The sequence below is a fragment of the Hevea brasiliensis genome, unplaced genomic scaffold (assembly GCF_030052815.1).
Source record: "Hevea brasiliensis isolate MT/VB/25A 57/8 unplaced genomic scaffold, ASM3005281v1 Scaf1, whole genome shotgun sequence".
NCBI lineage: Eukaryota > Viridiplantae > Streptophyta > Magnoliopsida > Malpighiales > Euphorbiaceae > Hevea > Hevea brasiliensis.
Window position 1 is genome coordinate 2,500,461 of NW_026614585.1, and position 72,089 is coordinate 2,572,549.

General features: G+C 33.8%; 1 protein-coding gene across 1 annotated transcript; it reads left to right on the top strand.

Annotated features, from left to right (window-relative positions):
• The first annotated feature begins 13,244 nt into the window (after positions 1-13,244).
• On the top strand, positions 13,245-40,925 carry LOC110666294 (uncharacterized). Its single transcript, XM_058141442.1, has 4 exons — positions 13,245-13,518; positions 16,541-16,623; positions 16,830-16,855; positions 40,586-40,925. Exons 1-4 carry the CDS (start codon positions 13,245-13,247, stop codon positions 40,923-40,925), a joined length of 723 nt encoding a protein of 240 aa, XP_057997425.1.
• The last annotated feature ends 31,164 nt before the right edge of the window (positions 40,926-72,089 follow it).

A 72,089-nucleotide genomic window follows, 5' to 3' on the forward strand; every position in this document is an offset into this window, starting at 1 on the left:
ATAGGGCAGCAGACTAGGCTGCTAGTACCTCCAGCGAGAGACTACCGGGTATAATGAGTATACCAATATTTTGCATTTTGTACTGTAATGTATGACCACTGTATGTACATATTGTTTTTGGTTTTGAGCAGTTGCAAATTCAAATTGTACCTTGAAGTTGTAAAATAATTATGAGTTATTTTGACTTGTAAAAATTGCATTATATTTCTTGTATCTCAGTCTTTGAAAAATCACTGTGGATTTGAGTTGAGAAACCTGTTGTGTTGAGAAAATGTTGGAGTTGAGATTTGGAAATATATTGAAGTGCTTTTTACAGGTTTTTGAAGAACTGTTTTATCCAAAATACAGATGGCACTCTGCCAAAATTTTTACTGAAATTCCAAATAAGTCAAATGTGTCAGTTCTATCACTTCAGTTCAAAAAGGTTTTTAATACCTGTAAATAGTGCTCACCACTGTAAAAGAAGTAAGAAAAGTTTTCAAAATCCCTTGTAGTGTATTTAATGGGTTATCAGTAGACGGAGTTGGTAATTCATTAGGTATACTACGGGATCATGTTATGCCTTACAGAAGGGTAGGGTGTGACATGTTTTAGTGGTATCAGAGCATAGTTTTTAAATTCTGTTTTCACCTGTTATTTGAATATTCTTTCTTCATAGTACCACTGCTCAATATCATTGTTTGATACATACAGTACATTACATTATAAATATGCACTAATGGGAGGAAATCTCCTTGTGTTAATTGTTCAGGAGATCTAGAATCCTCGCATTGACTATGGAAGAGGGTGATCGTTCATTCGATCAATCTATTGAGGCTGAGGTGCAAGGGGATGCCCCAGGCCTACATAATGTCAGTGGTTCAAAGAACACCACCCTGCAGCATCGCAGCTTTGTCGCTTCGCTCGCCAAAGAGATGGTCGCAATGTTCCAACAAATGGCTAGTAATGTGCCTACTCAAGTCCCAATACAGACACCAATGGTACAACCACAGTCTCCTACTAGGCAGTATGACAAATTGATGAAGTATGGGGCTACAGAGTTCAAGGGGACAGTAAATCCTCTAGAAGCTGAACAGTGGTTAGAGAGGATGGATAGGGTATTCAAGAAACTGCATTGTACAGAGGAGCTCAGATTCAAATACTCAGTATCCTTACTACAGGGGGATGCTTATGACTGGTGGAAAACCATTCCCCACAGTCTGGTAGAACCTGCAGTGCTAACATGGAATGACTTCCTCAAGGAAATCAGGCAGAAATATGTCCCTGATGCTTATGTAGACCAGAAGCTATAAGAATTCCTAAGTCTGAAACAGGGGGGCAAATCAGTGGCTGACTATGAAAGAGAATTTTCCCGCCTGAGCCATTATGCAGTAAGTTTACTTGCTACCAGCAGGGAGAGATGTAAAAGGTTTGAAACCGGCTTGAAGCCCAGTATCAGAGTACAAGTGGTCGGATTCAAACACACTAACTTCTCTGAACTTGTTTCTTAAGCTCTAGAGTTGGAAAGAATTGAGTTTGAAGCTGCTCCTGAGAAAAAGAGATCAGAGAAGACAAAGAAAGAGGGAAAATCAGTAGAACAGAGTTCCAGTGGTCCTACTGGAAAGAGGAAGAACAATGGGGGACATGGCAGAGGTGGCAAGAAGTCTGGTAGGGGAAGATATTCAGGACAGAGACCTCCCCTATCTGGTCAGCAGAGCACCAGAGGTTCCTACCCTCCCCGCCAATGTGAAACATGTGGAAGAAATCATGGTGGGATCTGCTACAAGGCTATTGGAGCCTGTTATAACTGTGGAGGCATAGGACACTTTGCCAAGGACTGCACCAGTAGCCGCAGAGTTGGACCACCTCCTACTACTGTAGAAGGGTCAGTTCAGAGCCCTGTCACCAGAAGTTCACAACCACCCAGCAGAGGTAGAGGCAAGGGTAGAGGTAGCCAATCAGGCAGCCAAGGCACAGTAAAATATTCAGAGCAAGACAGTGTTCCGGTCAGAGTTTATGCAATGAGATAGAGGGAAGAGGCCGAGACATCTGATGTTGTGGCCGGTACCTTCTCAACTTTTAACCAAGATGTGTTTGTGTTATTTGATCCGGGTTCTACCCATTCCTATGTGAGTGCTAGCATCATTGATTGCATTGCTGTTCCATGTACAAAAATGGACTTTGAGATGCTAGTAACAAGTCCACTAGGACAAGAGGCTAGGGTTAATAGAATGTATAGAGATTGTCCTTTGGTGATCCAAAGACACACTTTCCTGTCTGATTTCATTGAAATGCCCTTCAGAGATTATGATATCATCTTGGGCATGGATTGGTTAGCTAGACATCATGCCATGATTGACTGTAGGTCAAGATACCACTTTTGGTCTCCTCGATGCTGATGTGGTAATACATGGGGAGAGGCAGTTATTGCCATCCAACATCATTTCGGCTGCACTAGCCAGAAAAATGATCAGAAAGGGGTGTGAAGCATATTTGGCACATGTGGTAGACACCTAAGTGGGGAGTCCAGCATTGAAAGACATCCCTACAGTATATGACTTTCCAGATGTGTTTCCTGATGAATTGCCAGGATTACCTCCGGAAAGAGAAGTGCAGTTTGAAATTAATGTTATGCCTGGTGTGGAACCAATCTCCATAACACCATACAGAATGGCACCAGCAGAGTTGAAGGAGTTAAAGATACAATTACAAGAACTACTTGAAAAGGGCTTCATCCGCCCTAGTGTGTCACCTTGGGGAGCACCAGTGTTGTTTGTTAAGAAGAAGGATGGTACTCTCCGCTTACGCATTGACTACCGGCAGTTGAATAAGGTGACAATAAAGAACAGATATCCATTGCCTCGCATTGATGATCTGTTTGATCAATTGAAGGGTGCAGCTATATTCTCCAAAATTGACTTGCGGTCTGGTTATTATCAGTTGAAGGTGCAAGAGCAGAGTATTCCAAAAACTGCTTTCAGAACTCGGTATGGCCACTATGAGTTTCTAGTAATGCCATTCGGGTTAACAAATGCTCCAGCTGCTTTTATGGATCTGATGAACACTATCTTCAGACCATATCTCGATCAATTTGTGGTGGTGTTTATTGATGACATTTTGATATATTCAAGGAATGCAGAAGAGCATGACAGTATATCCATGGATTGTATCGCAGACTTTAAGGGAGAAACAGCTATATGCCAAATTGTCAAAATGTGAATTTTGGCTGAAAGAAATCTCCTTTTTGGGACATGTTGTGTCAGCTGAAGGGATCAAGGTAGATTCCAGCAAGGTAAAAGCTATCCTTAATTGGAAGTTGCCCAGGAACATTACAGAAATTCACAGTTTTCTGGGTTTAGCAGGATGTTACCGTCGGTTCGTGAAAGGGTTCTCTATGTTATCTTCTCCACTGACTAAGCTGCTTCGGAAAGACATGAAATTTCAGTGGACTGATAAATGCCAGCAAAGTTTTGATGAGTTGAAGAGGTGTTTAACTGAAGCTCCAGTCCTCACTTTATCTACTCCGGGTAAAGAATACACAGTTTATAGTGATGCTTCTCACAATGGGTTAGGGTGTGTACTGATGCAAGATCGGAATGTCATTGCTTATGCATCACGCCAGCTGAAACCGCATGAGAGGAACTACCCAACACATGATCTGGAGTTAGCAGCTATTATTTTTGCTCTGAAGATCTGGAGACACTATTTGTATGGGGAGAAATACTACATTTACACAGATCACAAGAGCTTGAAGTATTTGGGCACCCAGAAGGAATTGAATTTGAGGCAGAGGAGATGTTTAGAACTCATTAAAGATTATGATTGCTTAATAGACTATCAGCCAGGGAAAGCAAATGTGGTGGCTGACTCCTTAAGTCGCAAGACTATGGCAAGTCTCAGAGTTTCTCCTTTGTCCATGGTATATGAATTGAAAGCACAGCATGCCAGTTTAGAGATTGATGATGAGGGACAGACAGTAGTTGCATGGCATGTACAGCCAGTGTTGATTGATCAGATCAGAATGGCTGCTCAGAGTGATGTTAAGTATCAGAAGCTACTGAAAGAAGTCCAGCAGGGCAAGAAACCTGAATTTTCTGTGAAAGATGATGGTTTATTGCTACATCAGGGCAGAATGTGCGTTCCTAGTGATGTGGAATTGAGACAGATCATTATGAAGGAAGCACATGAGTCTCCATTTGATATGCACCCTGGTGGAACTAAAATGTACAGAGGGCTGAAAGAGCATTACTGGTGGATGGGTATGAAGAGAGATATAGCTGAATTTGTTTCCAAATGCCTAACTTGTCAGCAAGTAAAGGCAGAACATCAAGTTCCAGCTAGTTTGTTACATCCTTTGTCAGTACCAGAGTGGAAATGGGAACGGATAACTATGGATTTTGTTATAGGACTTCCAAGAACACAGAGTAATCATGATGCAGTATGGGTTATAGTTGACAGATTGACCAAGTCTGCTCACTTTTTGCCAGTTCGGATGGACTATAGCCTGGAAAGATTGGCCAGATTGTACATATATGAGATTGTAAAATTGCATGGAGTGCCAGTATCAATTGTGTCTGACAGAGATCCTAGGTTCACTTCTAGATTCTGGGGTAGTCTTCAGAGAGCCCTAGGAACTAGATTGAACTTCAGCACAGCATTCCACCCACAGACAAATGGCCAGTCTGAGAGGGTAATTCAGATATTGGAGGATATGCTATGGGCTTGTGTGATTGAATTTGAAGGTAGTTGGGATACACACTTGCCTTTGATTGAGTTTGCTTATAACAACAGCTACCAATCAAGCATAGGGATGCCTCCATATGAAGCTTTGTATGGCAGAAAGTGCAGAACTCCCTTATGTTGGGATGAAGTAGGTGAAAGGAAGATGATTGGGCCAGAAATTGTTCAACAGACAGAGGAAAAGATCAGATTGATCAGAGATAGACTCAAGGCTGCATCAGACCGTCAGAAGTCCTATGTTGATCTAAAGAGAAGAGATATTGAATATTCAGTGGGTGATAAGGTATTCCTCAAAGTTTCTCCTTGGAAGAGGATTATGAGATTTGGCAGAAAGGGGAAACTGAGTCCTCGTTTCATTGGACCATATGAGGTTCTGGAAAGAGTGGGTCCTTTGGCATATCGGTTGGCATTACCTCCAGAGCTAGCAAGGATACACAGTGTCTTCCATGTGTCCATGTTAAGGAGGTACAGATCTGACCCATCACATGTACTATCAGTTGAAGAGATTGAAGTAAATCCAGACCTCTCATATGAGGAAGAACCCATAAAAATTCTGGCATATGAGGTGAAGCAGCTGAGGAACAAACAGATACACCTGGTTAAAGTGCTGTGGAACCATCATTCGTGCCAGAAGCTACTTGGGAACGTGAAGAGGATATGAAGAGACAAAGACCCACACTGCTCAGAGACTAATGCTGGTAAAATTTCGAGACGAAATTTATTTAAGGGGGAGAATTGTAACACCCTAAGTTCTAGAGTGCGTTCTCATCGTTAGGGGACCAGTGTTGACCGGACAGCTAGGATGCCTAGAACTACACTTCGATATGAGTGAGGAGACATAAAATAATGAAATACAAGAAGAGAAAATACAAGAAAAATAAAGGAAAAATAATAGCAAAGAAATGTAACCAAGTTAAGCGAGTCGAGAACCCTAGCGATGGGTGACCGCATCGGGAAGTCACGGCGTGGAACGTTGACTAGCCCTGGACTGCGGGGAACCCTGAAAAATATTTCTAGGACTTAAAGAGACAATAATTAAAGTATAAATATCATTAGAAATATCAAATAAAAATTAAATAATTAGTACAAAGAAAAGTGAGAAATCGAAAAACAGACAAAACCCGGTGTTACCGAAAAATCGGGAATGCAACCCGAACAGGGGCATTATGGTCATTTGACATCCCGAATTGTCTTTTGACCTAAATGTCCATTAAAAATAAATAATATTACACTTAGAAAATAAAATGAAAAATTAATTTGGTGGTACCTAAAGTAAATAACAAAAATTAAGGGTTTAATGTGGAATAAGTGAGAATTAAACTTATTATATGATTAATTTGAGTGAGTGGGCCACTAAAGAATTAACTAAAAGTTAAATGGGGCAGGTGTACACCCATTATACCATCAGCAATTTCATCTTCCTCACTTGGATTCAACCATGCCGAATTGAGAAGAAAGGGAGGACTCCATTGCCGTTTTGCATGAGCTTGATCCATTCCTTCATTTCACTTCCAATCACCTAGGTAGCTTCATTAAAAATTGTCCTCACATCACAAGGAAGAGCTTGATACCAAAATCAAGAAGTTTAGTGAAGGTTTAACAAGTCCCAACCAAAGGTAAGTTTGTATTTTTGAACATTGCTTTGTTAAACTTTGTATACTTGTTATGGGTGTTTGAATTGTGAAGAAAATTTTCAAGTTTGAGGAGTTATTGATATATCCATTTTGGACAGCCATGGAGTTGTATGTTTAATGAAATATTTATACATATATTTGATGAGAAATTATATTGATTAGGGTGATTTAATGTCCAAGTAAGTTAATTCCACATGTATATGGTGATTGTGCACTTGGAATGGAAATTGATGAATTGTAGGACACTTTGGCATTGTGGAACAAGTCGGCAGCCTTGGAACTCTTTGATAAATGTATGAGTCCATGAAGATATTGGCAGAATTATGGCATTGAGGATTGATGGATATGTATATAAATTAGTTGTGTAAAGTGTATGTAAAAACTAGAAATGTTTATGTGTATATGTGATTGTATTTGGACTTTGTGAATTAGAGTTTTATTTGGTGTATTGAGGATGTTTGTATTCTGCCCAAAGTGATTTTAAAATGAAGTGGTATATGGTTTTGGTAATGTACCAAAACAGAATTGGTAAGGGAAGTGGACATATAGCAAGTAAATGTGTAATGGATAGATGTATAAGCAATGTAGTTAAGGGCAGTGTGCATTTTAGCCTATAACTCTAAATGTGTAACTCCAATTGGTATGAGACCAATTGGAGGTGAAACTAGGCATAAAATGTGCCAACTTTCATTAGGAAAGCATACCAAAATTCTGCTTGCAAGGTGACATGAAAAAATGACCAATTCGGATTAAGTGCAATAGGGCCTGAAAATTTACCAATTGGGCAGCAGTTAGTGTTTAGGCCATAACTCACTCAAAACAGGTCTAATTGACCTGAAATTTTAACCATGAATAGTTAAGACCCATACCTACAAGTCTTATGAAGACACCAAAGCCCAAAAATGACCATAAGCAAGTCAAACAACTTGCACAAGTTCGGGTCCAAAAACTGGGTTAAGACCCATACCTACAAGTCTTATGAAGACACCAAAGCCCAGAAATGACCATAAGCAAGTCAAACAACTTGCACAAGTTCGGGTCCAAAAACTGGCAGAACCAAAGTTGACCAAATTGACCTAAAATGACCTAATTTGATGCCATTTGACCAGCAATAGTAAAATGACCATAACTTGGTCTACATAACTCGGAATGACCTGAAATTTTGCCCCGCGTGCAATAAGACATAGATCTACAAGTTTGTAGTTTTGACCAAAACCCGAAAACCGAGGAAACTAGGTCGTCCGGCTAGGTCAAACTAGTATCCCGGAATCCAGCAATTTGCAATAAAATGCAGTATACACGGAACTGAAATTGGTAACACGTACCAACCCTAAAATACTATCAAATGTGACATATTAATAGCATTAAACCCTAATTTACCTAGAACACATCGAGGGTCGACATATGGGTTGATTAAGCAAATAAAGGTATTCAGTGAATTAATTATCGAACATTATCGTTAGAGACAATTTAATTTAGTACTGAAACACTTCAAATTGTGTTTCTCAGTTACTAAAGACTCAGGAAAAGGGAAGGAAACACTGAGTCCAGACCAGGAGACAGTTATCAGAGGTTTGTGCACAACAACTATTTCTTTTGAATTTTTCAATTAAAATGAATTATGACTATTTGTATATTATCGTTTTAAATTGTTGAAATGTGTTTGAATGGATATTTATCGCTTGAAAATCATTGTAAATGGTTTGAAATTGTGAGAAATTGTTTGAATGATATTGATGGATACTTATTGATTGAAAAGCACTGTAAATAGTTTGAAACCACAGCTATCATGTGTATTGATTGTATTCCTCGCTAGCTTGTCTAGTGGGACGAATTGAATTCCCTCTCTGGCTGAAGTGTTGAGGTGTGTGCCTATTGAGGACGAATTTGATGAGTATTCATATTTTTGCTAGCTAGCTATGTTATTCCTCATTAGTCATTGACTTTTGGGACGAATTGGATACCTCATTAGCCATCGGCTTTTGGGACGAATTGAACTCTGAAACATGATTAAGCTGTGTGTGATTTATTGATATGTATTGTGAGATTGTGAAATGAATTTAAACTCTTATTGACATATACTGTCTTTTGAATTCAACCATGATCTGACTTATTGAAAATTATTGTGATATTGAGAAATGGACTTTAAATTCTTGTTGACAATTATTGTCTTGAATTTAATTATGGTTTTACGTATCCATCATTTATTTGAACTATGAATTGTGATTTAAATTTGTATCTGGTTAATGTTGTGCACCACTAAGACATTGTCTCAGCGATAGCTTTTTATTGCTGTCGCAGGTAGACAGACAGACAGGGCAGCAGACTAGGCTGCTAGTACCTCCAGCGAGAGACTACCGGGTATAATGAGTATACCAACATTTTGCATTTTGTACTGTAATGTATGACCACTGTATGTACATATTATTTTTGGTTTTGAGCAGTTGTAAATTCAAATTGTACCTTGAAGTTGTAAAGTAATTATGAGTTATTTTGACTTGTAAAAATTGCATTATATTTCTCGTATCTCAGTCTTTGAAAAATCACTGTGGATTTGAGTTGAGAAACCTGTTGTGTTGAGAAAATGTTGGAGTTGAGATTTGGAAATATATTGAAGTGCTTTTTACAGGTTTTTGAAGAACTGTTTTATCCAAAATACAAATGGCACTCTACCAAAATTTTTACTGAAATTCCAAATAAATCAAATGTGTCAGTTCTATCACTTCAGTTCAAAAAGGTTTTTAATACCTGTAAATAGTGCTCACCACTGTAAAAGAAGTAAGAAAAGTTTTCAAAATCCCTTGTAGTGTATTTAATGGGTTATCAGTAGACGGAGTTGGTAATTCATTAGGTATACTACGAGATCATGTTATGCTTTATAGAGGGGTAGGGTGTGACAATGACGTAGTCGATGTTCCACAACTCTCTCCCACAACTTCATAATATGGCTCATGAGTTTAATTCTCCTATAGTTTGAGAAACTCTGTATGTCTCTCTTATTTTTAAAAATAGGTACTAAAACACTCTTCCTCCATTCATCGGGCATTTTCTTTGAGTTTAAAATCTTATTAAATAATTTAGTTAACCATGCCACTCCCATATCTCCCAAACACTTCCACACTTTAATTGGTATTCTATCAGGTCCACAGGCTTGACCCACTTTCATTCTCTTAAGTGCTTCCTTTACTTCTAAAGATCTAATCATTCTAGTATAATTCACATTCTTTTCTATTGCTCTGTAGCCTATTTTAAGCTATTACCACTTTGACTATTGTTAAAGAGATCATTAAAATAATTTCTCCATCTTTCTTTAATGTCCTCATCTTTTACCAAAACTTTTCCTCATTTATTCTTAATGCACCTAACTTGATTGAGATCTTGACATTTCTTTTCTTTCGTTCTTGCTAATCTATAAATATCTTTCCCCCTTTCTTTAGTTCCACGTTTCTCATATAACTTTTCAAAGGTCTGCGCTCTTGCTTGACTAACTGCTTTTTTTGCCTCCTTCTTTGTTATCTTGTACTTTTTATATGCCTCATTATTATCACACTTACGTAATTTCTTATACCATTCCCTCTTTCTCTTCACTGCCTTTTGTACTTTCTCATTCCACCACCATCTCTCTTTTGAGGGTGGTCCATGTCTTCTAGACTCTCTAAGTACTTTTTTAGCTACTTCTCTAATCTTTGATGCCATCTGTATCCGCATATCAATAGCTTCCACACCCAACTTCCATGCTTCGGACTCGAGAAGTTCATTTTTGAACTTCACTTGCTTTACTCCTTTGAATTTGAGCTACACTATTTCTTCTAACCTTACTTGAATTGTTCCTAAACTTGACATCCAAGACCACTAACCAATGTTGACTTGTTAAAGCCTCTCCTAGAATGACCTTGCAATCCTTGCATAGAGCTCTATTTGTCTTCTTGGTTAAGAGAAAGCTAATTTGGCGTCTATGTTGTCCACTTTTAAAAGTCACTAAATGTGACTCTCTTTTTATAAAGTAAGTATTTTCTCGTATTAGGTCGTATGCCATAGCAAAATCTAGGATACTTTTTCCCTCCTCATTTCGGCTGCCAAAACCAAAACCTCTATGAACATTCTCATAACCTTGCCTATCACTTCCTACATGTCTATTCAAATCTCTACCGATGAAAACATTCTCTTCATTTGGTATGCTTTGCATTAGATCATCTATATCTTCCCAAAATCTTTATTGACTCTCACTATCTAGTCCTATTTCTGGGGCATAAGTACTAACCACATTTATTGTTTCTCCTTCTAGTACTAGCTTTACTAGTATAATTCTATCTCCTACACTTTTCACAGCTATTACAGTATCTTTCAATGCCCTATCTATGATTATGCTCACTCCATTCTTGTTCATCTTCTTTCCAGTAAACCATAATTTGTACCTTGAATTACCCACTTCCTTATTTTTTTCTCCTACCCATTTAGTCTCGTGAATGCAAGCATTATTCACCCTTTTCCTTTCCAAGGTATCCACAAGCTCTATTAATTTTCTTATAAGAGATCTAACATTCCAAGTATCAACCCTGATTCTCCTCCTATCTTGTTTCTTCCTAATTGATCTCCTTATATGATATATTCTATTGTTCTCTATGTCTATCCTGTGTTCTGTTCCACTATCTGTGCCTATCTTGTGTTCTCTATACCTATCTTGTGTTCTGTTCTATGATATTTAATTAAAATTTTAAAATAATTTTATTGAAAATTAATGATAATAAAATATAAATAATCAAAATATTAGTTATCGTTGCATTCGATATATAATTATAATGAAATAAAATATTCAAAAGTTTAAAAAATATTAAATAAGAAATTTATAAAAAGTTAATAATTAAGTAAATATTAATTAAATATATTTAAATAAATAAAATTTGAGAATGATAATAATAACTTTTGAAAGAAATAATAAAAAAATAGTACAAATTAAAAAAAAGATTTAAGAACATTTAGGTGAAATGAAAGTACTTGGTGAGAAAAGAGTGCTTGATGTGCATTATATGTCTAATATGACATATTATATATAGACAAACAAATGAAAACTATTTAAATAAAAAATTAATTTATAATTAAATATTATTTAATTGAAAAACGGTAACAAACATTCAAATTCAATTTTTAATAGTAAAATATTTCCTATTTACTTGGTCGTTTCAGTTAAATCGTCATAAATTTGTCATAATGATAATAATAAGCATTAATTAATCTTAAAAAAATGAAATAAAAAGAATATTAAATTATTAACATAAAAAATAAAACATACTAATTATTTCAAATCTCTATACTTTATTTTTATAATTTTTTATATAAACTACATTTTTTGTCTCTTAAAATTTTTAATAAAGATCTCATAATAAAAATAATAAAAAATGTAACAATGTAATAACATAAAAATATTTATTAAAGATACGAAATGATTTACTGGTGATTAAATTATATGATAGTTGATTATGAAACTACAAATTAATAGTCATTTTTCTTTAAACTAATGGCTATCAATGATCTTATATTATTATTATTATTATTGTCAACACCATATTTTGGCCGATCCCTGAAGTTAATGGACTTTGGAATCGATCCCTACCCGACATTCTTTGGTTGCAGATGATTCGATCATAAAATATACCGATCCTCCATCTAGTCGATCCCATTTTCGATCTCTCGTCAAAGGAGGTCGAACCAACACCAAGTCTCCATGTCATTCGATTCATTTTCGATCTCTCATCAAAGAGATCAAACCAATGTCAAGTCTCCATGTAGTTCAACCTCAGTTCCGATCTCTCAAACCAATATCAAGTCTTCATGCCATCCAATCCCATTTCCGATCTCTTTTTTTTTTTTACAAAATGTAGCTGAAAGTCATTTAGCTAACACTTAGATCGGGTTCCTCACTTGTGTGTCTCAGACATTACTTAAAATAAGGTTAAGGTCTCAGTCCGATTTAATGGTGGTTCCAATCTAATTCGAGTCCATCCTTTCCAATTTTAATGTCTTAAAGGTTCTACCCAGTGTTTGGTCTCGGTTCAAGCCGATCTCTTGGTTATAATGTTCTTCCGACGTCTTATACTTAAATTAATAATCGCTTTTAAGCTTAAAGTTCTAAAGTGTTAAAACAATTAAACACTCATACAATTGGGACGCTTCCCGATCTCATCAAGAAAATTGAACAAAAGAGAACCTCATTTCATTTCGAAATAAAAATTTACAATTCATTCGGCTGGAGAATCTCCCCCAGCCTGTTCTCCAGGTACATTGTCATTTCGCTCAATCTCTCTCTCTCCCTCGATTTCCTCCTCGCTCTCCTCTTCGTCTTGAGGAGCCAGATCCACCATCCACGAGAAGTCTTCCCCGAGGTAACGCCTCTTAAGCTCAGCCAGAAGATTGCTGTGGGCATTCACATAGGCACCAGCTTCCCTCGTTACAACCTCTTCTTCTTTCGCTCTGATTTCTTCGGTAAGGCGAGCAACGTCAGCAGTTCGAAGCACCCTAGTTTCCCCAAGTTCACGAGCCTGATCGGCCAACTTATTCTCATAGGACTTCATTCGACCTTCGAGTTCGGCAATATAATCTTGGGCGGATGAAAGTTGAGCTTGGGCAAAGGATGCATCCTTGACCACTTTTAAAATTTCCTGCCTCAGAAGATGAGCTTTTTCCCTGATTATATATTGGTTCACCAAGCTCTCTACGCTCAAACTCATCGTCTAGGCCAGGAGATCATCAATGCTACCTGGGGTCAGCCTATTCTAATCCTCCTGGAGGCAGATGGAAGCTCCTAGAACCTTGGCCAAGCCCGGATTCTCCCGAACTAATCAGTTCTTCTCTAAGGAATGAATAAGGACCTGGGCACCTCGAGACAGGGTCCTCATGGTAGGTTGGGAAGGCCCGTCTTCTGCACTAGAAGGAACAGGTGGAGGTGGTGGCGGCTCTTCTTGTCGAGGGGGAGAAGGAGCCACCTCTACTTCTGAGACTGGTTGCCTCGTAGGTCAGGACGAGTCTCCTGGAACTTCTCCTGAATCCCGCCCTGGTGTCTGTGATGCCGCGGTTATCTTCATTTCTCATACCTTCCGGGAGACTTCTCTTTTTCGCTTCCGGCTCTCATTTGTGCCTTCGCCTCCAGCCATTTCTACACAGAAAAATAGTTAGTGAGATTACCTAAGCCAGGAGACTAAAGATTTAGGTTATATCGGTCCCGGGTTCGAGGTCAGAGAGCTGCAGTTCATAGTTTTCGTTGGCGACCATCCGCATTAGCCACAATCTTAGTTCGGCCATAATAGCATATAAGCACGAGTACTTTTGAGTGGCCGCCTAATCCTTTAATTCCATTACCATGGCACCTTCTTCCCTACTCAGGGCGATCTTCTTTGGAATTGATGGGCCCAGATGCAACCAGCTACATGGGAAACCCTCAAAACCGTTCAGAATCTTGCTCCTCAAAATAAAGAAGCGATTCTTCCAATTTTTCAGAGAACAGGGGAGATCGGTAAAAAGCCCACAGTGTGGTTTGGCTTGGAAGAACCAATACTCTTCATCCTTTTGACGAGTAAGTCTATGCAGCTCGGCAAAAACCTTTGCTGTGGGCTCGAGCTTCTTGGCTCGGCATAAGCCTCTGAAAGCCACCAGAATTTTCCATGAGTTCGGATGTACTTGGGTTATATATACGTGGTGGAATTTCAGAACGTCCTTGAAGAAGTTTTCAAGAGGAAACTGGAGTCCGGCTTTTAATTGCTCTTCATATATCATGATCGCATCATTTTCTTCAAAGAAGTGATCGGCTCAGAGATCGCCATGGCATCTGATAAGCTCGTATGAGTCGGTCTGAAGGTTGTACTCTTGGCTAATCTACTATAGATCGGTTTCTTGGAGGATTGACGGCAACTCATTCACGGGAAGATTTTCTCTCTTTGAGGAATGTGTTCGTCTTGATGGTGCCGCTTGACCATGGGCTGAAACAGAGGTCGTAGGAGGCTCAGGGCACCCACTCGACCTAATCACCTTGACATCATTCGATGACCACAAGACATGGACAGAAGGAGGGCTCGCCGCTCTCTGACCCTTGGCGCCGCTCATTTTCAAAGAAATGAAAGAAGTTTAACTAAGAGAAAGATCAAAACCCTTATTGGAATGTGATCGGCGTCGGAAGAACTTGAAGAAATGAGAGAATTTTGGAATCGCTCGCGAAGTGCTAAAAATAACATAAGGGAGCAAATGACTGACCCTTCCCCCATTTATACCCGTCTGAGCATTCAATGCTCACAGTGTCCCAAGGGACGCATCAATTAGCGAGATCTGCCCGCTTTTCTGACACGTCGCAGGAAGATTCCAGAAACACCATAAATAAAATAAGAAGATATCGGCTAGCTAAGATTGTCGGACTAAGGCGGATGTTCAGAGTTACAAATCAGTTGAGGAACCAGATCGTATATGCACATCAGAGATCGGAAAATAACCAATGCAATAATTAAATGACAACTGCCAAATAAAATTTCATTTCATTTCCAAAAGGTCAGATTACATCATTTGGGCGATCTCAAGAGATCATATTACATTATTAAGAACCTTTAAAGAACATATTACATCATTTGGGCGATCTCTAAAGATCGGCACTACATCCTACCTAGTAAGGACCTATGTCAAAGCGTAGTCTTGTGGTTGAATCAAAAGATGTGTTTGATCAGAAAGCTAGCCATAGGCATCGGATAGATGTGCAGCTCAGATAGAGTGACTATGACTCTCATGATGATCAAAGGAGTCATTGTCGATGCCATCGACCAGAACCGAGCTGCAGTCGGGACGCTCGATGTGGTGAGGAGCCAAATGAACTTCAAGAGGCGGTCACCGATATTTAGAGGGAAATTAGTAGTCTTCTCACCCGAAATCAGTTCACTGATTATAACGGTAGACCGACTCGAGATCGACACGATTAATATTTTCGATCTTGATCGATAAATTAGTCCGGTTCTCTCACTGTCATCAGATGTGGTTATCATGATTCTCCGATCACCGGGATCGTAAATTTTCAGTCAAGGAACAAAGAGAACAGTCGAAAAAAGATCAAAAGCGGTCGCCATGGCCAGGATTATTGCCGGAGAAACTAGAACAGGAGAAGTGAGACATGGAAAAAGGAGAAATAAAATGTGGGAGAGATTCCCCGCTGAGGCATATATATAGGGGGCCTGAGCATTTATTACTTACGGAAACCGAAGCGGATGCATCAATAACCGAAGAATTAAATGCTTTGACTGAGGCAGCTCGGATGCAGGGGAAGGTTCAAGAATGGGAGAGATTGGGAAAGGGGCTAGATATGAGAGATCGGAAAAGGGTCATAATAGAGAGATCAGAAGGAATGGGAGATCAGAAAGCAAGGAGAGGATGAGACAATTTCCAATAACCCTCTACATAATCAGAGCCGAGGTAGTTAAAGTGTTGCAGACGTGATCAAATCTTCACCGTATGCCTCATTTGCAGAATCGCCCACATTACTGACAGGCGCCAAAAACAGTTATGACAGTTCTGTACATCACAATCCTCACCGTTGATCACACTTGCAAGGACGAACTCAGAGCCCTTGGATCAAAAACAGACGACAGGTCCGGCGCCTTTTATTCCCAGCCCTTGGATCCATCTTGTAAGGAAGGATCCTGAACTGTTGGATTAGGAAGAAAAAGGACAGATATTCTGGATGAGATCCCAACCGTCCATTTTGATTCTCTTTAATTATCAGGCATCAGATTTTGTCCTTTTAAATCCAAACCTTCCGTCTCCCCAAGGGGAGATCCTGACCCTTCATTAGGAGCACCCGTTCCCTATAAATACCTACATGCAATACTGTAGAGGGACGGACAAAAAAAGGTGGTGGTGATTATAGTGGAAAGGCTTTGAAATTTAATTTAGTCTTGCTGTTTTGCCATTCTAAGCTTGCATGAAAATTGAGAAACTTTAGAAACTAGTTTTCTCGAGTATCCCCAGTGATAGAGAGTTTTCGAACTCTGAAATCCTTCATTTTCAGTTTTTTCATTACTCTACTACACCATTTCCGTTCAGTCTCGTCTTCATCACCCCAACATCAGCACATTATTCTTTCAGCCTGATCTCATTCTGACTCAGTTTCTGTCGCTTCGGTCCAACGGCATTTTAACCTGGTCTTTGCAATCTCGGAGTAGGCATTGATCCCTATATCGCCAGCCTTCAACGCAATAATATTCGTGATCTCCTGAGTCAGTTTGATAGCCTTGACTTCGCACAGGTAAGTGTCTAGACTGTCACCTTGCCGAACGCTCGTGCTTTACTTTTTATGCTTTTATTCTCATAATTTTCATTAAGTTCAGTTATCCTAAAGATCCCCACGTAGATCTTTCAGGCCGATAGTTATTCTCTTGAATTTACCTTTTTTATTATTCATCAGTTTACGTTATTTATTTATTCTTAGCTTTTTATTTCCTTCAAATATAGGTATCCCGGTTACGGGTAACTTGTAGGTAAGTTGATAAAATATTGGTAGCAGTATCTCAACATGGGAGTTTCTTTGAATAAATGAAAATAATCAAAGAGTGAATAGGGAATTTGAGGAAAAATTATGAGGTCGGGTGGCTAAACGAGTCCAGAAAATAGCATGATAGGGTGGGAACCGAGATAAGACCGGACCCCATATTGGTGACCACGAGAGATCGAACGTAACTAGCCAAAGGGTTCAGGCAAGGTAGTCACATGCGAAATCGGTGAAAAGGTCGGTCTTAAGCCAAACATCCGAGCTCTTTCATTAAGGTCTTAAACCGAATACTTTAAGAGGTCGGGGGAGAGTTCTTACCTGATCCTCATTTAAACAAAATGTGGAGATCGGAGGAGAGTTCTTATCTGAGATCCTTCATTAAGGTCTTTAAGCCGAACACTTTAAGAGGCCGGGAAGAGTTCTTACCCAATCCTCATTCCAACAAAAAACACGAAGATCGGAGGAGAGTTCTTATCCGAGATCCTTCATTTGAATTTTTGAACCAAAGAGGTCGGGGGAGAGTTCTTACCTGATCCTCAGTCAAATAAAAAGCGGAGATCGGAGGAGAGTTCTTATCCGAGATCCTTCATCAAATTTTAAACCAAACACCCTAAGAGATTGGGGGAGAGTTCTTACCTGATTCTCACCTAACTTAAAATAGGGAGATCGGAGGAGAGTTCTTATCCGAAATTTCCTCCTCAAAACTCTTAATAAAATATATCTAGAGATCAGGAGAAGTTCCCTACCTGAGCTCTCTTAACAAAATTCAAACTAAATAACATGACCCTAATACACAAGACAACCTCACTCAAACACTTATTCACTAAAGGGCCGTCCCACGAACTTGTGTTCCTAGGCAACCCAAAAATAAGTGAAATATCAAGCATTCCTTTATTTTGCACAAAGGATTAACATCATCACTACCCCTACCCCCCTAATTACCCTTTTAATTTACAGAATAGCATAACATTAAATCTATTTACCCTCCTTGAGAGACGAGGCGGGGTGCCTAACACCTTTCCCGCCCGTATATGGACCCCGAACCTAGAATCTCTGTTTTGGAAGTGGTTTCTTTTAATTTATTTTCACAAATAGTTTTTTTTAATTTCCCTCAAAATTAAAGTGGCGACTCTTCACTTTTCCCACTTCGGTGAAGAGCTTTTGTCCAGGCGACCGCAAAATACCTTGCAACAATTATTATTATTATTATTATTATTATTATTATTATTATTATTATTATTATTATTATTATTATTATTATTATCTTTAAATTATTTTTTATTTTAAACTATTATTATTATTATTATTATTATTATTATTATTATTATTATTATTATTATTATTATTATTATTATTATTATGGGTAACATATAACAAATAATATTTTTGCATAAATGAATTTATAAAAAAAAATAAAAAAATAATTTTTAAATATTACATTTCATCATAAAAAGGTCTTAATTTTTTAAAAACTAAATTTAAAAAAATAATAATTTAAATCATAAAAATATTAATTAAGGTAGTATTATAAATAATATTGATAATTAAAAGAGAAATAAAAAATTAAATAATAATTAGTATTTATAAAATAATATAAATAATTTTTAAATATTATATTTGTAACATCCCCACTATACGTATTCTATAAGTTCTTTTGCTCCAGTGGCCAAATAACAGTCTAGGCAAGTCAGGATGTCTGGAACTACACTTCGGTGATAGTGAACAGACATATAATGATGAAATAAATAAAAAGAAAATACAAGAAAAATCAAACAAAAATGAAAGAGAGAAAATGATGCTAAGTTAAGCAGTACACATGGCGATGGGTGACCACTTGGGAAGGCCGTTATCGACCCGGACGCGGGAAACCCTCGGAATTTAATTTTGAGACATAGATAAAGGTTTATTGAAATGTAATTGACACTAGAAATATCAAAGAAAAATTAATAAATTAGTACAAAGAAAAACGAAAAATCGAGAAACAGACAAAAATCGGTGTTACCGAAAAATCGGGAATGTAACCCGAAGTGGGGTGTTTTGGTCATTTGACACATAGTGTTATCTTTTGACCTCAATCTCCATTAAAAATAAATGATATTACACTTTATAAATGTCATGAAAAATTAAATGGTGATACATTATGTAAATAGTGAAATAATTGAGCTAAAGGTGCAAATAATGAAAGTTTAACTAATTAAACAATTAGTTTAGAGTTAGTGCTCCACTAACTCAATCCTTGGGACATTATCTAAGCCATTAGTGGCAGAAACCACTTCATCTTCAACCTCACACACCCATGGCCGAATTGGAGCTCCCAAGCTTTCTCCATGGCCGTCCCACATTCAAGCCCTAATCTACCATGATCAAGCCATCAATTCTTCAAGAGTCCTTCATTAAACTTGTTCTACACATCATGGGCAGCATGTAGGAAGCAAGAAAGAGGAGTTTTGGTGAAGTTTAATCAAGCCCAAGTTGAGGTTAGTGCTTAATCTTTCCAATTTCCTTCACTAATCCTTGTGTTGAGCTTTCGGTAAGTTGAATTGTTAAGAAAATTTGAGGAAAGGATTGAGTATTGGTGAACCTTAGTATTGGCAGCCATGAAAATGCATGGTTAGTGACTTATTCTTATATTTAATGAATGGAAATTATGGTTGATTAACTCAAATGGAGGATGTGGTAAGTTAAAATCTAAGTATGTGCATGTAGTGTTTGAATTAAGGGTGTGAAATGGAACTTTGATGCCTTGAGCAAACTGCCAAGTTTGGCGGCCCCTAATAGCATGAATTTGTGTGTGAACATGTGGTTATTAATGATATATGTTAATGTTAAATTGTGGACAGTAAGTGTAAGTGATATTGAAGTATGAATATGTTGAAGTATATGTGTAATATTAACATTGAAGTATGTTGAATTTTGGTGGAAGTGAATGTTGAATTTAATGATGAAGTGTGTGCATTGAGCACTTGAACATTCTGCCCAGAATTGTTACTGAAATTGTGTACAATATATGTGTAGAAGTGTTGTTGATTGAATATTGTAGTAATGAGGAGGAGAAGGAACATTAAATTGGGAGTGTATGAGCTTTGTGCAGGTTGTGTATTGAAGGCAGCACCTAAATTAGGCCATAAGTGCCAAACCGTGAACCCAATTGGTATGAGGCCAATATGGGGTGAAACTAGACACCAAATAGGCCAACTTTCATGTAGAAATGTTGCCAAAATTCTGCCTAGAAACTGACCTTAAAAAGTGACCAAATCTGGATTAGTGCATTTAAGGCCTGAAAACTGACCATTTGGGCAGCAGTTAGTGTTTAGGCCATAACTCACTCAAAACAGGTCCAATTGACCTGAAATTTTGACCATGAATAGTTAAGACCTATATCTACAAGTCTTATGAAGACACCCAAGCCCAGAAATGACCATAAGCAAGTCAAAAAGCTTGCACAATTTCGGGTCCAAAAACTGGCCGAACCTAAAATGACCTAAAATGACCTAAAGTGACTAATTTTGATACATTTTGACTAGCAATAGTAAAATGACCATAACTTGGTCTACATAACTCAGAATGACCTGAGATTTTGCCCCGCGTTCCATAAGACATAGACCTACAAGTTTGTAGTTTGGACCGAAACCCGAAAATCGAGGGAACTAGGTCGTCCGGCTAGGTCAAAATAGTACACCGAAATCCGATAAATTGCAATAAAATGCAATACACTTGGAAATGAAATTGGTAACATATACCAACACTAAAGGGCTATAAAATGTGACATATTGGTGACATTAGAATTGACTCACGTAGAGTGCATCAAGGGTCAACATTATAGGTTGACTAATGAAATGAACTGAAGGGAATAGTACCAAGAGAAATAGGACTTTAAGCTAGATAAATCTAGCACACAAAAATTGAGAAATTGACCAAATTTTGAACAAAAGGTGCAATCTATCCCGTTTTAGTAAATTGACCATAACTTGGTCTATACAACTCGGAATGACCTGAAATTTTTCCCTGCGTGCAATAAGACATAGAGCTACAATTTTGCTTCTTTGACCAAAAGCTAAAAACCAAGGGAAATAGGACTTTATGCTAGATCAATCTAGCTCACTAAAATTGAAAATTGGTAATTACATAAAATGATGCTTGAAGTGATTTGGCAATGAATGCCAACTTGTGAAAAGGGTAAATTGCATTATATTGACAACATATTGAATTGTAAATTGTGACATGTTGATGCTAGAATCAACCTATCCATGATGCATAAAAAGGTCAATAATTTTATTGACCAGTGAAAGGCATAAAGATGTATAAACCCTATGAATAAAGAATTAAATATGTAATATTGTAATATGCCCTAATTTGCCTAGTTGACTAGTTTGGATGGGTTGGCATGCCAATAGGATTCTGACAGCTATTCTGTAAATGACTTTACGTTATACTGTGTTTTAAGGCTTATTTTGCCATACTATAATTTTAATAGCCTGTGGCTATACAGTTTATGTTATTATACTCGGCTTAATGCCTGATTGATTATATGGCTTTTTAGCCACACTGTTTGCACACCGGGAGATACTTTGTGACCGATGGTGTGACGGCCCGAGGTACTTGGTACCCAGTGCTAGTATATCCGTTTATCCAGTCTGGTCAGTGTATAGGCTATATGGGCAGTCATTTAAAACGTTATTCAATTCAAGAAGCTAAGTTAAGTTAAGTATAATGAAATTTCAGTACAATTAAATTAAGTATTGAATGAATGAGTAAAGGAGATTAGCAAAAGAAACATAACAAAAATATAAATTACAGAACTGTAGAGACTTGAAATACAATACAGTTAGAATAATTTGTATACTGGGTAGTATTACTGAAAAGTTATAAACTAAGCACTTCCAAAGAGGAACAAACTAGTATATAAGATCGTTGATACTAGAAATACCATACCAAATTAAATTGATTCTTGAGTATCCAAATTATGATTTATTTCTTTCTTTAATTGTATATATTATTTCTTGTTATACTATTGCACCACTAAGCAGAAATGCTTAGCGCGATGGAATTGCTTCCTCATGTAATCTTGAAGGTAAAACCGATGGTATCAGCGAGATTTTTGGAGTCGGATCTGCGAAGTGTCGAGAAGAGTTCAAGATTGTCATCTCCTCAGCAATGTATGTAGATAGGGCTCATTTTATACATGTTATGTATATTGTTCATTCCTAGCACATTGTAAATTATTTGTATATCTTGTACAAAATAAACTCATGTAATTAACCTATGAATTATGGAAGCTATTCAAAGTAAGTATTTTAATATGTGAATTGAATTTGAGTTATAATGAGATTGTACTTGTGAATATTGAGATGTTGAAAATCTGATGAGATTTCTGAGAAATCTGGATGCTGTATTGAAATACATTATGTTTGAAAATTTTTTAGATTATTAAGTTTGAGAAATTGAGTATATATTGAAATTGTTTTTATCAGGTTCAGAGGAACTGTTAGTCCAAATTACAGTCGGCACGTTGTCGGATTATCGTTAAAATTTTTGAAATTTCCAAATTAGTTAGATTTTGATAAAAGTAAAAATAGCCTAAACCTTAAATAAAGTTTTTGAATAAATAAATCAAGAACTGTAATGAAATCAGATAAGATCAGGTGCTCCGGCAGGCCGTGTAGCATGCCTTGCTCGGCTACATTGTAGACGGGTGAGGGGTGTTATAATATTTAATTACAAAATTTCTTAATTTTTAAAAAATAAATTTCAAAGAAAATATTAATTTAAATCATAAATGTTAAGGTAGTATTGTAAATAATAATGATAATAAAAAGGAAAATAAAAAATTAAATAATAATTAGTATAAAGAGGAATATTTATGATTGATTATTAGATAACAAATTAATGGTCAATTTTTTTTAAATTAATGGTCATCAATGACCTTTTATTATTATTATTATTATTATTATTATTATTATTATTATGAAAGGTAACATGTGACAAATAATATTTTTGCATAAATAAATTTATAAAAAAAATAATATAAATAATTTTTAAATATTATATTTAATCACAAAAGGTATTAATTTTTTAAAATCAAAATTTAAAGAAAATAATAATTTAAATCATAAATGTTAAGATACTATTATAAATAATAATAATTAAAAGAGAAATAAAAAAATTAAATAATAATTAGTTTTTATAAAATATATTAATAATTTTTAAATATTATATTTAATTACAAAAAGTCTTAATTTTTAAAAATTAAATTTAAAAGAAAATAATAATTTAAATCATAAATATTAATGTACTATTGTAAACAATAATGATAATTAAAAGAAAAATAAAAGAAAACTAAATCTATATCTATATATAAAGCATGAAAGTATTCACAAGTGAATGCCACGTGACACTTTTTTTTAAGAGCTTTCCACGTGTCACCTTCTATAAATAATTTTGTTATACTAATTATTATTTAATTATTTTTTATTTCTCTTTTAATTATCATTATTATTTATAATATTACTTTAACATTTAATATTTAAATTATTATTTTCTTTAAATTTAATGTTTAAAAATTAAGACTTTTTTATTAAATGTAATATTTAAAAATTATTTATATTATTTTTTTATAAATTCATTTATATAAAAATATTATCACATGTCACTCTTCATAATAATAATAATAATAATAATAATAATAATAATAATAATAATAATAATAATAATAATTTAAAATAAAAAATAATTTAAAAGTTGACAACAACAGTAACAAAAACAATAAAAAAGGTCACAAGTATTAATTTAAAAAAATAACAATTAAAGTTTATATAAAAAGTTATAAAAATAAAATATAAAGTTATATAAATAAAATATAAAGATTTGACTTATTTATAATTAGTATGTTTTATTTTTTATATTAATAATTTAATATTTTTTTATTTCACTTTCTTAAGATTAATTAATCTTTATTATTATATCGTTATGGCCAACTTATGGCTATTAAATTGAAATAGCCAAGTAAATGGAAAATATTTTACTATTATAAAAATTAAATTTGAATGTTTTTACTACCTTTTTCAATTAAATAATATTTAATTATAAAATTAAAATTTTATTTAAATGTTTTCCATTTATTTATCTATATATAATATGTCATATAAGACATTTGATGCATATCAAATACTTTCATCTCATCAAATATTTTATTTCACCTAAGTGCTCTCAAATCTTTTTATGATTTGCTCTGTTTAATTATTAATTTTTTTATAAATTTCTTATTTAGTATTCCTTAAAATTTTTGATATTTTATTTCATTATAATTATATATCGAATGCAATTATAAATAATATTTTAATTATCTATATTTTATTACTATTAATTTTTAACATAATTATTTTTAAAATTTAATTAAATATAAATTTTTATACATAAATTATCTCTCAATTATATTTTTATATAGAAGTAGAATTTTAAAAATAGATTTCAAATATGATTATATAAAAAATTTTGCTATAAGTACATATGATTAAAAAAACCAAAGTTATAATATCAAAGTTATGGGATTTTTCTTTTGAAAAATTGTATATATTTTTAATATTTATTATATTAATAGAAAATGATGATATTTTAAAATTTTAATTTTTATGAAATGTATTTATTTTATGTCATAAATTTCTTTTATTAATCTGATATATTTTTTATAAAATAATTCTTTGACAAAAATGGTTATCACTTAATATAAATTTATAATGTAATATAATACATTTCATAAAAATTAAAATTTTAAAATATCATCATTTTCTATTAATATAATAAATATTAAAAATATATACTATTTTTCAAAAGACAGATTTCATCATTTTAATGTTGTAACTTTAATTTTTTTTAATCATCTTTATTTGTAACTAAATTTTCGATCCAATCATATTTACAATTTATCTTTAAAATTCTACTTCTATATAAAAGTATAGTTGAGAGATAATTTATGCATAAATATATATATATATATATATATATATATATATATATATATATATATATAATTAAAGTTTAAAAATAATTCTATTAAAAATTAATGATAATAAAATATGAATAATCAAAATATTAGTTATAATTGCAATAGATATATAATTATAATGAAATAAAATATTCAAAAGTTTAAGAAATATTAAATAAGAAATTTATAAAAGAATAATAATTAAATGCACATTAATTAAATACATTTAAATAAAATAAATTTTGAAAATGATAACTAATAACTTTTGAAAGAAATAATAAAAAAATAAGTAAATAAAAAAAGATTCGAGTGCATTTAGGTGAAATAAAAATACTTGGTGAGAGTTGAGTGTTTAATGTGTATCACATATCTCATATGACATACTATATATAAAAAAAAATGAAAACTATTTAAATAAAAAATTAATTTATAATTAAATATTATTTAATTGAAAAATGATAATAAAAGCATTAAAATTCAATTTTTATAATAGTAAAATATTTCCTATTTACTTAGCAATTTCAATTAAATGGCCATAAGTTAGCCATAATAACAACAACAACAACAACAACAACAACAACAACAACAATAATAATAATAATAATAAGCATTAATTAATATTAGAAAAGTGAAATAAAAAGAATATTAAATTATTAACATAAAAAATAATATACAGTAATTATAAATAAGTTAAATATCTATTTTTTATTTTTATAACCTTTTACGTAGACTACACTTTTTGTCTCTCACATTTTTTAATAAAGATTTTATAATAAAAATAATAGAAAATATAATAATATAACAAAAATATTTATTAAAGATATGAAATAATTTAATGTTAATTAAATTATATGATAGTTAATTATGATATCATAAATTAATGGTCAATTTTATTTAAATTAATGGCCATCAATGACCTTTTATTATTATTATTATTATGGAGAGTAACATGTGGCAAATAATATTTTTACATAAATGAATTTATAAAAATAATGTAAATATTTTTTAAATATTGTATTAGATCATAAAAGATCTTAATTTTTAAAAATTAAATTTGAAAGAAAATAATAATTTGAATAATAAATGTTAAGGTAATACTATAAATAATAATAATAATTAAAAGAGAAATAAAAAAAATTAAATAATAATAGTATAAAAGAGAATATTTATGATTGATTATAATATCACAAATTAATGGTCAATTTTCTTTAAACTAATAGCCATCAATAACCTTTTATTATTATTATTATTATTATTATTATTATTATTATTATTATTATTATTATTATTATTATTATTATTATTATTATTATTATTATTGTAACACCCTTCATCCATCTACAGTGTAGCCGAGCAAGACATATCACACTCGGTGCCGGAGCACCCTATCTTATCTTACTTTATTCTTATAATAATTTGTTCTCGTTATATTTTAATACTAATTATTTTTCTAAGGAGAAATAAGCAGAGTTTCCCCTGTTTCTATTACCATTTGACGTATTTCATTATTCACCCGCTTGAAAATTAATAATATTTTCACAATAAAATCTCATCCATACTGAATATCATCCATATATTTCAATTCCATATTCAAATCCATGCACTTTCCATTCATACTCAATTTATACGTAAAAATTCTCAAATTATATAATATACAAATTAATTTCAGATGAAATAGTCAATTTATTAATTTACAACATATAAATATTAATTATGATTTTCTAGTTTACATTACAACATAAGAAATATTTATAATATATAAAATACATAAAATGACTAATGTGAGCCCTATCTACATGCATTGCTGAGGAGGTGACAACCTTGAATACTTCTGACACTTCTGCATATCTGGACTCCAAAAATCCTAGTCAAATATCCACTGGGTTCTATCTTCAGTACCTGCACAAGGAAACAAATCTATCGCGCTAAGCATTGCTGCTTAGTGGTGTAATAATATAACAAAAAAATAATATATACAAATAAAGAAAGAAATGGATCATAATTTGGATACTCTAGAATTTAATCTAATTTAATATAATACTTCTAATACCAACTATCTTTTGTTCTAATTTATTCCTCTTCGGAAGCGCTTAATTCCTAAATTCATGGTAATAATATACAATCTCCATAAATTCTAAGAATATTATTTTTAACTTTATGTTATTGGGAAAAAGTGTATTTGTAATGTTGATTGAAGTTATAATTTCTTTGCTAATCTTTTTATCACTTTCTCAATATTTCCTCGGTTATCTTAGATCATTTCATAATAATTAAAATTCTTAAAGTTATTTCATAATAGATAAATTTTAAAATTAATCTAGCTCATTTCGGGTCTTTCAAATAAATGATTTTCTTAGAGCTAATTTAATTTATTCCAAATCTTTCTAACTCATTTATTTAATTTCTAATATTTTAATTTTCTAATATTCTTAATTTATTTCACTGCCCAAGTAACCTATGACAGACTGACTAAACTGGATAACGGGTCATTGGCACTGGACACCGCAGTGTTTCTGGCAGTCATACCATGAGATGTGTAAGCTCAGTATGTTAACCACGTATGCAGTTAGTATGGCTAAAAAGCCATGATAATATATCAGTATGGCTAAAAGCCATGATAACAAAGTAATCGGGCATAAAAGCCATGAGTGTGGGCATAAAGCCATAAATACAGGCATAAAGCCTTATGCAGTACTGCTAAAATAATACCCTGTTGGCATGCCAATCTATTCAATCTGACACACGTGTCTAGGCAATACATGGGTACATAAATACCATTAAATGTTAATATATTGTGTTTTATAATTTCATTATTTCATGATAAATTCCAATTATAATTTATAACATTTCAATTTTATTCTTAACAGAAGTATAAATTTATTAAAATACATTTCTACATAAATTTTGCCTTCATCATAATGTATACATTCATTATATCATTCATATTCATCACAATTCACAGCAATGGTTTTCATAAACCATTATACTCAAAATATTATTCTTGTTTCTCATATACTATTAATTATGCAAAGTATTAATTTCTATTATTATTTCTTATGTCTTTGGGGTTACTATTCACTTGACCATTTCCCTTTAAAGGTTGTTTTTTTAATTCATAATAGATTTGTTAAGCCTAAGTTCACCAAGATACCACATTTTGTATTTTATTTTTGTTGGCATTAATTGCCAAACTCAATTCTTAGCCTCCTAGGTTTTATTTTCAAATTTTTAGAATTTGAGGTCTAAATTTACTATTCTATTGGACCTAGCTACAATAAAAATTTGATAAAACTTTCTTCATGAAAGTTGTTTCTTACTGTGTCTTCTTTAATTCCCTTTTTGAATCACTCCATTTGGAGTTTTGTAGCTCAAGTTATGGCCATTTTACCATAACTGGCCGGATTGACCTGTACCCAAAATTCTAGTCAGTAATGGTTTTGCTAGATTTGGTAGCTCAACTTTGGCTAGCAATTTCATTTGGTTAAGTCTAGAATTTGAGTTTGTATTCCACATGAAAGTTGTTCTAAATTGTCTAAGCTTTCTATTGATATAAAATTTAGGTCATTTGGACATTTCTACACTGAGTTCATTTGGTCAATTTCCAGGACCAGCAGGTTGGTTACCCAGATTTAGTCAATTTTTAGGGTATTCTAAGTTTGTTTTATGGGCAAGGTTTCTTCATCAAAGTTGTGCCATTATGTGTATAGTTTCATGTCTAATTGGCCTTGTACCAATTAAACCTATACCTCTCAAGTTACAGTTGCCCAAACTTGCTAGACTCATATCTAGCCCTGCAGGTCCTATGAGGCAGTATATCCAACCTCAAATCCAAAGCCATAATTCACTTCAATTCCTCATCAAACACAACCAAATGGTTACTAATTGACTATTAGGACTTCCATTCACCAATACATAAGCAAAACCCTAACTTCATGCCTCAAACCCTAATTCTCAAATATTCAAATCCTACTTCACACAAATCAATTTATGTTCAAAGTCTCATAATCACCATCAAAGCCACCCATAAACATCTTTAATTGCATCAAAACTCATCAATCTTTTTCCTAATTCATGGCTGCCAAAAATGGAAGTGGCTCATACATGGATATTTTCTTTCAATTCTTTCAAATTCTAAGTTAATTCATGCTTCTAACATGAAATCTAAAGAGAAATTAAAGAGTAGTAGCACTAACCTTTTTGAGCAGAATTTTCCCAAGCTTAAACTTCACTTTCTCTTCAATTCTTGGCAGCCAAACACTTCCCCAAGAGGTGTAAACAAGTTTTAATGGAGTCTAGGGTTTAGTGGTGAGAATTCATGGGAATGGAAGAGAGAGATGAAACAACACTCATGGAGGTTGAGAGAAAGGTGTGCCGGCTAGTTAAGAAGATGAAGCTGCAATTATTTTTATTTTTGTCTCAATTATCTCTTTTTACTTGTTTTAGGAGGGCTTATTTAAATGTGATTGGTGTTAGCTTTTTAATGACATCATAATGAGGTCATAATTTGCATTTTATCTCATTTTCTTTTCTTTTTTTTTCTTATTTACTCATTTTAATTATTTTCTCACAAATATTAATTAATATTTTATGTCATATAATTCACCCACTTAAATGGACAAGTCGGTCAAAAAATCGTCTCCAAAGGCAAAATGATCAAAATGCCATTCGTTTAGCTTAATGAGCTAAAATTGTTTGTACCAATCTTAAAAATTCTCCTAGCCTTTCTTAGCATTCTAATGCCACCTAGGGCGCTGTAACCATTCTCTGGCATCCCAGAAATTATTTCACGGAATTTCCCTCAAGTTTAGGGCTACTAGCTGTGAAGACCGCAACTTCCCGTTAGGGTCACCCATCACCGGGGCACCGGCTCATTTAACTTTGTTGTATTTCATTTCTAAAATTTGTCCTTAATTTTTTCTTACCATTATTTGGATTATTTATAACTCCTCACTCTAGTTTACATATAATTCCAGACATTCTGACTATCCGGACTGACATTAATCACCGGAACAGTCGAATGCACAGACTAGCTAAAGTGAGGGTGTTACAATTATTATTATTATTATTGAGGGTAACATATGGCAAATAATATTTTTGCATAAATGAATTTATTATAAATAATTTTAAATATTACATTTAATCATAAAATATCTTAATTTTTAAAAATCAAATTTAAAAAAATAATTTAAATAGTAAGTATTAAGGTAGTATTGTAAATAATAATGATAATTAAAAGAGAAATTAAAAAAATTAAATAATAATTAGTATTTATAAAAAAATATAAATAATTTTTAAATATTGCATTTAACTACAAAAGGTCTTAATTTTTAAAAATTAAATTTTAAAAGAAATAATAATTTAAATCATAAATATTAAAGTAGTATTGTAAATAATAATGATAATTAAAAAAATTTTAAAAAATTAAATAATAATTAGTATAAAAGAAAATATTTATAAAAGGTGACATGTGGCAAGTTTTTCAAGAAAAGTGTTGTGTGTCATTTTTTTTTGGAGTACCTCCTTGCTCTTTATATATATATATATATATATATATATATATATATATATATATATATATATATATATATATATATATATATATCTATCTATATATATATATATATATACACATTATTTTAAGTATAATTAATTACATTATGTAACTGTCATTCCATTATATCAAACTTTTTAACATCATAATCATATACATATAAAGTGTAATTATGATTATATTACAATTTTAATTACGTCATACCAAATATGATCTCAATTCTCTTAACTTAATAAAGAACTTATTTTAAAAGAATGTAATCAGGCTAAAAAATTATATGATTGTGTGAGAATTCAATTTAATTCTTTTTTTACATATAATTTATTCTAAAGGAAGTTATAATGTTTACAAACATAAAAAATTTTTAAAAAAATAATTGAATTGAATTCTTATGAATTTCTAATTTTTAATAGATTTAATACACTTAAGTCCATAAAAATTCAACTAATAATTTTTAATTTGATTTGCTTTAATTAAAGAAGATGTTTAGACAAATAATAAAATTTAACAAATTTATTTAATAATTAATATGATTTAATTAAATATTTTTAAGATTTGTTTCCAAAAATAATTTAGTATATTGTTTCAAAATTAATATTTGTATGGGTACCATCAACATTAATATTTTAGTGTCATAAATGAAAATAAAAAATTTTTGAGAAACTAAATATTTTCAATTTAAAATAATATTGTGTTAAATTGATTGTAAAATATATATATATATATATATATATATATATATATATATATATATATATATATATATATATATATATATATATATATATTATATATTTTTATTTTTCTAAAAAATGTCACAATTTTCTATTAATTTGATATATTTTCATAATATTAATTAATTTATAAAAACGTCATTTTACAAAAGTTTTATGAAATAAGATGCTCAAATTTAAGATTTTTTTTAACGAAAAAATTATTTTATTTTAAAAGTAAGCATAAAATTCATGCTAAAGCATAATATAATTTAAAATGGATAAAACATTAAAAAAAAAAACCTCATATTTGTTTCGTAATAAAGATATCATGTAACTTCTATAGTTAACAAGAGTGTTTTCTAAATCCGTCTCATTTTGCTGACATAGTAATATTTTTAATTAAAAACAGTTTTTGTCAGAATATGAAAAAAAAAATGGTGGGGCTTCCTTTTTAGGAATTACTGTCGCATTTTACAGATTTAAATTTAAGGATAATTTATAGTCAAGTCCTTGAGTAAGAATAGTTACGATTCAGGAATCGCTGATTACAGTTCCTAAATTATCGATTCTAATTCAATAAAATCATGAATTTGAACCAAATCATTATAAGATGGTTCGAGAGATGGTCCCTGAAGTCATAATTTAAATGGTTTAAAGATCGATTAGAAAAGGGTGGTTCAAGATAATTTGAAGAGCGGTTTGAGGGTGATTTGAAGTGGTCTGGGGTGGTTTGGACAAAAAATTAGAGAAAACTTTTGCTGGAATTAAAATTATATTTGTAAAAATATTTTTATTTTCTTACATTTCTTCAATTAAAATAAAATAAAATAAAGAATGAAATTAATTTATCTTTAAGAAAAATTTAATAAGAAAATGCTTGGACTCAATTAAAAAATTAGAAAAATAAAAAAAGAAGAAATTAATTTTTTCTTAAAAATTTTTTTAAAAAAAGTGCATGAATTTAATTTTGTAAATATTAAGTTGCCTATATATATATATATCCTCTTGAGATTTAAACTACTTATCCTTCTTCTAAAAATCATATGATAAAATATGATAATTAAAAACAATGTAAAAGAGAAAAAAAAAATTAAAATAGAGAGCATTGAAAATTTTATTGAAAGTATAAATAATAATAGAGTAATAAGATAGTATTGAAAATTTCAGTGAATATAAAATAATGACGTAGAGAAATCGAGAGAGTATTGAGGATTAAAGAAAGTATAAAAAATATGACACCCCTTACCTGTCTACAGTGTAGCCGAGCAAGTTATGCCACTCAGTGTGTCGGAACACCAATTCATGTTTCAATTTCAATTAATCCCTTTTTATTCATTTATTTATAATTTTTGATAAATCTAAATTTTCCCGTAAATTTTATAGAAAATCCGGCAGAGTGCCGGCTATAAATTGGAAAACAGTTCTTCTGAACCTGTTTAAAAACACTTCCAATATAATTATAATCTCAATCTCAGTCAATCACCAACATTTTTCAACAATTTCTCAAATCAATTCAGTATCTCAAAATTCACATTCATCTCATATCACACCCAATTCAATGAGAAATACTCATATTTATTTCTGAACACAACTCATAGGTAATTATAGCAAAAAAAATGATTACATGAGTTTATAATATACATAACAAAAGTTTGCAAATACAAAAGACTTAGGTAGCCCAATGTCCTACCAATGCACTGCAATTTGTGAGGTGACTTTGAACTCTGAGTGTAGATATGAAAACTCACCCTGTATGAGGTCTGCTGGACTCCCGGCTATATCTCAGACTGCTGGCGTGGCAAAAGCGACGCGCTAAGCAATTCTGCTTAGTGGTGACAATATAAAATAAAATAAAATAAAATAATAACATGTATGCAGAATGTATGTTTACATTTTTGGTAGACTTAATTTCAAATATTTATTGCAATATTATTCGATTAAAGTTTGGTAAGATTTATTAATATTGCTCGAGTAACCTATACTAGTTGACTGGACTGGATAAATGGGTAAACTGGTACTGGGTACTAAGTACCTCGGACCATTACACCATCGGTCACATAGTGTCTCCCGGTGTGCAACAGAACAGCTAATAAGCTGTAATAATTATCGGGGATTAAACCCGAGCATAACAACTCAATATCATAGCCAAAGGCTATTATGTCACAGAATGGTATGGAAAGCCATGAAATACAGAATGGCATGAAGTCATATGCAGTACTGCTAACAGAACCCTATTGGCATGCCAACCTATCCAAACCAATCACATTAGGCCTACTAGGGCATTTAACACTTTTTATTTATGTAATTCTTTGAAATTGAATTTTTATTATTACTATTCATTTCATTGGTCAACCAAAATGTTGACTTTTGCATTGGCAATAGGTAAATTAGTTTAAATATTATCAACATACCACATTTTGCATTTTAAACTTGTTGGTATTGGTTGCCAATACCATCTCTAAGCTTAATGTGAATTAGACAGAATTTTCAGTTTTTAAGCTTTGGGTTTACTGTTTTATTAGTTACTGTTGCAGTGCGAATTTGGAAAAATGATAAACATGAAAGTTGTTCCTTATTTTGTCTAGTTAAATTTCCTTTCTTAAATCACTCCATTTGGAGTTTTGTAGCTCAAGTTATGCTCCAAAAACCACAACTGGCCGGATTAAAATTTTTCTGGACTGACCATATCTACAGTGAAGTGAACAGTGACTTCAACTCACTTGTTGAATAGGTTCTGGTCATAATTTGGGTTAGGTTTCTTCATGAAATTTGTTGGTCTATATCTCAGCTTGTTGTGGGTAAAATTTCAGGTCAATTGGACCATTCTACACTGAGTTATGGCCAAATGACCAAACACTGTTCATTTGGTCATTCTGCAGAAACAGACTGCAGGTCACCCGGATTGGGGCAAGCTTTTGGTCCACTTGGTTTGGTCTTATGGGCATGGTTTCTTCACCAAAGTTGTGCCATTATGTGTCTAGTTTCATGTCCAATTGTCCAAACACCAATTGAACCTCTACAATTCAAGTTATGGCTGCCCAAACCTGTTGGACTCATGTCCAATTCTGCAGGTCACCTAGGGCAGCTACACTAAACCTAAATCCCATCACTCAACACACTTCATTTTTGGTTTAAACAGAACTAAATGGTCACTAATTGACCATTAATACCCATTTTCATCATCACATGGTCAAAGTCCCATTTCTCCACCCCAAACCCTAACTCAAACATTACCATTCATGCATTTTCATTGCATTTCTTCAATCCACTTACAAAATGCACATTAAGGGCAGCCATAATAACCTTTTAACTTCATTAAATCATCATAAACAAACCCTAACCATGGCTGCCAAAAATTTAGGGTTTACATACAATTGGTATTCAACAATTTTTCTTTGTAATTTACACTCATTTATACTTACTCAACATAAATTTGAAGAGAAACATAAGTTTAAGTCACTAACCTCTTTTAGCTCAAATCCAAGCCAACCAAAACTTTAATTTTTCTTCAAAATTTTGCTGCCCAAAGCTTCCTCAAGGTGTGGGGTGAATTTTTTGTGAAGACAACTAGGGCTTTTTATGGTGTGGAAGCTAGGGAAAATCAATCTTGAAAAAGCTTGTCCATGGAGGTTAGGGAAGGAATGGTTTACGGCAAGGAAGAAAGAAGAAATGAGAAATCTGGTTTTTCTCTCATTTTTCAGCCCATTTGTCTCTTTTAAATATAGTTATGCCATGTGTCAATATTAGGTTGGGTGAAGGCACACTAATGACATCATGTGATGTCATAAATTCCCATTTAATTCATTTTTTTTCTTTTCTTTTCTACTCATTTTCAATTCAATTTTTAGTAATATTTATTCACATTTTATGTCATAATAATTATTTACTTAACTGGACAAGTCAGCCAAAAATCACCCCTGAAGGCGAAATGACCAAAATGCCCTCCGTTTGGCTTAACGAGCCAAAATTGTCTGTACCGATTGAAAATTTTTTCTAAGTATTTTCTTAGCATTCTAATGCCATAAGAACCTCAATAACCCTTCTCTGGAGTTCCAGAAATTATTTTATAATTTTTCCCCCGGGTCTAGGGCTCCTAGTTGCGAGAATCGCAACTTCTCACTAGGTTACCCATCGCTAGGGCACCGGCTCATTTAACTTGGTTGTATTTTATTTCTAAAATTTTTCCTAAATTTTTCTTATTAATATTTGAGTTAATTATGGTTCCTCACTTTAGTTTAAATATTTTCCGGACGTTCTAGCTATCTGGGCCGACACTGGTCACCGGAACAGTAAACTGTACGGATTAGCTAAAGTGAGGATTTTACAACAAATAATTTTCTGAAGAATTTGAGAAAAATTGAAACAGTATTGAGAATTAAAGAGAGTGTAGAGAATAAATGTATACAAAATTTAAGATTTGTACAAATGAATTATAGGTGGGGTGGGCTATTTATAGAGTTTTTTTTATATAATTTTTAATTTAAACTGCTGGTTTGATTCGATTCATGTTTTTAAAAAAATATAAGCATGAACCAAAATGTAGGAAGGTGGTTTCGGTTTGTTTTAAAGCCAGTTTTGATTTTGACCAATTTCAATCCAGTTTTGACCATGCTGGTTCTGGTTTGCAATCGGACCATGGCCACCCCTACCTTGAGGTATAACAAAATCCACCAATTATTCCCTGTTTTAAGTGTGAGTAATGATTTAGTCCTCAAATCTTACTTCTATTAATAAATTAGTCCATCTGTTAAAATCAGATCTAATTTGTGTTAATCACTTATAAAATGTCAAGATTACCCATGTGATAAAGAAAATAAATAAATAAAAGAGTCCCATCATGTCTTCTCTTCTAGCATTTCTTCAACATGATTTCCACTGGCAACATCAACTCACCCTAACTTTGAGCCTTCGATTTCCAAGTGTGAGCTCTATATCATCCAATCCTACCACATGAATCTGTTCTCCTTCCCACGGCTTCACCTGTCCACTCCAAACTCAAACTCCATACTCCTCCCATTTTCTTTGATCACGTTGCTAGAAAAAAATGCTCAACCACATAGGGATTGAAGAAAGTTAAGCGATATGGACTCACTAGAAGTGCACAAGTCATTTAAGTAATAATATAGAAAATAAATATCATTCCCTCGAAAATTGTGTTATATATTGAATTTTTCATGTAAAATAAAGTATATTAAAATTGTAATATAATCAAACAAATAAAAGAATTTGAGAATTTGAAATTTAAAATATGAAAATGCAAAGCTCAATGCAATAAATGCCTAATTTAATAATTGACTAAATAAAGAAAATAAGATTTACTGAATAAAATTTGGCAAAATGAAGTTAACTAAGCACTTTAGATATAAATTCCAAACAACTATTGTAAAAAGACGATTTTAGAGTTAGAGATTCATATTCAAATCAATTTGAAATTTTCCATAGCTAGCTCGATTCATAAAATTTATGAATTTAAAGGAGATTAATTCTAAAATCCTTTGAAATCTCTTTTGAGTGAAACAAACAGTGTTTTAGTTAATCAAATCCTACTTTTACAATGTTTAAAATTGACTAAAACCCATTAAAATCTTTAATGAATCTATAAAACCCTCTTAATCCTTAGTTTATTTCTAGATCTAAGTTAATTAAGTCCAGTTTTCTGATTATCTATCATTTGATTTCCTCCTTTCGGTCCTTCAACCAAGGATTAAAAATATAATTTAATGGGATCCTACACTAAGTATGTCATAAAGCACATAAGAAATGGATTAAACTTCATAAAAATCATAAAATCTAGACTAATCTAGTTCAAATCCACAACATAACTCAAATATTACATCCCAACTCTAGAATCTTAAGAAACTATTCATAATCCATATTTAATATAAGAGATTCTAAGCAAAAGAAGAAATAAATCATGAAAAAAAACTAAAACTGAAGAAACCAGATGTTTGATGCGAAGAAATGATGAAGCAGAAGAAGAAGCCAAGGTTTCCAGACAAAAATAGTGTGTTGCTTCTCTTTCTCTCTCTTCTTTCTCCAGATATTTCTTCTTATAGCAAAAATGATGTATGGAGGCTTTATACCCCTTGGCAAAATCCTAAAATAGGCTAAAAATAGTCTAGAATGAAGTCATTGCAAGTGTGTAATGATTTGCCACATCAACTGAATTGCATGAAGATGCATAACTGGGTAAGTGTTTATGCAGGATCTTGTACAAAATTAGGCCTGAGAAGGATGGTTGAAGATGGACTTGCTTGGACATGTAGGACCATGTGCACATTTCAGAAAGCTTGAGAAATTTTTTGCATAATTGCATAAGTAGTTGCATGGCCATGCAAGAGGCTATGCAACTTTTGGCAACTCTTGACAATCTTTCGATTTTTTGTATTAACGGTTGCACAAGCTATGCAAAAGGTTGTATAAGTTTTGATAACTCTGAAATTGCTCTTTGAATTTGTGCATAAGTATTTGCATAGGCTATGGAGGATCCTGTGCACATTTCAGTAGAGTTGTAGCTGTTTCCTGAATTCTTGCATAAGCAGTTGCATGGAGCCATGCAAGAGGTTGTGCAACTTTCAGTAAGATTTAGCAACTTCTCTATTTTTCTATTTGTAAGTTGCACAGGTTGTGCAGCTCCTTGTGCAACTTACGGTAACCTTTAAATTCAATAATTTTTACACTTTATTTTTGGCATCTTTAAGCTTGAAATTCATTCTTCAAATATGCAATTAACTCCTAAATCTTCAAAAACATCATTTAGCCTACAAAACAAGAACAAACTCATAAATTAAGCTAGAATTAACCAATATGAAAAACTAATTGAATAACCAATAAAATTAACTAAAACTAATCAATAAAAAGGGTAAAATGACTATGAAATCTAACCTAAATAACTATATGATATGCAATTATCAAATACCCTCTAACTCGAATCTTTGCTTATCCTCAAGCAAACTTAGAAACACAATGCAATTGTGGGGTGCCTTGTTCAAATATTCATGAAAATCACTTATTAGAGAAATCAAGCCCACCTCTAACTCATACCAACAAACCATATGCCCATCTTTCAAGATGCAAGGAAACTAATGCTTTCACCACTTAGCCTCAAGTCAATTAATTATCCAAAAAATCTCAAACCAATCAATCACAAGAGAAATTCATGCTCAAATAGAACTCTAGAACAATCAATAGTCAAAGTGCCTCCATGTAGATTGATGGAATTTGATGAATGGAGGAATGAATTCCAAATCCCATAAGCAAACTTCCTATCCCTACGTTCACTAATGTAGCAAGTGCAATCAAGAAATCAAAAGGACTTTTAGGGTTGTAGGGTTCAAAATAAGGCTAGCAAGAAAAATGGCAAAAGAGATTCAAAACATGAGAATAATTTCAACCTTGAAGACATAAGGTATACTTATTTTCTTTTCTTTCTTCTTTTTTTTTTAAATTTTTTTCATTAAATCACAAAAAGGGAGAGAAATACACATTGAAAACATTCAAGTGCTAGCATATATTATAAAATACACAAAATGAAGGGACTATTTTGATACTATATGTTTGTATCTTCCATTTCCTTTCATGATTATCTCTAAAAATATCAACCCCAAACTCATTTTCTTTAATTATTGAGTGGATTTCTTTCAATTAAAATACCAATAATGAAAGACATTATACCAGCACTTTTACATAATATATAAGCATTTCTTCTCCTCTTTTATTTTATTTTAATTTTTTCTCTCCTTCTTTTTTATTTTTTTTATTTTTTTTATAATAGTATACCAATTACCATCAATAATTATTCTCATAAAAGGGTAGGAGTGTTTGTTCCATTGGGATCAAACTTCCTGTATAAAGTTTATTTTTAATAATTATAATATGATAGAAATTAGATTTAATTTTAATAATTTTATTGAATACGTCAAAAATTATAATATAATAGGAATTGTACATAATATATAAGAATATTTTCATATAGAAATTTGTTACCTTATTAGTTAGTTATATTCAAATAGAATTATGTATTAGATCTTTATTCAAATAAGAAAAAAAATAATTTTGCAATGTAAATTATAAAAGGAATGAAATTAAATTTATTTTTAGTAATTTAATCAAGTACGTAAGAATTATAACTTAAAGGAATTATACAAAATTTATAAGAATATTTTTTACAGAGAAATTTGTTACCTTGATAGTATAGTTATATTCAAATAGGATTATATATTGTAATAAATAAAGTTTTATTCATATTTATATATGAATAAATTAGTTTTTCAATGTGGATTATAACAGGATTATAATTAAATTTATTTTTAATAATTTTATTAAATATGTGAAAATTATAATATAATAAAATTATACAAAATATACAAAAATATTTTTTATATAGAAATTCATCACCTTATTAGTATAGTTATATTCAAATAGGATTATATATAGAATTAAATTAACTTGCAATGTAAATTACAATAGGATTGAAATTAAATTAATTTTTAATAATTTTATTGAATACATAAAAATTATCATACAATAGGAATCATATATAAGGATTTTTTTTTATAGAAATTCGTTACATTATTAGTATAGTTATATTGAAATTGGATTATGTATAGAAATAAATAAAGTTTTGCTGATATTCAAATAGAAATAAATTAATTTTTCAATGTGAATTATAATAAGATTGAAATTAAATTCTTTTTAATAATTTTATTAAATATATAAAAATTAAATATAATAGGAATTATACAAATTAGACATGGATATTTTTTAATACATATTCATTACCTTATTAGTATAATCATATTCAAAGAGGATTATGTATATAAATAAATAAAGTTTTTTTCATAATCAAATAGGAATAAATTAATTTTTCAATGTGAATTATAATAAAATTGAGAATAAATTTATTTTTATTAATTTTATTAAATATGTAAAATTTATAATATAATAAGAATTATATAAAATATGTAAAGATATTTTTTCATAGAAATTTGTTGTCTTATTAGTATAATATTATTCAAATAGAATTATCGATTGAAATAAAGAAAGTTTTACTCATATTCAAATGAGAGTATATTAATTTGTACTGTAAATTATAATAAAATTGAAATTTAATTTGTTTTTAATAATTTGACTCATATAAATAAAGTTTTACTCATATTCCTGACTCAAAGCTATTCACGATTGATATTTTCTTTTTTCTCCACTATTTTTGCATTTTTTATTTTGATTGTGGTTTGCTAAACATGGGGCAGCCTGGAATAACTCTCAGTATCGTGTTTCTAACTGTATTTTTATTCTCTCTCTGATTACTACAGTTTGATAGTGGCTTGCATCATAAGTTGAATCCATTTGGACTAACCTTGCTCATTGATTGGATTTGTCCCTAGTTTGGTTTCTTAGAAAACACTTAATATTTGTGAATATTATTATCAGTTCTCTGACTTGAAATATTTACTTTGCATGCAATTGCAGTTATATTTCAAATCCAAGCCTCCAGAGGCAAAAAAATCCTCAATCTGTCCCAGCCGCAAATGGCACAACAGCTCCCGATGCCCTGCCAAGGTCTTTGTCACCACCTCCATCAACAGGACTATCACTAGGATCTAGACCACCTCCACCACCAATACTTGGATCATTACCCTTTCCTCAGCCTCCCATGACAAATGGTCCTAGGCCTATGCCTCTTGGTGGAACCCCACCTGCCCCACCACCTCCCCCTGGTGGCAGTGGAACAATGGCAAATTTCACTCATAGTGCTCAGGAGGGCAAGCCTCCAACGCCTCCACCAAGTTTTTCTAGCCAACAGATGTAGTAATAGGTCACATGGCCTTTCGAGTTTTTGCAAAGAGTGTTGTTCCAGTGTCTTGAGAGGCTTCTGCAGAGTTGATGGATTTCGTTGAACCTGAATATATTACTTATCTATTAGATTTTTAGATAGCTGAACCTGAATGCATTACTCATCCATTAGATTGAATGTATTAATCTATGATTTATATATTCTTCTTTGATCTCACATTATCTTTTTATTAAAATATTTTGTATATCTAACTTGTATACATAATATTTTCTTAAAATTGTTTTTAGTCCGTTTCGAATTTTAAATTTTTAATATTCATTAATTGTTATTTAACTATGTCATCCTTTTTGTTCTTTTAAAACTAAATTCAACTTGAGAAATAAAATTAAAAAAATTCTTAAAATTATGATATGATCTGAAAAATTCAAAAAGATCTAATAAATTGCTAATGGTTAAAATTATGAGTTGAAAGTTTAATTAAAATAAGATAAATTGTGTCACACCTTACCCCTCTATAAGGCATAATATGATCCCGTAGTATACCTAATGAATTACCGAACTTCACCTACCGATAACCCATTAAATACACTACAAGGAATTTTAAAATAATTTTCTTACTTTTTGAAGGTGGTGAGCATTTCTAGTAGGTATTAAAAATATTTAGTTGAAGTTTGAAAGTTATGTAAAATTTTTGTCCATTTTTATTTTTTCACAAATTTTGAAAAAATTTTGGCAGAGTACCGGCTGTAATTGAGAAAAACAAAAAATTTTCACTTGTAGAAAACACTTCCAATTTATGCACTTCACTAAAATCAACCACCATCATAGCTCAATTCATCACAAATTTTCCCAAACTCCATAATTCAAGTCAATTTTCAACTCAAATATCTTTAAAAATAATGCTAAATAATTTCATTCACATTCCATTAAAGAAAAATTAATTTACATTCATCAGTATAAATTTACAGCAGAAAATCCAAAAATAATATTATTACAATTTCTGTACAAACTGCTCAAGACCAATTTACAATGTACATACAGTCATTTACATCAAAATAAAGATATATAATAAGGGTATAATGTAATACACGACAAAAGATTCTCAGCAACTCACTCGGCTGCTTTACTAGTCTTCTACCTGCGACAACAATAAAAAGCCATCGCTGAGTGCAATGACTTGGTGGTGCACAACATACTAAAAATACTAATTTAAGTATAAATTAAATCACACTTATCCAAATATGGTATTGAAAATGGTACACAGATGCAAAACACAATTTAAAATTTTAGTCAAATAATTTTTCACTTCAGAAGTCACAAAACAAATTTTATAAAAACACACAGTCATATGATGCCATTAATATATTGTTCATCTCAATAGCCAGAGGCTTATGAGGCATACCAAGGCTAGCTAGCTCAAACTATGGGTACCCATTCAAATTTCTTCCTCTACTAGCACACACCTCAACACTTCAGCTAGAGAGAGAATTCAAAACTATTTTCTCCCACTAGTCATGCTAGTGATACATTCAGATATATGGTCATGACATTGTAGTTTCAAAACTATCTTAATAATTTTCTAAACATTTATTTGCAATTCATCACATACCACTAAATTTTCCAACAATTTAGGTCAAAAGCATATTGTTCCATTAAATCACAATTTTCAATACAATTAAGTCACAATTTATTCATTTAAACAATTTGGCAAAGAAAATTTACAGAAAAATTCTATGTTATACGCAAACCTCGTGCGAGTTGCCTCTAGGCCTTGACTCGGTGATTCAGGTTCTTTTCCCGTATTCTTTTCAACTGAAACACATAATTTGCAGTGTTTCAGTATCACAACTTATAATAAATCCAATAATAAATAAATTCATGTCTACTTAATTCTAATCTTAATATGCTTAAAATCATGTTCTTAAAAATTTGCATTTCGGGGTTACTATTCATGGTACTATTCAAGTTAAAATGTTGACTTTCTCATGCTTAATAGGTATGTGAATTCCAATCACACTTACATACCACATTTTTGGGTACCTAATTTGTTGGTTTAGGTTGCCATTTCAATTTTTAGGTCTCCTAATGACAATTTCAAAATTTCAGTTTTTGTGCCCTGTTTTGCACTGCTCCATTGGATTGGTTACTGTGAGAATTTGGCTAAGTGTCCTTCATCAAAGTTGTTCCTTATTGTCTTATCTTTAATTTTCTTTTTGAATCACTCCATTTGGAGTTTTTTAGCCCATGATATGGCCATTTGAATCAGGCTGGCTGGATTGATGTTACCCAGAATTTCTGGGCACCTAATTGATTCTGGCAGTTTTGGACCACTAACTTTGGGTGACAATTTCACTTGGTTATGGTAGAATTTGGGTTGGTGTTCTTCATGAAAGTTGTACTGCTATGTCATAACTTTCCAATGCCAGAAAAACCAGGTCATTTGGACCTGTCTATCCCAAGTTATGGCCAAATGAACAGATAATGCACATTACTCGGATTTGACCTATTTGTTCACTATGTTAATGTCATTTTCTGGGCATGGTTTCTAAATAAAAAATGTGCCATTATGTATCTATTTTCATTCCCAATTGGCCTCACACCAATTGGGTTGGTATAATTTCAGTTTTGGTCTATCAAAGGGACCTAGGTCAAACTGCCAGATTGGGACCCCTAAGCAATCCAAATTGCTTTTCAATTCTACCAATTCCAACACATCACAAATGGTCCTAATTGACCATTTCTAACCTCAATTAAGATTATTTGCATCAATTGACCATTTCTCCAAATTTTCCCTCAAATTTCAAGGTTCAAGAACCCTAATTCCTCAATTGTGTAATCTAATGAAATTAAAGTGCATAGATATTGTTTACATGCTTAATTCAACTAAATTAACACTTTAATTCCATCAAATTCATGCAATTCCATTTCCCCCTATTGCTGGCTGAATTTTCTATTTAGTCCCCCATAATGGTTTTTGTTTGAATTTAAGTTAAATTCTAAGTTAACTGAACTAAAAACATAGAAATTAAACAATAAAATTCAAGTTTACTTACTAACCTCAACTTTGATTTCTAATTCTCCAAATCTTCACTTTTCTTCCATACTTTGTTTCTTCAATCTCCTTTTCTAGTGGAATTAGCAAGGTTTATGAGGAATTTTTGAGGAAATTAGGGTTAAATGTATGGATTAAAAGCTTGAGACCAAGCTTTAATGGAGTATTTTAATGGAGGTTTTAAAGAGAGAGGGAGGAGAGTGGAGACGGCAAGGGTTGTGGGAAGAAGATAACAAATTTGTTTTTTTTTTTCAATTTTTGGTTTTTATGTCTTAAATTGACTTGGTCAAATTTTATTTAAGTAAAATCTAATTATGACATCATGTGTGAGGTCATGTGAGTGATGTCATTTTCATTTTTCTTTTCTTTTTCTTTTTCCTTTATTTTTCTATTCTTCTTTAAATAAATTTTATATTTCAAAATTTTTGTTTCTCCAATTTTATTGGACAGTTAGGTCAGGAGTCACCTCTAGGGGTGAGTTGACCAATTTGCCCCTCGCCAGTTTGATTCGATTTGCACATAATCCAGTGTTTCTTTTGGAAGCTTGACCTAATTATTTGACCTACTTATCAACCATTTTCTGTGATTTTCTCTTTTCTACTAGGTTTGCAATAGTTCTTAGGAGCGCGGCGTCACAATTTTTGGTTCAAAATTATGGTTAGGACTGACCACGCAGTCACTTCCCGGTAAGGTCACCCATCACTGTGACCCTCGGCTCATTTAACCTTTTATGTTCTGTTTTTCTTATTTATACTTAACTATCTGGTAATTACTAATTATTTGCATTCAGGGCTTATCTAGGTGTCTTAGATGTGGTTCTAATCCCCTTAATTATCCAGACCGACACCGGTCACCGAAACAGTAAAATATACCAGGCTATGCATATAGGGGTGTTACAATTCTCCCCCCCTTAAAATAAATTTTGTCTCGAAATTTTACCTAGTATCAGTCTCTAAACAGCTGTGGGTGCTATCTCCTCATGTCCTCCTCTCATTCCCAAGTAGCTTCTTAGCCCGAATGATGGTTCCACAACACTTTAACCAACGGTATTTGCTTATTCCATAGCTGCTTCACCTGAATCTCTATGGGTTCTTCCTCATATGTGAGGTTTGGATTCACTTCAATCTCTTCTACTAGTAGTACATGAGATGGGTCGGATCTATACCTCCTCAACATAGACACATGAAAGACGTTATGTATCTTCTCTAACTCTGGAGGTAATGCTAAACGATATGCTAAAGGACCCACTCTTTCCAGAACCTCATATGGCCTAATGAAACGAGGACTCAATTTTTCCTTTCTGCCAAATCTCATAATTTTCTTCCAAGGGGAAACCCTAAGGAATACTTTATCACCCACTGCATATTCAATATCTGTGACACCCCTTACTCGTCTACAGTGTAGCCGAGCAAGATATGCCACACAGTGTACCAGAACACCATATTTTATTTCAATTATTTTTTCATCCTCCCTTATTTATTTTTTTCATCGTTATGAAGTACAATTGGTGAAGTATAATTTATTTAAGTCATTTATGGAAAACATCAATTTATTTGAGGTTCCGTAATTTTTATAGAAAATCCGGCAGAGTACCGGCTAAAAATGGAGAAAACAGTTCTTTAGAACCTGTGAAAACACTTCCAAAATTTTCAATCAATCAATCCCAAACTCCATTTCATCAACAAAATCTCAATATTTTTTAACAACATTTCCATTTCATAGTCATTCATTTCATATGATATTTATGTAAAAGTCATCAATAAATATTCACTTTTTCATTCAGAAGCACAATTTCCACTATTTACATCAATACCAAAATACATTACATAATGTAACACCCTCACTGTAACAATTCTGCACATTCTACTGTTCCGGTGACAGGTGTCGATCCGGACAGCTAGAACGTCTGGAAAAAATATTTAAACTAAAGTGAGGAACCAGAATTAACTCAAATATTAATAAGAAAAATTTAGAAAAAAGTTTAGAAATAAAATACAACCAAGTTAAATGAGCCGGTGCCCTAGCGATGGGTAACCCAGTGAGAAGTTGCGGTTCTCGCAACTAGGAGCCCTAGACCCGGGAGAAAATTTATCAAATAATTTTTGAGACTCCAGAGAAGAGTCATTGAGGTTTCTATGAAATTAGAATGCCAAGAAAAGGTTTAGAAAAAATTTTCAATCGGTACAGACAATTTTAGTCTGTTAAGCCAAACGGAGGGCATTTTGGTCATTTCGCCTTCAGAGACGATTTTTGACCGACTTGTCCAGTTAAGTAAATAATTATTATGATATAAAATATGAATAAATATTGTTAAAAATTAAATTGAAAATGAGTAGAAAAGAAAAGAAAAGAAAAATAAAAGAAATTGGGAATTATGACATCACATGATGTCATTAACATGCCCCCACCCAATCACAACTTGACAAACTAATTAAAAGAGATAAAAACTAACTAAACATAGACAAAATGAAAGACCAATCTGCACTCCCATCTTCATCCTTTAGGCAGCCAAAACATAGAGAGAGAGAGGAGAGGGTTTCCACCATAGTTCAAGCTTCCAAGCTTGGAAACCTTACTTATCTTGCACCAAAAATAAGCAATTCCTTCAATAAAAATTACCCCCACACCTTGTAGGAGTGTTTGGCAGCCAAGAAAAGCCAAGAAAGTGACGGAATTGCTTGGGAAAATTCTACTAAAAAAAAGGTTAGTGCTAACTCTTACATTTTTCCTTTTTATTCCATGTTAGGAAGTTCAAGTGAGTGAGAAATTGTTAAGAAATTGAATAAAACACTTATTTAGGAGTATGTATGAATTGTGGTAACCAAGAGAGGGTTAGGGTTTTGATGGTTTAATTTCAATTAAGTTTGTATATTAATGTCAATTAATGTATACATAAGAATTGGAGTTGAATGGAGTTGAATCTTTTTGAGTTTGTATGAGAATGAGATTTGATCAATTAGGGTTAGTATGAAAATTGGAGATATTGTGTTTGAATGGTTAATTGGAGTTCTAATGGTCAATTAGTGACCATTTGATGAAGTTTGACCCTAAATTGAAAGTAATTGTGGCCTTGAAATTGAAAGTGCTATGCTGCCCCCATTGTGCCAGAATGGGCAAAATGACTAAATGAACAGTGTTTAGTCATTTAGTCATAACTCAGTGTAGAAAGGTCCAATTAACCTGAAATTTTACCAGCAGAAAGGTGAGACATAGACCTACAACTTTCATGAAAAATACAAATCCAAATTCTGATCATAACCTAGTCAAATTGCCAACCAAACTTAGGTCACCAAATCTTGCAGAACCAAATTGCCCAGAAAATCTGGGTACAGGTCACTCCGGCCACTTATGGTAAAATGATCATAACTTGAGCTACAAAACTCCAAATGGAGTGATTCAAAAAGGGAATTAAAGAAGATACAATAAGGAACAACTTTGATGAAGAAACGTTAGCCCAGTTTCGACTCTAAAATTGTCCAATGGAATAGTAAACTTAGGTAATAAAAACTGAAAATTTAGAAATGCATCTAGGGGACTTTAAATTGCAATTAGCAATTAATACTAGCAAATGTAAAACTCAAAATGTGGGATCTTGGTGTAATTAGAATTAACATATCCATTAAGTATGAAAAAGTCAATATTTTGGTTGACTAGTAAGGTGAATAGTAATCAAAATGATTAGCAAATTAAGATGAAGACCTAGAACCAATTCTAAGCATAAAAAGCTTAGAATTGTATGACAAATGTGGATTATGCATCTTAGTCAAAATTGTTAAAAGGAAATTAAGACCATAAATTTAAAATCCATGAAATGTTCATGGATTACTTGAAACATGAAAAATAAGTCACCTAATTGATGTAAATAGATAGTTAGGGCTTATATGCCCATCACAAATGGAATTCATAAAATATTAGTAATTCAACTTGAAATATAAAATTTGTAATTACATAAGTAGATTTTTGAATGTATAAATGAGAAAGGAAAAATGTTTTGAATACAATGGTACATGTGAACCATTATTTAGAATTGTGATCGTATAAATGATCAAATAAATGTATGAATTATAATTGAAATTTATCATGAAATAATGAAGTCATAAAACTCATTATATTAATATTTAATGATATTATGTGCCCTTGTATTGCCTAGACACGTGTGTCAGATTGGATAGATTGGCATGCTAATAGGGTATTGTTTTAGCAGTACTGTGAAAAGGCTTTATGCCTGTATTCATGGCTTTGTGCCCGTATTCATGGCTTTATGCCCGCATTCATGGCTTTATGCCAACATTCATGGCTTTTATGCCCGATTATGTGTTTCATGGCTTTTTAGCCATACTGACTGCATACGTGGTTGACGTTTCGCGTCCCATGGTATGACGGCCTGAGGCACCGCGGTGTCCAGTGCCAACGACCCATTATCCAGTTTAGTCAGCCTGTTATAGGTTACTTGGGCAGTGAAATTTATTGAAATAAGTTAAGAATATTAGTAATTAAAAAAATTAGAAATTAAATAAATGAGTAAGATGACCTAAAATAAATTAGAATAGTTATTTATTAGGAAGAATCGAAATGAACTGTACCGATATCAAAATTTACTTATTATGAAATAATCTAAGAAAACCTAGAAACTATTGAGAAAATGTTAAAAGATTAGCAAAGAAAATTATAACATACATAAATATTGCAAATGTGACTTACATGATAATATAAGCATAAATTTATCATTTTTAGATCATTTTTCTTTGTACATTATTATTGTACATTGGCGAAATAAACACTTCCAAAGAAGACTAAATCAGGATAAAATATATTAAATTTTAGAAACCGCATGTGAAGTATAAATAAATCTTAATTATCCGAATTTTGTTTCTATCTTTATTTGTATATTATTTCCTTGTTATATTATTGCACCACTAAGCAGCAATGCTTAGCGCGATGGAATTGTTTCCTCACGTAGGTATTGAAGGTAAAGCCCAGATAAAAATATTAAACAGAGATTTTGGAGTTCTGATCTGCAGAAGTGTCTGAAGTATTCAAGGTTGTCACCTCCTCAGCAATGCATGTAGATAGGACTCAAATTAAGCATATCATGTATTTTGTGTATGTTATTTATTTCTTATATTGTAATGTAAATTAACAAATTGTAATTAATTTGTATATCATGTAAATTAAGGATTTATTTAATTATTGCAAATGATGTAAATTAATGCAAATTTGAGAATTTTACTATAAGAATGGAGCATGAATGAATTTGTACAAATGAGTATAGATTTGAATTACATAATGATTTTTCAAATGATGATATGAGTATGGAAATGATTATGAAGTTGAAATGTATGGATGAGATTTGAAATATGAGAAAATTATGAGAATGATTGATGAGATAATTATGATTAGCATGTATGAGATTTTTATTTTAAAATATTGTTGAATTTCAAACAGGTGAATATTGAAATACACCAAACGATAATAAAATAGGGGAAACTCCAGTGGTTTCTCCGTCGAAAAATAATTGATATTAAATTAAACGAATTCAAAATTATTAAAAAAATAAAGTAAGATAAGTTAGGGTGCTTCGGCACCGATTGTAGCACACCTTGCTCGGCTACACTGTAGTCGGGTGAGGGGTGTTACACATAAGTCTTAATTACACATGAGAAAATAAAAGTTAATTACAAAATACCCAAAATGAAACCTAGTGTTCTACCAATGCACTGATGTCGGTGAGGTGACACGGACACTATGCAGAGTTGCAGAAGGTCTCACCCAGTCTGTGGTTTACTGGGCTCTCTGTCGGTCTCTCCAAAACCTATGCGTGGCAAAAAGCAACGCGCTAAGCAATAATGCTTAGTGGTACCAATAATAAAATAAAAAGAAATAACAGAAAATAAATATGCAGTGCATGTTTTGATGTCTTATGCAGACAATTTTTCGATTATTATTGGTAATCTTATTTATTATGTACTTGTTATATTCATAATTTCATTAAATTTATCCACTATCATTTTTGGTTGCCCAAGTAACCTATCCTGGATGATTGGACTGGATAAATGGGTAAACTGGCACTGGGTATCAAGTACCTCAGGCCGTCACACCATCAGTCACATATGTATCTCCCGGTGTGCAACAAAACAATTAATAAGCTGTAATAACATTAGGCACAAGGCCAAGTATCATCACAATGTCAGAATGGCTAAAAGCCATAAAATCACAGAATGGCATAATGCCATGTGCAGTACTGCTAACTGAACCCTATTGGCATGCCAACCTATCCAAACCAATCTTGCTAGGTGTACTAGAGTATGTTACACTTTTAAACTTTACAATTCTTAAAATTTAAGTTTAGGTATTACTATTCATTTCATTAGTCAACTAAAATGTTGACTTTTGCATAGACAATAGGTACATTAGTTCTAATACTCCCAACATACCACATTTTGCATTCTAAAGTTGTTGGTATTGGTTGCTAATACCATTTCTAAGCTTGGTGTTAGTTATTCAAAATTTTCAGATTTTAAGCATTGTGTTTACTGTTCCATTGGTCATCTGTACAGTAGGAATTTGGCAAAATTGACTTCAAGAAAGTTGTTCCTTATTATGTCTAGTTACATTTCCTTTTTTGAATTACTCCATTTAAAGTTTTGTATCTCAAGTTATGGCCTAAACACCATAACTGGCTGGATTGGATAGAATCCAAAATTCTGGGCAAAACTGGTTCTACCAGATTTGGTAACCTAAGTTTGGTTGGCAATTGGACTAGGTTATGATCAGAATTTGGATTTGTGTTCTTCATGAAAGTTGTAGGTCTATGTCTCATCTTTCTGCTGGTAAAATTTTAGGTCAATTGAACCTTTCTACACTGAGTTATGACCAAATGAATAGACACTATTTATTTGATCATTTTGCTCAGGCAGAATGCAAGTCACCTGGATTAGGGCAATTTTTAGGCTAACTTGGTTTGGTTTTCTGGGCAGGGTTTCTTCACCAAAGTGGTGCCATTATGTGTCTAGTTTCATGTCCAAATAGCCTTGCACCAATTGAACCTCTACAACTCCATTTATAATTGCCCAAACCTGCTGGACTCATGCTCAGTCCTGTAGGTCAGCCAAGGCAGCTCACCCACACTCAAATGCCAAGCCTCAACTCACTTCATTTCCTCATCATAGACATTTAAATGGTCACTAATTGACCATTACGAGATTAATGAACCATCACATAAGCAAACCCTAATGTTGTTCAAGTGTCCACATTTTCAAGGTTCATTTATGCATCACACTTGCATTTCACTTACTCTTACATGTTCAATCACTCATCTCATGCTATGGGTAGCTCATAAACACTTTATTTCAAGTAAATTCATCAAACCCTAACCATCCCTAAGCTGCCCAAATTGTAGGGATGAATATACATAATTTTTATTTTTTTTTTCTTACACTTTTCCACTTATCTCATGCCAATAAACAAGAATTAAGTAAAAGAGATAGGAGAATGGACACTAACCTCTTTGAGCAGAAATTCTAGGTAACAAAACTTCAATCCTTTCTCTTCTTTTTGCTACAACTAGCTTCTCTAAGATGTGGGAATGATTTTTAGTGAAGTGAGTTTAGGGTTTTGTGGGGAGGAAGCTTAGGAAAATCAAGCTTTAAAAGAGAAAATGGAGAGAGAGCTTCTTGGCTATGGTGGACGGGAAATAAGAAGAAGAGTGAAGTTTTTTCATTTCAATTTTCTGCCCATTTAACTCATTTTAAGTGGTTTATGGACATGTCTCACAATGTGATTGGGTGAGAGTGCTTAGTGATATAAGCATGAGGTCAAAATTACAATTTTAATTTATTTTCTTTTCTTTTCTTTGCTACTCATTTTCAATTTAATTTTTAGCAATATTTATTCACATTTTGTGTCATAATAATTATTTACTTAACTGGACAAGTCGGCCAAAAATCACCTCTGAAGGTGAAATGACCAAAATGCCCTCCGTTTGGCTTAACAGACCAAAATTGTCTGTACCGATTGAAAAATTTTTTAAACATTTTCTTGACATTCTAATGCCTTAGGAACCTCAATGACCCTTCTCTGGAGTCCCAAAAATTATTTTATGAATTTTTCTCTGGGTCTAGGGCTCCTCATTACGAGAACCGCAACTTTCCACTGGGTTACCCATCACTAGGACACCGGCTCATTTAACTTGGTTGTATTTTATTTCTAAAATTTTCCCTAAATTTTTCTTATTAATATTTGAGTTAATTATGGTTCCTCACTTTAGTTTAAGTATTTTTCTAGACGTTCTAGCTGTTCGGATAGACACCGGTCACCGGAACAGTAGAATGTACGGAATTGCTATAGGGAGGGTGTTACAACTCTTCCCCTCTAATTTAAATTTCGTCCTCGAAATTTACCTGATGCAAACAGTTGAGGGAACTGTTGCCTTATCATCTCTTCACCTTCCCAAGTTGCCTCCTCGGTGTTGTGGTGCCTCCAAAGCACCTTCACCAATGAAATCTGCTTATTCCTCAACTCTTTCACTTCCCGAGCCAGGATCCTTATGGGTTCTTCTTCATATGTCAAATTCGGTTGTACTTCAATTTCTTCCATGGAGATGACATGTGAAGGATCTGAGCGGTATCTTCTTAGCATAGATACGTGGAACACATTGTGGATCTTTTCTAGCTCTGGTGGTAAAGCTAGCTTGTAAGCCACTAGATCCACACATTTAATAACTTCATATGGGCCAATGAACCTAGGGCTTAACTTAGCTTTTCTTCTAAATCTCAGTACCTTTTTTCACGGTGACACCTTGAGGAACACTTTATCGCTAACTGCGTATTCTATTTCTTTTCTCTTCAGGTCGGCATAGGATTTTTGTCTATCTGAGGCAACCTTCAGATTAGCTTTGATTAGCATTACCTTCTCCTCAGTTTGTTTCACCAGCTCTGGCCCTACCAGTTTATCTTCGCCAAATTCAGTCCAGCACACTGGAGTTCAACATTTCCTCCCATACAGTGCTACATAAGAGGCCATTTGAATGCTAGCTTGGTAGCTATTATTGTATGCAAATTCTGCCAGTGGGAGGTATCTATCCCAACTTCTCTCAAACTCAATGACACAACTCCTCAACATATCCTCAAGGACCTGACATATATTTCATGTTATTATTATCATTTTAGTTTAATATTTGTATTAGTTCAATTGGTTTCAATTGTTTACCTGAATTACTCTTTCTGATTGCCTATCCATTTGAGGATGGAAAACTGAGCTGAAGTGGAGTTGTGTACCTAAGGATTCATGCAACTTCTTCTAAAATCTCGATGTAAACCTTGGGTTTTGATAAGATAAGATGGAAAGTGGAATTCCATGCAGTCTTACTATCTTACTGATATACAATTCTGTTAACATTTCCAGTGAGTAGTCAGTCCTAATTGGCAGAAAGTGCGCTGACTTCGTCAATCTATCAACTATCACCTATACTGGATCATGCTTCTTTTGGGTGAGAGGTAGACCACTTACAAAATCCATGGTGACCCGATCCCATTTCCATTCAGGTATGCGTATAGGCTGTAGCAAACCTGATGGAACTTTATGTTCTGCCTTGACTTGCTGACATGTCAAGCATTTAGTCACATAGTCAGCTATGTCCTTCTTCATACCAGGCCACCAATACTGAAGCTTCAAATCATGATACATTTTTGTACTTCCTGGATGCATAGCATAAACACTGGTATGTGCCTCTTTCAGAATATTGGCTTTCAATTCCCCATCATCTGGTACACATACTCTTCCTTTGTAGTACAGACACCCATCTGCTTTCACCTCATAGTCAGTTGCTTTCCCTTCTGAGATTTTACTCACAATAGCCTTTAGCTTCTCATCTGCTTTCTGCCCATCTAAAATCTGCTGTAGTAGGTTTGGCCTCACTTGCAACTCAGCCAAAATAGCTCCATCTCGAGCCAAGGATAGACGGGCATTCAATAATCTCAAAGCTGTGATGGATTTTCTGCTCAAAGCATTAGCAACTACATTTGCCTTCCCAGGATGGTAGTCAATCACACAATCATAGTCCTTTAGGAACTTAATCCATCACTTCTATCTAAGGTTGAGCTCCTTCTGGGTTGGCAAGTATTTCAGACTTTTGTGGTCTGTGTAAATGTAACACTTTTCACCATACAAGTAGTGCCTCCATATCTTTAGTGCGAAGATAATTGCTGCAAGTTCTAGATCATGGGTAGCGTAATTCTGTTCATGTGGCCGTAGTTGCCTGGAAGCATAGGCGACCACCTTCCCCTTTTGCATCAATACACACCCTAACCCATTATGAGAGGCATCACTGTAGACCACAAAGTCCTTTCCCGACACTGGCTGTGTTAACACTGGTGCCTCTATCAACATAGCCTTCAACTTCTCAAAACTGGTCTGACACTTGTCATTCCAGTCAAATATGACATTCTTGTGTAACAATTTGGTCATTGGAGCCGCTATTAAGGAAAATCCCTTCACAAATCTTCTGTAATAGCCAGCTAGCCTTAAGAAACTTCTGACCTCAGTTGTATTTCTGGGAGGCTTCCATTCCATCACTACTTCTATTTTCTTGGGATCCACCCTAATCTCATTAGCTGACACTATGTGTCTAAGGAATGCAATCTCATTTAACCAGAAGTCACACTTGGACAACTTAGCATACAACTTCTTTTCTCTCAAGGTTTGCAGAACAATCCTCAAATGCTCATCATGTTCTTCCCTAGTCTTAGAATACACCAAAATATCATCAATAAAGACCACTACGAACCGATCTAGGTATGGATGGAAGATACGGTTCATAAGGTCCATGAATGCCGCTAGTGCATTTGTTAGGCCAAAGGGCATCACTAGGAACTCATAATGCCCATACCGGGTCCTGAATGCAGTCTTTGGCACATCTGCATCCTTCACCCTCAACTGATGATACCCTGATCTCAGATCAATTTTGGAAAATACTCTCGCTTCTTTCAACTAATCAAACAGATCATCAATTCTAGGCAACGAATATTTGTTCTTCACTGTCACTTTATTCAACTACCGGTAATTGATGCATAACCTCAAAGTCCCATCCTTCTTCTTTACAAACAGCACTGGAGCTCCCCATGGTGACACACTGGGGCGTATGAACCCCTTATCTAGCAACTCCTGTAACTGAATTTTTAGTTCTTTTAATTCTGTGGGTGCCATCCTCTAAGGAGCAATAGAGATTGGTGCTGTACCCCGCAGTATCTCAATAGTAAATTTGACTTCCCTTTCTGGTGGCAAGCTAGGCAATTCTTCAGGGAACACATCGGGGAAATCTCTAACTGTGGGTGTGTTACACAAATTTGGCTTAACCTGCCTAGTATCCACCACATGTGCTAAGTATGCTTCACAGCCTTTTCTCATCAGTTTTCTTGCAACTGTGGCTGAGATAACATTGGATAAGAAATTTGTCCTTTCCCCCACAACTGTGATCTCATTACCCTCAGGAGTTTTCAATGAAATCCTCTTCAACTTACAATCAACCATTGCCTGATGACGTGATAACCAGTCCATTCCCAAAATCACGTCAAACTCATGGAAAGACAATTCAATCAGGTCTACCAAGAATTCATACCCCTGAATCCTTAACGGGCAACCTTTGTACACTTTGTTCACCACTACACTGTGGCCCAATGGATTAGTGACCAGGATGTCTTGGTCACTCTCCCCTACTAATATCCCCCTTTCTACGGGTAGGTTGGTGCAGATGTATGAATGAGTGGATCCTGGATCCACCAATGCATGTACAAATGTATTGTAGAGGGAGAACGTACCCCTGATGACGTTCGGGGCATCTTGCTCCTCCTGAGCTCTTATGGCATAGGCTCTGGCAGGTGCTCTGACTTTAGGCCTCTCTGCTGGCTCAGATGTAGGTCTCTGTGATGGTCCCATTGCCTCAGATTTGCTAGATTTCCTACCCCTTTGTGGTGCAGGAGCAGGTCTATCTGCTTGTGTTGGAGCAGCTATAGCAGTTCTGTGTGGACAGTTCCTCAATTGATGCTCTGTTGATCCACACCTTAAGCAGGCCCTCGTCACTCTCCAACACTCCCTCTTATGCCACTTCAGGCAATGTGGACATGTAGAAGATGCTGAGGCTGGTCCCTTGAACCCTGTCCCTGGAGAGCTGCCCACTAATGGTGTGGACTAACCTCTCCTAGGGGTGAACTGTGGCCTAGGCCCTTGAGACTGACCCTGACCTTGAGGTTGACTTGAACTCTATGCAGGTGGACCTTTGAACTTCTTCCTAGGTGCAGGAGATGCACTAGACTGACCCGGGCCCCTCTTCTGCTGTCTCTCCCTTCTTGTCTGCTCACTAATTCTAACCTTTTTAACTTTTATTACAGCTTCCACTAACTTGGTGAAGTCTGTGATACCCAAGGCAGTAATCATGATCTTTATGTTATCATTTAATCCCTCTTCAAATCTTTTACACCTTTCAGCTTCATTAGGGACTATCTCCCTTCTGTAGCGGCTTAGTCTAACAAACTCCTTCTCATACTCTGCTACTGATAGCCGTCTTTGCCTCAGGTTAGTGAACTCTTTTCTTCTCTCTTCTAGGTATACACTACCCATATATTTCTTCTCAAATTCTGAGAGGAAGAAGTCCCAAGTTGTTACTTTTGGCTGCACTTCACTAGATACTGTATCCCACCATTGGTAGGTATCATCTTGCAACAGAGATATAGCAGCTTCTAGGTTTTGCTCTGGAATGCAGTGGAGTTGCTTTAAAACTCTGCTTGTTCTATTCAACTAGTTTTCGGCTACAACAAAATCATCTTTTCTCTTGCCAAAGAAATCCATTGCTCCAAATTTTCTCAATCTTTCTAGATGTGATTTCTGCTATGTAGGTGGTGGTGGTGGTGGCATTACTCCAGCCATTTGTCTGAAGAACTCGACCATTTACTGAAACATGGCCTGCGAAGGTCGAGCAGCTCACTGAGCCGGGCGAGTTCTCCCCTACCCCCAGTCTCAGCTGCTGCAGGTGGAGCATGACTCTCCACTTCCTCCTCAACTGCCCTCTGAGATGTGGGGTCCATATCCTATTCAAAATAACAAAGACAAACAGATTTGCATTAGTGTCGCCTCGACTCTTACAAATGCAATGCATGGTATGGACTCGATCTAGGCCCAGAAATGCCTAAACCGTGCTCTGATACCACTAAATGTGACACCCCTTACTCGTTTACAGTGTAGCCAAGCAAGATATGCCACATAGTGTACCGGAACACCATATTTTATTTCAATTATTTTTTTATCCTCCCTTATTTATTTTTTTCATAGTTATGAAGTACAATTGGTGAAGTATAATTTATTTAAGTCATTTATGAAAAACATCAATTTATTTGAGGTTCTGCAAATTTTATAGAAAATTCGGCAGAGTACCAGCTAAAAATGGAGAAAACAACCTGTGAAAACACTTCTAAAATTTTCAATCAATCAATCCCAAACTCCATTTCATCAACAAAATCTCAATATTTTTCAACAACATTTCCATTTCTCAATCATTCATTTCATATGATATTTATGTAAAAGTCATTAATAAATATTCACTTTTTCATTCAGAAGCACAATTTCCACTATTTACATCAATAACAAAATACATTACATAAGTCTTAATTACACATGAGAAATTAAAAGTTAATTACAAAGTACCCAAAATGAAACCTAGTCTCCTACCAATGCACTGATGTCGGTGAGGTGACACAGACACTGTGCAGAGCTGCAGAAGGTCTCACCCAGTTTGTGGTCTACTGGGCTCTCGGTCGGTCTCTCCAGAACCTATGCGTGGCAAAAAACAACGCGCTAAGCAATAATGCTTAGTGGCGCCAATAATAAAATAAAAAGAAATAATAGAAAATAAATATGCAGTGCATGTTCTGATGTCTTATGCAGATAGTTTTTCGATCATTATTGGTAATTTTATTTATTATGTACTTGTTATATTCATAATTTCATTAAATTTATCCACTTTCATTTTTAGTTGCCCAAGTAACCTATCCTGGATGACTGGACTGGATAAACGGGTAAACTGGCACTAGGTATCAAGTACCTCAGACCGTCACACCATCGATCACATATATATCTCCCGGTGTGTAATAGAATAGCTAATAAGCTGTAATAACATTAGGCATAAGGCCAAGTATCATCACAATGTAACGATCGAGCTCCCACCACTAGAGGAATTGTTCGCTTTGGCCGGAAGCCTCACGGTTTTGTCCCATAGGTGGAATGGAGAACTTCCCAGGAGGTTACCCATCCTAGGATTTCTCTCAAGCGAGCACGCTTAACCCTGGAGTTCTTCCAACTCTCCAGGCCATTCCACCAAAAGGGGCCTCTAGTGATTAGTTCTCCCATTTTATATATCATTACTTTTTGAACCCAAGACCAACTCCGTGCTTTGCCGATGTGGGATTTGCCTAAGGGACCTTTCTCCCCCCCTTTTAGGACTCAGCATCCTCGTTGAGGTTTGCCCCACCATCGCCCAAGAGGACACGTGAGTGGCTCTAATACCAATTGTAACGATCGGGCTCCCACCACTGGAGGAATTGTCCGCTTTGGCCGTAAGCCTCACGGTTTTGTCCCATAGGTGGAATGGAGAACTTCCCAGGAGGTCACCCATCCTAGGATTTCTCTTAAGTGAGCACGCTTAACCCTAGAGTTCTTCCAACTCTCCAGGCCATTCCACCAAAAGGCGCCTCTAGTGATTAGTTCCCCCATTTTATATATCATTACTTTTTGAACCCAAGACCAACTCCGTGCTTCACCGATGTGGGATTTGCCTAAGGGACCTTTAGAAGAACAAGGATGTAACACCCCTATTTGTATAGCCTGGTATATTTCACTATCCCGGTGATCGATGTCGGTCCGGACAATTAAGAGGATTAGAACCACACTTAAAACAACTAGATAAGCCATAAACACAAATAATTAGTAATTGTCAATTAGTTAAGTATAAATAAGAAAAACAGAACATAAGAAGTTAAATGAGCCGAGAGTCACAGCGATGGATGACCTTCTCGGGAAGGACTGCGAAGTCGATTTAAACTCAAATTTCGAACCATAAAATATGACGCTGCGGTCCTTAGGACTATTACAAACATAGTGGAAAAGAGAAAATCACGAACAAGAACTGTTAAGCCAGTTAAATAATTAGGTCAGGGATCCAGAAGAAATATTAAATTATTTTCAAACCGAGTCGAACCGGCGAGGGGCAATTTAGTTAATTGACCCCAAGAGCTGACTCTTGACCTAACTGTCAAATAAAATTGAAGAAAAGAAAATTTCAAAATTGGGAATTAAATTAAAGAACTAATTGAAAAAAAAAGTTAAAAAAAAGAAAGAAAAAGTGAAAAAAAGTGACGACATCATGCATGACCTCATGCACGATGCAATAATTATTATAATTAAAATTTATTTAATTTAAATTTGTGGTCTTCCTAAAGACATAAAAAGAAAAAGAAAAGAAAATAAAAGAAAAAAAATTGGTCATCTTCCCACTTTCCCGTCCACACTCTATCTCTCTCTCTTTTCTCCTTAGTTCCTCCATAGCCATGAAAATTCAAGCTTTCAAAGCTTGAATCAACCCAATAAATCCCACAAATTTCTTGTATAAATCTTATTGTTGGATCTTGGCAAGCTCATTGAGAACAAAGAGAAAGAAGAAATTAGAAGAATTGTAGCTTTTGGAAAAACTTCAATTAAAGTAAGTTGATCCAACCTTTTCTTTAAGTAAAAATGTTTGAATTAGAGTAGAAATGGATGGAATAACATGATAAATTGAGAAAATTATGTATGAGAACAAAGGTGTAAATTTCAGCCAGCCATGGGATTGTGAAGTGTTGATATGTTTTAGTTCAAGTAAATGTGTATGCAGGCCTAATTGAGCATGTAGATGTGATTGGCACACTTTGATTTGATGAATTTTGATAAATTAGAAATTAGGGTTTATGGCACTTGGGGTTTGGAAGGCAAAAATGTGAGAATTGGTCAAATGTTGTGTTTGACCATGTTTGAGATGTAAAATGGTCATTTGTGACCAATTGAGTTGTGTTGGAAGTGTTAGAAGTGAATTTAAATTCAGATTGAAAATGGTCATGCTGCAGGTAGTAGGACCAAGGTCCATTTGAGGGACCAAAACTGAAAATTTACAAGTCCAATTGGGATGAGACCAATTGGGAATGAAAATAGACACAAAATGGAACATTTTTCATTTAGGAATCATGCCCAAAAAGTGACCAAAACCTAGTGAACAAATTGACCAAATCAGAATTTATGCAGTCTGACCTATACAAAAATGACAAAATAAACAGTGTTTGTTCATTTGGCCATAACTTGGGCTAGGTAGGTCTAAATGACCTGAAATTTTACCAGTGGACAGCTAAGATATAGACCTAAAACTTTCATGAAGAACACAAATCCAAATTATTCCATTAACCAAGTCATTTGGCCACCCAAATTTGGTCACCTAAAACTGCCAGAACCAGTTTAGTGCCCAGAAATCTGGGTTAAGTCCAATCCGGCAGCCATCATTCAAATGGCTATAACTTGAGCTACAAAACTCCAATTGGAGTGATTCAAAAAGGAGAATAAAGTTAAGACAATAGGGAACATTTTCTATGAAGAAAGTTTTGCCAAATTCTAACAGAAAAGTGACCAATAGAATAGTGCAACATAAGACACCAAAACTGAAAATTTGCAAATTTGCCTAAAATACTTAGAATTTGAGTAAACAACCAAAACCAACAAATTTAGTAACCAAAATGTGGTATATGGGTGAAGTTGGAATTCCCATAACTATTAAGCCTTAGAAAGTCAACAAATTGACTTGAATAGTGTCATGAATAGTAACTCTGAAATACAAAATTTAAAGAACATCAATTTTAGCATATTAAAGCTAGGTATAAGTGAATTTGAATTTATTTTGAATTTCTGATAAATTATGATACTGAAACACTGTAAAATGAAACACTGTAAAACTGTGTGTTCAAGTTGAAAAGAACACCGAGAAAGAACCCGAGGAATCGAGTCAAGGCCAAGAGGCGACTTGCTTAAGGTTTATGCACAACATCAACATGCTTTAAAGTTTATTTACAAAGTACATGAAATGTGTATTATGCTTTTGCTTTGAATTGTTGAAAGTTTATTTGTGTATATTTGAAATGGCAATGTTTAATAAATTGTTAAGATAAGTTTTGAAACCACAGTGTCATGACCATATATTTGAACACCTCATTAGCATGACTAGTAGGGGTAATCTGTTTCGAATTTTGATTCCTTCTCTGGCTGAAGTGTTGAGGTGTGTGCCAGTAGAAGAAGAAATTGAATGGATATCATATATTTGAGCTAGCTAGCCTTGTGATGTGACTTCTCCTTAGCCTCTGGCTATTGAGATTATATTTGTTTCGAATGGCATGATATAACTGTGGATTTTATGAAATTGGTTTTGACACTTCGAAATGAAATTGTTTGGATTAAAATCTCATAATTCATGTTTTGTGTTTAATTCTCATGTTCAGTCCAATTTTTGAATAAATATGATTTAAATTCTGCATAGAGATTATTTTAGTATGTTGTGCACCACTGAGTCCTAGTACTCAGCGATGGCTATTATTGCTGTCGCAGATTTAGAGACTAAAGGAGCAGCAGGTTGAGCTGCTGAGGACTGAGGAGCTACCTGCTTTGAAGTTATCGGGTATATTTTATACCCTGACTGTAAAAATTTATTTTGATGTATGTAATGTATGTAAAGGTATGGACATGTAAAACTGGTCTTGAGCAGTTTGTATAAAGTTTGTAATAAATTTTAGTTTGAATTTCTCTTAGTGTAAATTTTTGTAATGATGTATATAAATTGTTTTATCTTTAATGAAATATGAATGGAAGTATTTTGCTTAAAATTGAATGAAATTGATTAATGGTATTTTGATGAATGTTGAATATTGGAAGTTGTGGATTTGAATTTTTAGAAATTGATAAATGATGTTGAAATTGATTGGGATGGTTGTGAATTTGAAGAAGTTTGTAACACCCTCCCTGTAGCAACTCCGTACATTCTACTGTTCTGGTGACCAGTGTCGGTTCGGGTAGCTAGAACGTCCGGAAAAATATTTAAACTAAAGTGAATAACTATAATTAACTCAAATATTAATAATAAAAATTTAGAAAAAATTTTAGAAATAAAATACAACCAAGTTAAATGAGCCGGTGCCCTAGTGATGGGTAACCTAGTGGGAAGTTACGGTTCTCGCAACTAGGAACCATAGACCTGGGGAAAAATTCATAAAATAATTTTTGGGACTCCAGAGAAGGGTCATTGAGGTTCTAATTGCATTAGAATGTCAAGAAAATATTTAGAAAAATTTTTCAATCGGTACAGACAATTTTGGCCCGTTAAGCCAAACGGAGGGCATTTTGGTCATTTCGTCTTTAGAGATAATTTTTGGCCGACTTGTCCAGTTAAGTAAATAATTATTATAACATAAAATATGAATAAAAATTGCTAAAAATTGAATTGAAAATGAGTAGAAAAGAAAAAGAAAAGAAAATGGAATAAATGAGAATTTTGACATCATTATGATGTCATTAAAACCCCAATGACCTATCATATTGTGACACATGTCCTTAACCCATTTAAAATCAATAAAATGGGTAGAAAATGAAAGAAAAACCCAGCTTTCTTCTTCTTCCCATTTCCACCCGTGAACCATTTTTTCCTCTATTAAAATTCCTTTCATTTTCTCTCTTCCAAACCTTGAATTCTCACCACTAAACCTTAAGTTCTCTTCATTAAAAATTATACTTACCTCTTTGGAAAGTTTTTGCCAGCCAAGAAAATTAAAGAAAGTGAAGGAAAAATCTAAGTTGGGTCAAGAGAAAATTCTACTCCATTCAAGGTTAGTGCCCTAAACAATTTCTTTTCTTTCATTAATCTTGTAAGCATGCTAAATCAAGTAGAAATTGTGTGAAATTAAAAGAAAAACTTGAGTAAGTGAAATCTCTAAATTTGCCAGCCATGAGAAAGTTTAAGGATTTTTGGTTTTTGATGAAATTAAGTGGCTTAATTATGTTATTGATGAGTATAGATGATGGATAAAAAGATTTGGTATGAGTTTGGTGTGTGTATGCCATGATTTGGAAATTGGAGTTAGGGTTTGAGCATGAAATTGAGACTTTGATCATGTAATGATGAAAGTGAGTTTTAATGGTCAATTAGTGACCATTTGGTTATTGGTAAACAAGAAATGAAGTGTGTTTAGTGATGGGATTTAGGTTTAGTCTGGCCGCCCTAGGTGACCTGCAAATTTAAACATGAGTCCAGCAGGTTTGGGCAGGCATAACTTGAATTGTAGAGGTTCAATTGGTATTTGGCCAATTGGACATGAAACTAGACACATAATGGCACAACTTTGGTGAAGAAACCATGCCCATAAGACCAAACCAAGTAGACCAAAAGCTTTCCCCAATCTGGGTGACCTACAGTCTGTTTCTGCAGAATGACCAAATGAACAGTGTTTGGTCATTTGGCCATAACTCAGTGTAGAATGGTCCAATTGACCTGAAATTTTACCCACAATAAGCTGAGATATAGAACAAAAACTTTCATGAAAAAACCTAACCCAAATTATAACCAGAACCTATTCAACAAGTGAGTTGAAGTCACTGTTCACTGCACTATAGATATGGTCAGTCCAGAAAAATTTCAATCCGGCCAGTTGTGGTTTTTGGACCATAACTTGAGCTAAAAAAACTCCAAATGGAGTGATTCAAAAAAGGAAATTCAACTAGACAAAATAAGGAACAACTTTCATGTTTATCATTTTTCCAAATTCCCACTGCAACAGTAACTAATAGAACAGTAAACCCAAAGCTTGAAAACTAAAAATCCTGTCCAATTCACATTAAGCTTAGAGATGGTATTGGCAACCAATACCAACAAGTTTAAAATGCAAAATGTGGTATGTTGATGATATTTAAACTAATTTACCTATTGCCAATGCAAAAGTCAACATTTTAGTTGACCAATGAAATTAATAGTAATCATAAAAATTCAATTTCAATGAATTACATAAATAAAAAGTGTTAAATGCCCTAGTAGGCCTAATGTGATTGGTTTGGATAGATTGGCATGCCAATAGGGTTCTGTTAGCAGTACTGCATATGGCTTCATGCCATTCTGTATTTCATGGCTTTCCATGCCATTCTGTGACATAATAACCTTTAGCTATGATATTGAGTTGTTATGCTCGGTTTAATCCCCAATAATTATTACAGCTTATTAGCTGTTCTGTTGCACACCGGGAGACACTATATGATCGATGGTGTGATGGTCCAAGGTACTTAGTACCCAGTACCAGTTTACCCGTTTATCCAGTCCAGTCAACTAGTATAGGTTACTCGGGCAATATTAATAAATCTTACCAAACTTTAATCGAATAATATTGCAATAAATATTTGAAATTAAGTCTACCAAAAATGTAAACATACATTCTGCATACATGTTATTATTTTATTTTATTTTATTTTATATTGTCACCACTAAACAGAATTGCTTAGCGCGTCGCTTTTGCCACGCGCAGGTACTGGAGACATAGCTGGGGAGTCCAGCAGACCTCATACAGGGTGAGTTTTCAGATCTGCACTCAGAGTTCAAAGTCACCTCACAAATTGCAGTGCATTGGTAGGACATTGGGCTACCTAAGTCTTTTGTATTTGTAAACTTTTGTTATGTATATTATAAACTCATGTAATCATATTTTTGTTGTAATTACCTATGAGCTGTGTTCAGAAATAAATATGAGTATTTCTCATTGAATTGGGTGTGATATGAGATGAATGTGAATTTTGAGATACTAAATTGATTTGAGAAATTGTTGAAAAATGTTGGTGGTTGACTGAGATTGAGATTATAATTATATTGGAAGTGTTTTTAAACAGTTCAAGAACTGCTTTTCCAATTTATAGCCAAGACTCGCTGCATTTTCTATAAAATTTGCGGTGAAATTTAGATTTATAAAAAATTATAAATAAATGAATAAAAAGGGATTAATTGAAATTGAAACATGAATTGGTGTTCCGACACACTGAGTGGCATAACTTGCTCGGCTACACTGTAGACGGGTAAGGGTTGTCACAAAGTTGTTGAGACAAATTATTGAAAGTGTTTTTTTACAGGTATTTGAAGAACTGTTTTCTCAAAATACAAACGCCACTTTGCCGAAATTTCTATAAAATTTGCAAAAAAATAAAATAGGCCAAAAATTTTAACTAGTTTTCAACTTTAATTAAATGTTTTAATACCTATTAGAAAATGCTCACCACTTATAATAGTAAGAAAATTGTCTTAAAATCCCTTGTAGGGTACTTAATGAGTTATCGGTAGATAAAGTTTGGTAGTTCATTAGGTATTCTACGAGATCATGTTATGCCTTACAGAGGGGTAAGGTGTGACATGTTTTAGTGGTATCAGAGCAAAATTTTTGAAGTATGTTTTAACTTATGAATTAGTGTCTTTTCTTTGCTAAGTACAACTGCTCAATGTCCTTATTTGTTACATACAGTGCATTACATCATAAATATGAACTAACGAAGGGAAATCTCCTTGTGTTATTTATTCAGGAGATACCCTAACTTCAGACTGAAATGGAAGAAAGGGATCGCTCAGTTGAGCAATCAGTTGAAGCTGAGGCACAAGGGGAAGCCCCAGCTCTACAAAATGTCAGTGGATCAGTAGCACCAGCCCCGCAAATGCCACAGTTTCCTGCACATTTCGCACAACAGATGGCTGCGATATTTCAACAAATGGCTAGGGGTATGCCTGCTCAAGCTCCACCCCAAACACCTATGATACAACTACTGCCTCCAGCCAGACAGTATGACAAGTTATTAAAGTATGGGGCTATAGAATTTAAGGGTACAGTGGACCCTTTAGAGGCAGAGCAATGGCTTGAAAGGATGGATAGAGTGTTTAAGAAGCTGCACTGCCCAGATGAGTTGAAATTTGAATACTCTGTGTCGCTACTGCAAGGGGATGCGTATGATTGGTGGAAGACCATCCCCCACAGCTTGGCTGAACCACCAGTACTGACCTGGGATGACTTCATCAGAGAATTCAGACAAAAATATGTCCCAGACGCATATGTGGATCAAAAGTTATAAGAATTTTTGAGCCTGAAACATGGGAACAGATCAGTGGCAGAGTATGAGAGGGACTTCTCTCGCTTAAGCCACTATGATGGGAGTCTCCTTTCTACCAGCAAGGCAAGGTACAAGAGATTTGAGATAAGTTTGAAGCCCAGTTTGAGGATGCAAGTAGTGGGATTCAGACATAGCAATTTTTCAGAACTCATTTCTCAAGCACTTGAGTTGGAGAGAATTGAATCAGAAGCGACACCTGTAAAAGAAAAATCAGAGAAGACTAACAAAACAGAGAAAGATAAAGGTGAAAAGTCAGTAGAGCTAAGTTCTAGTGGTACTTCTGGGAAGAGGAAGAAATTTGGTGGACCTAGCAGAGGTCGAGGTGGAAGATTTGGAAGGGGCAGATTCTCTGGACAAAGAACCCCTAGGTCTGGTTAGCAGTCGAGTAGGGGTTCATTTCCTGCCAGCCCCTATGAGACTTGTGGCAAGATTCATAGGGGAGAATGCTATTAGGCAATAGGAGCCTGCTTTAACTATGGAGGTAAGGGCCATCTAGCTAAAGACTGCACCAGTACTCCTAAATTCGGTCCAGCTCCTACTACTACTGAAAGATCTATTCAGAGTCCTACTCCCAGAGGTTCACAATCAGTTGGCAGAGGAAGAGGCAGAGGTAGAGGCACTGCTTCAGGCAGTCAGGGCATTATTGGTCAGTCAGCACAAGGAAGTGCTTCAGCCAGAGTTTATACGATGAGACAGCGAGAAGGGGCTGAGACTTCTGACGTGGTAGCCTGTAACACCCTCGTTTGCATAGCCTGGTAGATTTCACTATTCCGGTGACAAGTGTCGGTCCGGATAATTAAGGGGATTAGAACCACACTTAAGACAACTTGAGAAGCCACAAACACAAATAATTAGTAATGTTTAATTAGTTAACTATAAATAAGAAAAACAGAACATAAGAGGTTAAACGAGCCGAGAGTCACAGCGATGAGTGACCTCCTGAACGCATCGCGAAGTCATTTTAAACTCAAATTTCGAACCGTAAAGTGACGCTGCGGTCCTTAGGACCCTTATGAACACAATGGAAAAGAGAAAATCATGAAAAGAATTAAGCGTTAAGCCAAATAATTAGGTTAAGGAGCCGGAAGAAATATTGGATTATTTGCAAACCGGGATGAACCGGCGAGGGGCAATTTGGTCAATTGACCCCGAGAGCTAACTCCTGACCTAACTGTCAAATAAAAACGAAGAAAAGAAAATTTCAGAATCGAGAATTAAATTAAAGAACTAATAGAAAAAAAAATAATAAATAGAACAAAAAAAAAAGAGAAAGAAGTTAGAAAAGTCAAAGGTGATGACATCATGAATGATGTCAATAAGAAATTAATTAAGTTATTTATTAATTTGGAATTTTTGGTCTTCTAAAAGGGATAAGATTAAAGAAAAGAAAAAAAAAAAAAAAAAGACAAATCTCATTTTCTTCTTCCTTGGTGCCGCCCACTTTCTTCTCACACTTCCTCCATGAAAATCCTTCCTTTAAGCTTACATTTCAGCTTGATTTTCTCCACTTGATCTTCATAACTCCCCTAAAAACCTTACTAAAGCTTGCAATCTCAACCTAAGAACAAGAAAGAAAGAAGAAAGAAGGAGAGAAATTGGAGAATTGGCATTAAAGTTGAGGTTAGTATGCTAACTTACTATTCTTCCATTTAAATGCATGATTAATGGTTGAAATGAGCTTAGAATCTATGAAATGAAATAAAATCATGGGAGAAGGACTAAACTGAAATTTCGGCCTGGTTGATGGGAGTATGATTTGGTATGGGTTGATGTGTTTAAAGGGAATTAAAGATGTTAGTAAACTTACATTAGTATGGTGGTAAGATGGAAATGCACCAATTGTGATTGAATGAATGAGATTAGGGTTTGAATGTTAGGGTTTGTGAACCAAATTTTGGAGAAATGTATAATTGATATCTTTGACCAATTGTGAACTGAAAAATGGTCAGTAATGACCAAAAGAGATGTGTGGAAATTGTGAGAATGGAAGCCAAATTCGTAGGGCAAATTGTCATGCTGTTGGCAGCATGACCAAACCTACTTTGAAGGATCAAAACGGGAATTTTACAAACCCAATTGATATGCCACTAATTGGGGATGAAAATAGACATAAAATAGCACAATTTTCATTAAGGAACCATGGCCAAAAACTGACTAAAACTTAGTGAACCAATTGACCAAAGTGAAATGAGAGCAGGCTGCCACTGCACCAAATTGACCAAATGAACAGTGTAACTGTTCATTTGGTCATAAATTGAGCTAGGCAGGTCAAAATGACCTGAAATTTTACCAGAAATTAGATAAGATATAAATCTAAAACTTTCATGAAGAACACCAACCCAAATTATGCCATTAACCCATTCAAATCATTGAACAAAGTTGAGTTACTGTACCTGCAAAACTGCAGGATTGCCATTTGAGCAGTAATGTTTGAATGGCTATAACTCTCTCTAGAAAACTCTGATTTAGGTGATTCTTGAACCGATGGAAACCTAAGACATAGTAGAACATTTCATATGAAGAAAGTTAGACCAAATTATGAACTTAACTTGATCAAATTACTGAACGAAGTTGGATCAAAAACCTGCCAGAACCAAAATCTCAGTATGAACAGTGCACGTAAACAGTAATTGTATTTTGGCTATAACTTGAGCTACAAAACTCCGATTGGGGTGATCCAAAAATGAGAATACACTTAAGACAATAAGGAACATTTTCTATGAAGAAAGTTTTGCCAAATTCCAACAATAAAGTAACCAATGGAACAGTGCAACTTAGGACTCCAAAACTGAAATTTGACAATTTTGCCAAAAGAACTTAAGTTTTGAGAAAATGACCAAAACCAATAAAGTTAATGACCAAAATGTGGTATGTGGGTGAAGTTGGAGTTCCCATACCTATTAAGCCTTAAAAAGTCAACAATTTGACTTGAATAGTGTAGTGAATAGTAACTCGAAACACAAAAATTTCAAGAACGTCGAAATTAGCACGTTAGAGCTAGGTAAAAGTGAAGTTAAATTTATTTTTGGATTTATGTTAAATTATGGTACTGAAACATTGTAAAATTAAGTGTTTCAGTTGAAAAGAATACCGGGAAAGAACCCGAGGAACCGAGTCGAGGCTAAGAGGCTACTCGCTTGAGGTTTGTGCACAACATCACTATGCTTTAAAATGTATTGATAAAGTGAATGAAATATGCATTTTACATTTGCGTTGAATTATTGAGAATTTATTTGTGACATTAGTTATGATGTTTTTGACTTAAATTATTGAAATTTATTGTGTATATTTGAAATGACAATGTTTAGCAAATTGTTAAGATAAGTTTTGAAACCACAGTGTCATGACCATATATTTGAACACCTCACTAGCACGACTAGTGGGGGTAATTAGTTTCAAATTTTGATTCCTTCTCTGGAGAAGTGTTGAGGTGTGCCAGTAGAAGAGGATGTGAATGGATATCCATATATTTGAGCTAGCTAGCCTTGTGATGTGATTTCTCTTTAGCCTCTGGCTATTGAGATTCATATGATTTCTCTTTAGCCTCTAGCTATTGAGATTCTATTTGTTTCGAATGGCATGATCTAACTGTGGGTTTTATAAAATGTGTTTTGATACTTGAAATGAACTTGGTTTGCATTAAAACCTCATAATTCGTGTTTTGTGTTTAATGCTCATGTTCAGTCAAATTTTGAATAAATGTGATTTATATTTTGCATAAAGATTATTTTAGTATGTTGTGCACCACTGAGTCCTAGTACTCAGCGATAGCTTCTATTGCTGTCGCAGATACAGAGCATAGAGGAGCAGCAGACTGAGCTGCTGAGGTGTGAGGAACCATCAGCTTGAAGTCTTCGGGTATAATTTATACCCTAACTGTAAATATTTCTTTGATGTATATATTGCACTTAAATGTATGGACACGTAAATGGGTCTTGAGCAGCTGTACAAAAATTTGTATGAAGTTTGTAATAAACTTTAGTTTGTATTTCTTTTGATGTAAAATTTGTAAGAATGTATATAAATTATTTTGTCTCTAATGAAATATGAGTACAACTATTTTATTTAATTTGAATGAAATGGATTGCTAATATTTTGATGATCATTGGATAGTGGATTTGAAATTTGAAAGTTGATAAATGTGTTGAGAAATTGATTGGGATTGAGTATGAAATTGAAGTAGTGGTTGAGAAAAATTTTTAGAAGTGTTTTTTACAGGTATTTGAAGAACGATTTTCTCAAAATACAGAGGAAACTCTGTCAAAAATTTTATAGAATTTGCGGAAAACTAAAATGGACCAAAAATATTAACTAGTTTTAATTTTAACTAAATGTTTTAAGTACTTACTAGAAAATGCTCACCACTTGTCAAAAATAAGAAAATTGTTTTAAAATCCCTTGTAGGGTACCTAATGAGTTATCGGTAGGTGAAGTTCGGTAGTTCATTAGGTATTCTATGGAATCATGTTATGCCTTACAGAGGGGTAAGGTGTGACATAGCCGGTACATTCTCTATCTCTGATCAAGATGTATTTGTGTTGTTTGATCTGTGTTCAACCCACTCATATGTTTGTGCTAGCATAGTCAGTTCACTTGCTGTCCCATGTGTCCAAATGGGTTTTGAAGTGCTAGTAACTAGTCCCTTAGGACAAGAGGTTCGGGTCAACAGAATCTATAGAGACTGTCCTTTGGTGATTTGAGGACATGTTTTCTGTCAGATTTGATTGAAATGCCCTTCAGAGATTATGATATTATCTTGGGCATGGATTGGTTAGCCAGGCATTACGACATGATTGACTGTAGACTGAAAACAATCACTTTTGGTCTCCCTCTATATGGTGATGTGGTAATACATGGGGAGAGGCATTTATTGCCATCAAACATCATTTCGGCTACACTAGCCAGAAGGATGATCAGAAAGGGGTGTGAAGCATACTTGGCACATTTGATAAACACACAAATGGGGAGTCTAGCACTGAGGAACATTCCTACTGTATGTGACTTTTCGGATGTGTTTCATAATGAATTGCCAAGATTACCTCCAGAAAGGGAAGTGCAGTTTGAAATTGATGTTATGCCTGGTGTGGACCCAATCTCTATAACACCATATAGAATGGCACCTGCAGAATTGAAAGAGTTGAAAGTACAGTTGCAAGAGCTGCTTGACAAGGGCTTTATCCGCCCTAGTGTGTCACCTTGGGGAGCACTAGTGTTGTTTGTAAAGAAGAAGGATGGCACTCTCCATTTGTGTATTGACTATCGACAGTTGAATAAAGTGACAATAAAGAATAGATATCCATTGCCCCGCATTGATGACTTGTTTGATCAGTTGAGGAGTGTAGCTGTGTTCTCCAAAATTGACCTGAGATCAGGTTATTATCAGCTAAAAGTACAAGAGCAGAGTATTTCTAAAACTGCCTTTAGAACCCGTTATGGCTATTATGAGTTCTTGGTCATGCCATTCGGGTTAACTAATGCTCCGGCTACTTTTATGGATCTGATGAACACTATCTTCAGGCCATACCTCGATCAGTTTATTGTGGTATTCATTGATGATATATTGGTCTATTCGAGTAGTGCAGAAGAGCATGATAGACATCTGCGGATTGTACTATAGACTTTAAGGGAGAAACAACTATATGCCAAATTATCGAAATGTGAATTTTGGCTGAAGGAAATATCTTTCTTGGGGCATGTAGTATTAGTAGAGGGCATCAAGGTAGATCCAAGTAAGATTGAAGCTGTCCTTAATTGGAGAGCACCCAGGAATATCACTGAGATTTGAGATTTTCTAGGGTTAGCTGGATACTACCGTCGATTTGTGAAGGGATTTTCAATGTTGGCATCTCCATTGACCAAATTACTTCAAAAAGATGTGAAATTTCAGTGGACGG

What these genes read in the sequence shown, in the direction of transcription:
- LOC110666294 (XM_058141442.1), top strand. Translation starts at nt 13,245, where the DNA reads ATGGTAGGTTGGGAAGGCCCGTCTTCTGCACTAGAAGGAACAGGTGGA. An exon ending in CATTTCTACACAGAAAAATA is followed by an intron (nt 13,519 to 16,540) that starts GTTAGTGAGATT and finishes ATCTCGGAGTAG; the next exon opens with GCATTGATCCCTATATCGCC. An exon ending in CGGTTACGGGTAACTTGTAG is followed by an intron (nt 16,856 to 40,585) that starts GTAAGTTGATAA and finishes ATGCAATTGCAG; the next exon opens with TTATATTTCAAATCCAAGCC.